At 36.0% G+C, this 72,089-nt stretch overlaps 1 protein-coding gene across 1 annotated transcript; it reads right to left on the reverse strand.

Annotated features, from left to right (window-relative positions):
• Nucleotides 1–24,193: 24,193 nt before the first annotated feature.
• Nucleotides 24,194–58,888, reverse strand: SERTM1 (serine rich and transmembrane domain containing 1). Its single transcript, XM_074189448.1, has 2 exons — nucleotides 58,680–58,888; nucleotides 24,194–27,233 (listed from the first exon to the last, which is right to left on the reverse strand). Exon 2 carries the CDS (start codon nucleotides 27,040–27,042, stop codon nucleotides 26,719–26,721), a length of 324 nt encoding a protein of 107 aa, XP_074045549.1. The 5' UTR covers nucleotides 27,043–27,233; nucleotides 58,680–58,888; the 3' UTR covers nucleotides 24,194–26,718.
• Between the last annotated feature and the right edge of the window lie 13,201 nt (nucleotides 58,889–72,089).

Raw genomic sequence — 72,089 nt, forward strand, 5'->3', positions numbered from 1 at the left:
TAATATTCTTCTTCAAAGACATCATCATCATCATTTTCACTTTGTGATACTTGGAAATTTTTTTTGAGTAGCATCTTTATTTATTTGTTCATTCATATGCACATATATTTTTTAAGTGACAAAATTTCCTTCCACCCTCCCTTCCCACCCCCCTCCTCTCAGAAGGTTACCATTGTACATACATATTTTTTTAAACATGTTTTCAGATTAGTCATTTTTGGCATGAGGAATTAGGGTTAAGGGAAAGAGATACTTAAGAGATAATTTATCTGTGGTGTCACCCTTTATGTCTAAATCCTGTACCCATTTTGACCTTATTTTGGTATACAGTGTGAGATGTGGGTCTATGCCTAGTTTTTTGCCAAACTATTTTCCAGTTTTCCCCCAAATTTTTGTCAAATAGTGAGTTCTTATCCCAGAAACTGAAGTTTTTGGGTTTTTCACAGTAGATTCCTTTAGTCATTTACTGTGGTTTCTTATGAACCTATCCTAATCCACTGATCCATTACTTTATTTCTTAACCTGTATCAGATAGTTTTGATGATGCTGATTTATAGTGTAGTTTTAGATCTGGTAGAGTTAGGCCACCTTCCTTTACATTTTTTTCATCAGTTCCCTTCTTGCTCCAGATGAATTTTGTTACTTTTTTTTCTAGCTCAGTAAAATAGGTATTTGGTTGTTTGATTGGTATGGCACTGAATAAGCAATTTAATTTGAGTAGAATTGTCATTTTTATTATATTAGCTCAACCCTAACCATGAACATTTGACATTTTTCCACTTATTTAGATCTGACTTTATTTGGGTGAGAAATGCTTTATAATTGTTTTCATATAGTTTCTGGGTTTGTCTTAGGAGGAAGATTCCCAGGTATTTAAGTTTCTCTTGCTCATGGGCTTTGTTGTTCATATGTAGAAATTCTGATGATTTATATGGGTTTATTTTAAATCCTGCTACTTTGCTGAATTTGTTAATTGTTTCAAGGAGTTTTTTAGATGATTTCTCAGGTTCTCTAAGTATACCATCATATGATTTGAAAACAGTGAAAGCTTTGCTTCATTGCTAATTCTGATTCCTTCAATTTTTTCTTCTCTTATTGCTACAGCTAGCATTTCTAATACTACATTGAATAGTAATGGTGATAATGAGCATCCTTGTTTTATTTGAAATGCTCCAAATTTATTCCCATTACATATAATATTTGTTGATGGTTTTAGATAGATACTATTTATCATTTTAAGAAAAACTCCATTTATTCCTAAACTTTCTAGTATATTTAATAGGAATAGATGTGGTATTTTACCAAAGACTTTTTCAGCATCTCTTGAGATAATCATATGATCTCTGTTTGTTTTGCTATTGATATGTTCAATTATGTTGAGTGTTTTCCTAATATTGAACCATCCCTGCCTACCTGGTATAGATCCTACCTGCTCACGGTGTATTATCCTAGTAATAACTTGTTACAGTGTCATTGCTAAAATTTTATTTAAGATTTTTGCATTAATATTCATTAGGGAGATTGATCTATAATTTTATTTTATCAGTTTTGGTTCTTCCTGGTTTAGGTATCAGCACCATGGTGGTGTCATAAATGGAATTTGGCAGAACACCTCCTATTTAAAAAAATAATTTATTTGGAAACGGAATTTAATGTTCCTTAAACATTTGGTAGAATTCACTTTTAAGGGGTAGCTAGGTGGTACAGCGAATAGATCATCAGCCCTGGAATCAGGAGGACCTGAGTTCAAATCCAGCCACATGCACTTAATAATTACTTAGCTGTGTGAACTTGGGCAAGTCATTTAACTTAAATTTTTTTTAGTTTTTTTTTGCAAGGCAATGGGGTTAAGTGGCTTGCCCAAGGCCACACAGCTAGGTTAGCTTAAAATTTTTAAAAGAAAGAATTTACTTCTAAATCTGTTTGGACCTGAATTTTCTTAGGGAGTTTGTTGATGGTTTCTTCAACATCTTTTTCTGAAATAGGGTTATTTAAGTAATTTAGTTCTGCTGTGTTAATCTGGGCAGTTTATTTCTTTTTTTTTGTAAATATTGATCCACTTCATTCAGGTTTTCCAACTTATTGGCATAGAGTTTGACAAAGCTGCTCCGAATTATCTCTTTAATTTCCTCCTCATTGGTGGTTAGTTCACCTTTTTCATTTTTGATACTGGCAATTTTGTTATTTTTCTTTTTAAATTAGATTAACCAAAGGTTTGTTTATTTTATTGGCTTTTTCATAAAACCAACATTTAGTTTTATTTATGAGATCAGTGGTTTTCTTTTTTAAAATTTTTTTTAAAATTTAAGGCAATGGTGTTAAGGGACTTGCCCAAGGTCACACAACTAGGCAATTATTATGTGTCTGAGGCAGGAGTTGAACTCAGGTCCTCCTGACTCCAAGGCTGGTACTCTATCCACTAATGCCACCTAACTGCCCCTACCAATGATTTTCTTTCTTTCAATTTTATTAACCTCTCCTTTGTTTTCAGATTTTCTAATTTGGTATTTAATTGAGGATCTTTAATTTGTTCTTTTTCCAGCTTTTTATTTGCATACTCAATTCATTGATCTCTTTCTCTATTTTATTCATACATACACACATATCTATCTATCTATCTATCTATCTATGCATTTAGAAATAAAGTTACCCCTCAAAACTTCCCTGGCTGCATCCCATGAATTTTTTTTGTAAGGCAATGGGGTTAAGTGATTTGCCCAAGATTACACAGCTAGATAGTTGTTAAGTGTATGAGGCTGGATTTGAACTAGGTCCTCCTGAGTCCAGAGCTGGCGTTCTTTCCACTGCACCACTTAGCTGCCCCTGCATCCCATGAATTTTGATATGATGGCTCATTCGTATCATTTTCCTGGATATAATTTTTGATTTTTCTATTATTTGCTGTTTGATTTCCTGTTATTTAAGATGGTTATTTAATATCCAATTAGTTTTTGGTTTATCTTTCCTGACCCTTTATTATATATAATTTTTATTGCATCCTGATCTGAAAAGTGTGTATTTATTATTTCTACCTTTCTGTATTTGATTATAAGGGTTTTGTGCCCTAGGTCATGGTCAGTTTTGATATAGGTGCCAGATGTTGCTAAGAAAAAAGTATATTCTTTTCTATCCCCATTAAGTTTTCTCCAGAGGTCTATCATATCTAAATTTTCTAAGATTTTATTCACCTTCTTAACTTCCTTCTTGTTTATTTTGTGGTTAGATTTATCTAGTTCTGAGAGAGGGAGCTTGAGGTCCCCCATTATTAAAGTTTTGCTGTCTATGTCTTCTTGTAATTCACACAGATTTATAATTTTAGAGGAACAAAAAGGAAGAGTGTGAACACTGAGTAAATTCTATTCAATAGATTTGACTCAGAGAAGGAATAAGATACATTCCCACCTGGGTTTAAAAAAATTTATCCTAATCTACAGGGAAGTGGGGGACAGGAAAAGGGAAAGATAACTGAAGAAAGGACTGATAAAAAAGGAAGTTGAAGATATAAGTGAAAATAAAGTTAAATTTTTAAAAAAGTCAAAGAGGAAAGGGGGTAAAATTTTGGTGAGGAGGACTAAGAAGAAAGGAGAGAGAGAGAGAAAAATATAAATAGAGAAAGATAGCATGGAGGAAAATGCAGAATTAGTAATCTTAACTGCAAATTTGAATGGGATGAACTGTCCCCTAAAATCAAAGTGGATGATAGAATGGATTAAAAAAAAAACAGAATCCTACAACATGTTGTTTACAAGAAATAAATTTGAAGCAGCACACGGGGTAAAGGTAAAAGGTTGGAGCAAAATATAGTATGACTCAGTTGAAATAAAAAAAAATCAAGGGTAGCAAATCCTGATCTCAGATAAAGTAAAAGCAAAAATTGATCTCATTAAAAGGGATAAGAAGGAAGCTACATCTTCTTAAAATGCACCATTGGTAATGAGGCTATATCATTACTAAACATGTATGCAAGTAGTGGTATAGCATCCAAATTCCTAGATACTTGGAAATTGATTCTATCTTTTAAATTGAGTTGCCTGTAGCATTGATTTTGTTTGCATTTCTGAATTCATTTTCTTGACTACTTTTTCTGCTTTCTCAGAATATAGATTGATAAGGTGTTTGACTTGGTGTTTTCATTGCCTGGCGTATTGTAGAAAGCATAGTACTTCTATCCCATTGCATATATATTTATTGTCTAATTTTGTCTATAAATGCTCTTAGGACTATCTTGGATCCCATTCTCATATTTTCTTATACTCAATTTCTCCCCAAATACTTTTCAACAATATTGGAGGCAATAATGGTTCATCATAATCTTTTGTCATCCTTTTCCAAAATATTTTCCCCTTCATAATGGTGAACTTATATTCTAAAGAAGTTTTGCTATTGATTTCCATGCTTCTCTGTTAGTCAATGAGATCAAGGGTTTGTTTGCTGAGATGGTTTCTGGATGGTTATCTATAGTATTCATGACAATTTATTATACACTGGTTAAATATCTCTAAAGAATGATACTAATTAGAGTATTATGGCCCCCTTTTTAAAAATTGAACAGTAAATAAGTCAAGGTGAAGTTGTAATTGCACATAACATCTTTTATTTTGCTTTATTTTTCTCCGAATTTTGGTGTTAATTTTGATTGTTGCTGTAATCATTTGATGATCTGACTGCACAAAGACAACTGATTCTGAAATGACTTACACATCACCAGCTAGATATTTTTTGTTTGTGAAGATATGGCCAATCTATGCCTCTTCTGCCTCCTGCTCCCTAATAGTCTGGTGTTTGCCTTATCCAACTTAGACATCCTAAAATACTACTTTGAGCAAACTTCTGCTGCTGAAAAACTTTTAGTAGGTTCCAATTGCCTATAGAATAAAGTCCAAATTCTTTGTTTGGTATTTAAGATCTTCTCTGATGCATTTCCTTCCTTTCTTCTAGGATGTGGAATTCCCTATTCTGTATAAACTGATTTCTGCCACCTTCCCCCTCCTTTTTTCTGAGTGATACCATCTCTAAACTGTATGAAATTTTTTCTTATGCTATTTTTATTCCTAGTACCTTCTCTACTTTTTTTAAAAAAGTCACATATATCCTAAACTTCCTTAAAGATCCAGTTGAAGTACATTATTTGGTTAAGCATCTTCTCTGACCTCCCCTCTATTTGATGATCTTTATCTTCTCAAAATTTCTATTATACTCATTTTGCTAGTAACATGGTTTACCTTTTATTTTTATCCATTTTTAATGAAAATATTCTCTTTCTTCCCTCAAAGTGAAACTCTTTGCTGGCACCTGGCTCTGTCTTACACATTTTTGCATCTCCAGCACCTAGGATAGTGCCCAATACACAATAGGCAATAGGTTTGCCCAATACATAATAGGTTTTTGAAGATAGTAGTGAAGAGCAATGGGCATTCAAGAAGGACTAACACCACTGGTATGAGGGCTTATAGAACCCTTTTTAGGGTTGCTCATCCACTTTTTGGTCTTCATATGGCACTAGACTTTCATTTATAGCTTCAAGAAACTGAGGTTTCAGCAGTGATCACATCCCAGTAAGACTACCTTGGCAGGTGGAATAAAGCAGATTGAGGGTAACCAATGTGCCACAGACTCATTGGTGAGTCAGGGTACTGTGTACCATATGGGCTATCTACTTCCAAGGGGAAAAAACTTCCCTTGGGGAATTGAGAGGATAAGAAAAATTTGTTCCAATGGCCATCAAGGCAGTTGAAGCAGGTGCCATGGAGCACAGAGAACTGAGTTAGACATTGAAGACCACAATGTGTCCCAGCTTATTGTCAGTTATTCTGATTTTTTGCCTTGTTACTAGACTTTAATGATTTTGGAAGAGAGAGTAAGACTTACAATTTTGTGCAACTGTGCTTCACTTAAATCAAATTTAAGTCAAGAAATCTCCCTATGATATTATTGGTCCTCTTTGAAATGAAGGACAAACAACATTGCTCCTACTCAGGGAGTCTAGACATATGAAGATTCAGTCACTAACCATTGGTATTCACTTCCCAAAGTACTGATTCACAGGTCTGCTCCCAAATATTTTGTCATTACTTTCCCATCTTCCATAATGACCACTATGTGACTTATGACAAAATTTCATGTGAAATGAAAGGCAGAATGTTTACATGAATATACAGATCTCACTCATGAACAAGTGATATTACTTCACATTTCTGAGGGAAGAAAGTACAATATTTGGGAAATAGAAACAATAGAAATTTCTTTCCCCTATTTATAAAAAATCATCAATATGATGGTATTATTTTAATTAAAATTTGAAAACTATAAAATTAAAGTACTTTTATGCATGAAAATATATTCAATTTAATTTCACAAGTATTTATTAAGGACCTACTTTGCTATAGTTATTGTGGCAGGTATTGGAGAGTATAATGATAAAACAAAATAGTCCCTGTTCTCAAGGGGGTTAGAGTCTATGGGAGTCTTCCAGATATTATAAAACAGTTTATCCTTCTGTATGGGAAGACAGTTATCAAGACTTTCCATAAAGGTTAGTTATTTTTCAAGGTGATGTCTGTCATAGGCTCTAAAGTACTTGCTGTGTGTTTAACCTCCATGAAAATTCATGACCATCCATTAACACTAAAACCAAATTGCTTTTGAAGTAATTACTTAACAGCCCTTTTACATCATGTTAGTTCAGACACAAATTAAATCCAATTTTACAATCAAAATTCTGATTCAGTCCTAGATGGAACACAAAAATTCTTGCCTTAGGTACTTGTTAGATTGTGGTAGTGGAGAAATTATTTAACCTTTGCCTGCCTTAATTCCCTTACCTGTAAAATGAGGGTAATAATAGCTTCTATCTTTAAAGATAGCTGTGACAATCAAATTAGATAATATTTGTAAAATATTTTGCAAATCTTAAAGCACTAGATAAATGTTAATTATTGCTCTCATTATCATTAACAATCCCTACTCCTCTCTCAGTGATTGATATTTGTGTTTCTTTGGCCCAGTCTCTTTTCTTTTCTGAGTCTCAGTTTCCTCTTTTGCAAAATCAGAGGGTTGGGTTAAGTAGATTCTGAGGTTCCTTTTAGTTATAGAGCTCTAATCCTATGAAGTCATTCTGGGGACTTCAGCTGCAGGAAGATATTTCATAGCTACCATAAAAATAGAGGATATTGTGAACCAAAAAAAAAACCCCAATCTCCTTGTTCATAGTCACTGGTACAGCCAACCTCACAGTACATTCATTCATTGCTTCAGTGGCTGGGAGAACTCCATCAGCATAGTTTTTCTATACATAGGCAGATAAGAAAGCTGTCTTACCCTGGCAACAGCTTCCTCACAGACAAACCCTAAAATTTTCTATCCGGGCTCATTATTCTGGTTTAGTTAAAAACAGGAACATTTTCTTCTTTTTAGGAGAATGTTGTTCAAATGTAAATTTATTAATTTCAGAATTAAAGGTTTAGGGGTTTTGTTTTAGTCCTCTGATTTAAACATTACTCATGTAATATGTATACAAGCTGATGAAAACCCAGTCCCTCAGAGAATGTGCAATATGCTTTACCTGCTGCTTGGTGTGTATGCTTTCAGAAATACATGATTTAGACATGATTCTCCATATCAGAACATGTTTAGTTACCTGCATCTTACTGTATGGGAGGGAGAAAATCCTTTTAATTGGCTGTTGATCTAAAAGTGAATGTGCATAAAAAAGACTTAAACAGATAAACTATTTCTTTTCATACTGAACAAGTAGTTCAAGAACTACTGTGTGCCTTTGGTTTTTGGGTCAAGATAGCAGCTAAGAAGTATCATAGGATACAGAAACCTTCTGTCAGCTTCTTGAACCTGAAAACCATGAGCCTCTGTTCAACCTGGTGCCTCTATTTTGACTGGGTTTATTCTTTCCTGATCTAAGCTGAGAATCAGGAACAGAATGGTCTGTGATCTTATGAACTTCCATAGGTCAGAAGAATCAAAAATTTTCCTCAGCAACTAAAATGAACTTGTATTAGACAAGTATGGGAAGGAATCAGCTCTAAAGAGCAACTATTTGACCCAACCCTGAAGTGAGTGAATCATCCCAACAATCAACAACACTGTATCTTGTCAAAAAAGTGAAAGAATCATCCATTAACTATGCCACACCTAGAAAGGGGTGTGTTGGGGTCAGCTAGAGGTGTAGTGGATAGACTCTCTACCATGGAATCAGAAAGGCCTGAGTTCAAATCCATCCTCAGACACTTTATACTTACTATCTGGGTGACCTTGCACAAGTAAGTCACTTAACCTCATTGTTCCCCTTCCCCCCCACAACAAAAATGGAATGAACTTGGAGTGGGGGTCAGGAGAGTTATATATTTCAAAATTTTACTATTTTACTTCACTATTTTAAGTTACTGCAGTTTGATTCTGACTATAACATCTCAATTAGTATCCTTTAGAAAAAGATAACTGATATTATTTGAAAACAGATAGCATGTGCCCCCTCAATTTTCTTTTCTCCAGGAGAAATACCCACAGTTTCTTTAATCAATCTTCATATAATATGGACTCAAAGTTATTAAAAATTCTGGTTTACACACACACACACACACACACACACACACACATAATTTTGGTTTGTGTCTTTGTTACATTGTAGGCCCGAAAGTGGAACAGAATTTTTTAGTCAATGGCAGGCCTAAAGACACAGTATATCTCTGCTGCTTCTTCCACTGAACTTTATTAGTCACTTTTGTTCCTCTCTGGAAGCAATTAGAAAATCAGATGCATTAAGTAGAAGTGTATGGCATAGACTCTGCATTCATCCTTCCAATTCATAATCTGACAAGCAGTCCATGTCCCTGATTGTGACTGGCTACATCTCCCTTTGGTATCTACTTCTATTTCTATTTCTATTTCTTTCTATTTCTATTTATTTATTTATCTGTTTATTTACTTATTTATCTATTTATTTATTTAGTCATTCATTTATTTATTTATTCATCTATTTATTTATTTATGTGCTTGTTTGCTCATTTATTTATGCATTCATTCATTCATTTATTTTTTCATTCATTCATCTATCTATCTACCTATTTGTTTATTCATTCATTCATTATTCATTTATTCATCTATCTATCTATCTATTTATTTATTTATTTATTTTTAGGGTTTTTTTTGCAAGGCAATGGGGTTAAGTGACTTGCCCAAGGCCACACAACTAGGTAATCATTAAGTGTTTGAGGTTGGATTTGAACTCAGGTCCTCCTGACTCCAAGGCTTGTGCTTTATCCACTGCACCACCTAGCCGCCCTCCCTTTGGTATCTAAGAAGCTATATGCTTATGATGTTGTATTTGGTATCTATTTCAGGATCCTAAGGGGTCAGGGGGAATGAGAAACTCTAAAGTGATCACTCATATCCAGTGTATTCCTCCCTATGCACAAAAAACATATATATATATATATATATATAAAATCAGTTAGTATCTCTTCAATATCTTCCCCACTTGGGTGGGGGGGAAGAAGACCTAGATTTATTCTGAGGTCAAAGGAGCAGTAGGTGGAGGCTGCAAAGAGGTTTCAGAAAGTCAGAAGAAAGGTAAGGAAAAAAACACAACTTTTTCATAATTAGAGCTGTTCAAAAATACAAAGAAAGTGACTTCTACCCCCTTGGAGGTCTTTAAGCAGGCATGCCATGTAAGAAATTCCTTTCAGGTATGACTTGGATTACATGGCAGCTAAAGTACTTTCCAAAATCTCAGAAACTACTGTCATCAACCGTCCTTGAAAGCCTTCACCACAGAAAGTCCAGAAGGTTCCCTCTTCTGGAAATAGATGGAATACTTCACCATAGGTTGTAGGTGGCATCCAGATTAGAAACATGAATTTCAGCACCAGGATCAGCACCAGAATCAGACATTTCAAGGAGTGCAGCCAGGCAGAAGGGTTTGAAGCCAGTATAGCAGAGTTTGAACTTTATAAAGAGTTTCCATACTTGGCAGCATTCAATTTCATTGTGCAATGCTTTATTTGATATCACAGCTCTGGTTAGAGCAAAGACGTTGGTTTGAGGACTTAGAGAAAATTAGTATTTTGGGAAACTAGTCCAAAGATGAGTTTTGCTATCATTCAGTGAATATAATGTTAGTGTTTTATTTTCAAAGAAGACTAAAACATCAGGAAGGTGATGCCATGACAAGCACTTGAATCTGGATTTGAGTGAGGGGGAGGCCGTGTAAAGTCACCAACCTCACTTTCTTCTTTAAAGCCAACTGGGTCCAGTGGCGAGATATGGATCCAGATGACTGGAGATGGCCCTGGATGCCAGGCAATCGAGTGAAGTGACTTGCCCAAGGTCACACTGCTAGTAAGAGTAAAATGTCTGAGATGGGATTCAAACTCTTCAAAGCAGACACACATTCATATATGCATAGACACACATACACATAATACAGACAGAGATTTTGCCACTCATGGAAATGGGTCACTTATGTGACATGGCGTATCTACTACTGTAGCAAAGATCTCAGTGGCAGAGCACACTTGAGTAAGGTGGGAACAGGGAAATTTTGATTTTAAATAACTGCTTAAGAATGTAATTGTTGCTAGATATGAGAGGGGGCATTCCTAATTAGGCCCAGATGGAGTAGGGAAATCCTTAGGATTGCTTCTCAGTTCCAGACTAGGGTATGTGTCTTCTAATTGGAATCAGAAATTGAATGAGAGGGGGAATTCTAAAGATGGAGTTAGTATGCAACCACTGCCTTGTCCAATCAGCATCCCCAAACATTTTATGTTTGACATAGAATCAGAATATATCAAGATAATAGGAAAATACAGATTCTCACAGCTTATATGTTCATGATCATTAGAGCCTTAGCTGTAAATTCTATTGGGAATTCTATCACTTATAACAACATCAAAAATGATTTCACAAAAGTCACAATTATTATAGTGTGTATGTGAATTTTTATGCCTATACTCATAAATCTGGTAAAGTGGGAAGGGCTCTGTCTTTGGTGTCAGAGAACTTGGTTTTGAATCCCAGCTCTGCCCTTTGCTTCTTTAAGATCCTGGACAAGTTAGTTGACCTCCATGGACCTCATCTGTGAAATAAGAAGGTTGTACATGGTGATATTAGCTCAAGACTCTTCTTCATGAAATTAGTTGTTCTTCTTGCCCAAATTCCCTTTCATGTATTTTATGTATGTATGTATTTTATGAATACTTGACTGTGTACATATTGTTTCTTCCAGTTGAATATAAACTACTTGAAGGAAGGAGTCATTTATCATCCAGGTGGCATAGTGGATACAGCATTGGATGGGGTTCAGAAAGATCTGAGTTCAAATCTGATTTCAGACACTTCTTGACTGTGAGATTCTGGACAAGTTACTTAACCTCCAACTGCCTCAATTTTCGTATCTATAACAATGGAGATAAAAATAATACCTACCTCCTAAGGTTTTGAGAAGATAAAATGAAATATTTGTAAAACACTTTGAAAAACTGAAGATACTTTATAAATACTACCTACTTCAGGTAGCTAAAAATATAAGTTGATTGATCCAGTCATTCACTTGGATATATACTCTGAACTATAGCAGCTAGGGCATCATTACTATATTTTTAAAAATTATCATTTCTTAGTTTCTTTCTTTTTAAACAATTCTAAAAAAGACATTTCAAATAAATTATCTAAAATTGCTACATGGTAGGGGGTGTTCAGAGAAGTTGATGTTTAGCCACCTAGATTTTATTTTTTAAAAGGTGATTGGAAGTTGTCTGATTTTGTGTTCATGGTTAGGTGTCAGTGGCATTCTGCTTCAGTAAACAGATAATAGGGTGTTAATTGTTTTTGATGGCATGGCATCATAAGTTATGGAGTGGATATTCTTTATCATAGCTTCCAAATGTGTATTTAATGAATGCTGATGAGCAGAATGCTGTATAGATCCTCAGTCATACTTCAACATCTCTCAAAATCTTTCTGAATTCACTGCAGGTGCTAATAACAAATCTATCAAACCAGTCATTCCTCATTGACCTCAGAAAAACGGTGTCCTTTAACCAGATGATTTCAGGAAATAAAGTCTTGGCCTAGTTGGCCTACATTCTTCACCTGTAGAATGAATATCATATATGAAAAAATGGGTAAAATCATCTGTACTTTGGTAGTTGACCCTCTTCCACAAACTCTTAAATCTATACTTTACCTTCTGTAAAACTATTGTTAGTCTCTAGATTTGTTTCTGGGAAATGTAAAGAAGAAGGGATTTGGGATCACTACATGCAAAAATTATAATAAATATCAAATATTGAAAATCATTATGTAAATAGATGCAATAAATTCAAGGTACATTTTTTAAATGTTCCTATACTTGCTATGTGTGGCTCTTTGTGCCTGATACTGGGGAGATGCAAAGATTAAATGGGACATGTTTCTTTTTCTTTGCAATCTAAGTGGAGAATACATACACATAAAGAGCAGTCTTAAATTATGGTTTTTTTCTTAGGGCACTGAGATTCATAGGATCCTAACAGTAAAAATGAAGGCAGAAACAAGTAAGCTTAGTACTTAGTAAGAATCATTGGCTAAAAGAAGAAAACATCAGATGGCCTCCTTCCTTCTGGCTACATCCCTGGGAAAGTAACCTCTGTGCTGATTTTTTTTCCCTCTGCAGTATCCTTAATGTGGGCTGATGATCCAGAAGAAGATTGTGCTCTAGGGTCTAAGTTTCCACCCAGATCTTTTCTATTAATTCGTCTTAGAAACACTGATTTGAGATGCTACTTGTTCTGAGTATCAGTGTGGACTCTATAATAGGAGGACCAAAGAGACCCAGAAGGAAAGACTCTTGATAAAATTTGAGTTGTCATGGTTGCTCTGATTTTCTCTGTTCAAAGTCCTTCTTTCTTCTTGTGTTTCTACTTAATATTTCACCCTGTGACAAAGAATGACAGAGTCTGTCTAGTATGTCACTGACTCATCATTACTCTTTCCTGCCCCCCAAATATGGTTAATTCCATTACCACTTTTTCCTACCTCCAGGATAGGGAGTGTTTCTGTTCTTAGAGCTCTGTGACTCTCAATTTACCATTTGCTCTAATAATGGTCCAGCAGGTGATTTATTTGTGATACTCCTATTTGATGGCATAATGTTGTCATATGCCTTAGCATGACATTAACTACCTGGAAGAGGGAACAGTACTAACAATTATGTGCCAAGACTGTCCCAAGAGCTTTATAAATATTATTTAATTTGATTCTCACAACAACCCTGTGAATTGGGTGATATAATTATTTAGATTTTATGGTTGAGGAAACTGAGGAAGACAGCAGTCTAGTGACTTGGTCAGAGTAACCCAGGTAATAAGTTTCTGAGGTCAGATTTGACCTCAAGTCTTCTTGTCTCCAGGCCTGCCTCTCTTCTCAGTGCCACTGGCTGCCTTCTTTAAGGTACTCTGGCCTGCATGCACATTTTAACTGTAAGGGAAACATCGCATTCTTTGTTTGCCTCACTGGTCAAACAGAAAATGAAATGTTTGAAGTGATGATAATTTAAGAAGAGAAATGCTCAGAAAAAACTCTCCAAATGCTTGTCTGTTTCATCCCTTCCCCTCTTAAAACACTCCATACCCCTCTACCTTCCCATCCCCACTTCCTCCAATCCCTATCTTGGGAAGGTTAGCAGCCATAGAAACAAATGAAAGCTGAAGGTCTTACTCACTCAGAAAATAGATTTGTTCACCCTAATAACAATGTTTAAAACATTCCTATTTAGTGGAGGTGCTCACACTGTGAAGAATGATTAGAATTTGCATATTGATGTCCTAGACAATCTTCCTACTGTCACACCTTCCTTTGGTAATAGAACTAGAAACACAATCTCAAAGAAAAGGCATTAATAGATTTCAATACATAATTCCTCCAGGATTTAGCTTCACTGACATTACAAATCTATATGGCATTAAAAAATTTAAGAATAAGAGCAGACCAGATTACTTCACTGTTCCTGGGTAAACAAAAGATAGCAAAGCTGAGGACCTCTTGATTCAAGGAAGTTTGTTACTAGGAGAAATAAGAGGCAAGCAAATATTTTCAGAGGAGAAAAGCCTTTAGGGTGAATGAAAGGAAGGCCTCAGCATGAAGGAGGGAAACTGATAAAATGGGATGAAATAAATAATCCGTGGAAGTGAGAAGGGACCCATTCCACAGGGCAACAGTATCTTCAAAAGGAAAAAAAAAAGAGAATTCAAGCAGAACCAAAGGACTTTGCTCAGAATTCAAAGCAGTGCCGGATAAATTGCCTTTAAGATCACTGAAGCAAATAGTACAAATAAGGTTGAAATACCTAGATGTTGATATGGAAGCAGTTGATTGAGAGCTTCAGGAGCAGAGTCACAAGGGCTGGTTTAAAAATTTCTGAGTGGGTAAAGTCACTGGACCAGATGAATACATTTTCCTTCTCCAACACTCCTTTCTGTTTTTTTTACTTCCATCTGTTGGGCATCTCAGACACCTCCTCCCCCTGTTATGTAATGGCCATGTAACTATGACATTCACTTAACCCATTCATATTCATGCACCTCTAGTTTGAGCTTTTTTCCCTCCCTTTTTCTATCAGATGCTGTTTTCTTGGATATTTGATATTCTTCTCCTCCTTTGTCCTCTTCCTCCCCCCATCCCCATGAACTGTGGATAAATCAGTTTGTTAGGTTGGATGTACTAATATCATGTGGAAATTATGGCTAATGGTTTCAATTCATTACATGCTCAAGGCTTCCAACTCTCTTAAGACCAGAGAGGAACACCTCAAGTATTTCTTAGACTATCCAGATTTAGAACTAGCCAGAGTAATATTTTCCATCCTTTGCTGCCAGGATCCATGATCCATTGCTCCTGAGAATTGGCCAGCATTGTAAAGATCAAAGAGTATGCAGCTGCAGTCAACTCACCTAACTACCTGGAGATACTAATGGACATGAGCCCCAGAGTCTCTCATTTCCTGTCCCTTACTAGGGCTGGACCAGCAAATGGTTGGTCTACCCCAAACCTGGCTATGTGATTGGAGGTCATCACTATGCCACATAGACTGCAGTTGGGAGGCATCAGTTGGGAGGTACTGGGATAGAAGGCTATATATGATATTTGAACAAAAGGATATGAGGGTGAAAATAAATAAAATGTAAAAAAAAATAAAACATACAGAGAACTGAAAAAAAGGAAGCCCTTAAAGAAGACATGGCTTTGTCCCTGTTCACAGATGAGATGAACCCTATTACCATTTCTCTTTTTTCCAATTCTCCACACTCATCCGGACCTGGATCTTTGTAGCAGCACCTACTTTGTAGTATAAATTAACAGACAAATATGAGGGGATCTCAATTGAAAATGGTATTAAAATAGTGGGAATAAGCAATTTTGCACAAGAAGAATGAGGAGATAGAATTCACCATAGTCTTTCAGCAGTTGGAATGAAATTGAACAACTGATGGGGAGTTTTGGAAAGTGTAAAAGTTTCCAGTGAACTCTATTCTCCACTAAGGAGAGACAATTGGAATTGTGACTCTTGTAGAAGATTCAGGATTTGTCAATACATCTTGTAGATCCAGAAAATCAGTTGTGAAGTGAACAACATCAGATCTCAAAATAAATTAGGGTACATAGAGAACATAGGGTACATTAAGAACATAGCCCAGCATAGATTTGTCCTAAATCAGTGATTTTGGAAAGTGAGCAATGTCAACACTTCTGAAAAACAACACTGTGGCATGGAAAAAAAATTCCTTATTTATTCAGAAATGACTGGATATAACATTATTTGCCCCTTTGGCACAGCTTCTTTCTAATTATTTTATTAGGCTAATGTCAGTTTAGTACTGAATTCATTTCATCATATATGGTAAAAGTGAGAAAATGAATTATGACATCATATATTGCAAAAGAGTATTCTTATCTATAAATAAGTCTTCAATCAATGTGGTATTAGTTGCTCATACTCACTTATCACCATAATTTGCATCTGGTTTTCTGTCCATGGAAATAATTACATCAGTATTGAAATTAGTTGGCTGGCTGATGTCAAATAAAGAGGAATACTATCTTAATTTTGGAGTAAAGAGTCTTGCTGAAACTATTTAATGCAAATATAGTAGAATAAATAACAGATTTCAAGTATTTTTTAAAACCATGGAGAATGAAGGAGAGAATTAAACTTGTAAAAGGACTATGAAACAAGAATTTTCAGATGCAACACTATGATTTTAAGTAAGTGCAAGTTTAATCATTGAGTGGTTTTTATTTCTTAATTTAAGAAAGGCTTAAATTAAATGGCCAGTTTTAGGCATTCATGACTGAAATAGTGTAGCATTTCATGTATTTTCTCAATAAAATTAATTTCCAAAAATTAAATTTATTAAAACTTCTGGAAGATCATGAGCCATCAGGAACCCATGACAAATACATCATCGTGCTTTTCCTTTCAAATGTCTTTTCTTTTTTTTCAAATGTCTTTTCTTAAGATATGATCAACCAAAATTTAAGAACCAACTTTAGCCTAGGTATGAGATCACAGCTATTATGGGCGTGAGTAGCAGGATCATCTTTGCATGATTTTCTTTGATTTGCTAGTTTGAATTCTTTGAAGCTACTTACTAGTAATTGTATTGTCATAGCATCAAATTTCTTGTTGTTTAGTTGTTTTCAGTTATATCTGTCTCTTTGTGACCTCTTTTGAGATTATCTTGGCAAAGATGCTGGAGTGGTTTGCCATTTCCTTCTCCAGCTTTTCTATAATGAGGAAACTGAGATGAACAGAGTTAAGTGACTTGTCCAAGACACACACACACACAGACGTGTGTCTGAGGTCAGACTTGAACTCAGGAAGAGGAGACTTCCTGACTCAAGGGCCAGGACTCTATTCACTATACCACCTAGCTGCCCCTTGTTTCAATTACAATAAATTCTTCTGTCTGGCAGCCTAATAATCAAGGTTTTCCATTACTTGCTGTGTGATAATGTCATATATCTCTTAATCTCCCTGAACCTCAGTTTTCTCATCTGAAAAATAAAGGGATTGGTCTAGATGACTTCTAAAACTCACTAGAAAAATCTATATTTTAATATTTCTGTAGTACCTTGCTAAATGATGTTCATGAAGACAACTGAGGAAAATTCTATAATACTGTTTGAGTCATGAGTGGAAAGACATATAAATGATGCTCAGTTTCAATGTTTTGTGACTTTTGAGTTCTTTAAAATTTGGTCATTCATGTATGATATATAGAGTAACCTTTAATTAACAAGAATATTTAATTAACTGGAACAATTCCTTCACTACCAGTCCTAGAGAACAGTGCTTATGCATTAGAATTCAATAAAGATTGCCATCATTTTCCATGATTATTGAGAAAGCAGAGATAGCTATGCTGCAGTACTGTGGATAATGTCAAAGCAAACTAAAGTTGCTTTACTCTCTCTTTTAAAATTATTAAGAGAAATATTTCTTCTGTCTTAAGTCCTTGGTCCCACTCTAATGAGAAATCTTATAAATAATCAACCTTCTGGATAGATAATTTTTTATACAAAACTCCTTTTATTCCTTATCAAAGGTACAATCATTTTCTTTGAGAAATTGGATGAAATTTCAGGAAAGAATTAAGTTCTCCCTAATGAAAAATTGAGAGATACCTAAAAGAACCAGAGGCCTTTGATTGATACACTTAAGAGCAGTATCCCCCTTTCCCTAACTCTTGATTACATTAAGATAGTGATCAGACTAAGAGAAGGAAGACGTCTGATTTCTTCAGTGAATGAAAGTCTCTCTAATGTTCACCTTTGAAGAAGGTGAAAAGAAGAATCCTTAGAGTAGGGGATTCTTTTTTTTGCAAGGTAATGGGGTTAAGTGACTTGCCCAAGGTCACACAGCTAAGTGATTATAAAGGGTCTGAGGCTGGATTTGAACGCAGGTCCTCCTGACTTCAGGGCTGGTGCTCTATGCTAGTTGCTCGGATTGGGAATTCTAAATGTGTGTGTGTGTGTGTTGGAAAGATGAACCTCTTTAACAATATGAGGGAATTCTCAGAATAATGATTGTTGCCTCTATTCATAATTGAAAGGAATGCTAAATTTTAGTTAGAAGTTAATGAAAATAAAAATATAATTTTTTCACATACAAATTCATGAGCACCCTAAAATTTGTCCGTGGACCCCTAAAGGAAAGAAAGTGTCCATGAACCTTAGGTTAAGAACCCCCACTTAGAGGATGTAGTCAAAGATGGATTGAATAATCTAGAAAAAATGATTCTCTATGATTAACTAACATTTAAAGTTACAATTTTTCTAAACTTGCTACTTAAAATCTGAACCCTTGCTTAATGTTTTTTTTAAGGTTTTTGCAAGGCAAATGGGGTTAAGTGGCTTGCCCAAGGCCACACAGCTAGGCAATTATTAATTGTCAGAGACTGGATTTGAACCCAGGTACTCCTGACTCCAGGGCTGGTGCTTTATCCACTGCGACACCTAGCTGTCCCTTGCTTAATATTGATTAATGATAAATCATAAATTATAACTCTGAGGTTGACTTGTGTTAGATTTTCAAATGCATGTGGAAACTCAGTCTTTCTGTCTCTCTGTCTTCTTTCTCACTCCTCTCTCTATTTTGAATTAATTTAATATTAATTATTAAATATTCTTTTCTCTGGCTTGTGTATTAAATACAGAGTGCAGAATTTTTCTTTGACATGTGTTATCTTTGTGGTCTTGTGTAAATCACTTAACCTTTCAGTGACCTGGGAAACTTCCTGAGCATCTTTATTGTTAGAAGGAGTTTTCTCACTGGGAGTCCCCCCTGCTAATTAAATCAAAGATCTGCAAAAATATTTGTATAATTGCTTTGCTAGTGGGTAACAAACAATATTTCTAATAAAAGAATCTATCATTGGATACAATAATATAAACATTTTGGTCATCAGGCATACCTAGACTCTGGAATGTGTTTTCTCGGATTATCTATAGCTCATATAACAACATAGTGCTTTCCCACCAACTCCCACCATGTCTAAGTCAATTTTGCATTACAGAAGAATTAATAGGAGAAACAATAAGATCCATAGGCATTCATGACCTAAATATGAAAGGTCACATAATTAAAAAGGTAGAGAATAAATGAAGGTACCATTCATAATGATGAATTGGGGATAGAAACTTTCCCAAATAAGGTTGTAATAAAAGAGAGTGATCATAAAAATTGAAATGGGAAATTTCATTTGCATAAAATTAAAAAAAAACTTTTGCACAAAATCAATGCAACTAGATCAAGAAATGTTGAAATGAGAAAAAGCATCTTTGCATAAAAAGTATATAATTGATGCAAATACAAAAGACCAAGTCATTCCCCTGGAGATAAATTTTAAAAATAGCAAACTATTAACAATGAAAATTGTTCTTGATTATTGCTAATAGTAGTGTGTTATAGCTTGTAAGGTTGCCTTTAAAGTAGGAAAGATCATAAAAGATGGAACTAGTCAATGTTGTGTGGATAGTAATATTAATAAACTGTTGGAATTTTAAATTAGTACAACCTTTCTGCAAATGATTTGGAATTGTAGAAGCAAAATCATTCAACTGTTCTTAACCCTGAGACTCATCTATCCTTATGCTTACTGGGCTTAGACCTTGAGGAGGTCAAAAACAGAAACAAAGGCCCTGTGTATTCCAAAATATTCATAGTAGATCTTCTGGTAGTGAGAATCTGGAAATAAAGTAGTTTTTTATCAGCTGGGGAGATGAACAAATGGAGTGGCATAACATTGTAATGGATTTAGAGTGCAGAAAATGAAAACCAAAAAATAGGTAGAAAGACTACAATGATGCAAATGAAAAATACGTTAAATGGCAGTCAAGTTAGGATGAACTAGAATGTCCAATTTTGATCCTGGAAAACTGACGATGAGGCACGTTGCCTTCCTTTTGGTAGAGAGGGGTCATATGACTCTATCTAGAGAAGTCTTTAGACTATACCTAATCTAACCCCCCTCAAAGGTATCTCTGACTCCAAATACAGAGCTCTTTTTCTTGGTTCAGACAAAGCTTCTATGTATGTAGACTGGTTTTGTTTTAAAAAATTTTCATTGTTACAGGGAATATAATGGATATTGCTGAAAAGAAAATGATCTGAGTGTACACTAAAGAGAGATAAGTAAGGGAGGTTTGGGAGCACAAGAAAAGTGATGTACAATATACTATAGCAAATACTAGAATTAGATCAACTCAATGTGCCTAGGCTTGGATTCTCTCCAGGATACTGGGGCAAGAGCCAAGAAGCTTCAGAATGTCAAATTTGGAAGATTTACTTTCATAGCTCAGCTTCTGGCATTCCCAGGAACTTGCCAATCTTGCCAGAATATGACTTGAAGAGAAATTAAATGTATATATGACAGAACAAATAGGGAAATTGATGAAATAGGGTGAAATTAATGATTCAAAAAGATGGAACTTATTTAAGTCTGGAAATCTAAATGATGGTGCCTCAAAAATTTCAGATAGTTATGAAGGGTTGAAATAGAATATTGGAAGGAAACTACCAACATGTTTCAAATAATCAAAAGAAAATGGTTTCATAAAAACTATATGCCTTTTTTTTAGGGTTTATTTTTGCAAGGCAAATGGGGTTAAGTGGCTTGCCCAAGGCCACACAGCTAGGTAATTATTAAGTGTCTGAGACTGGATTTGAACCCCAGGTACTCCTGACTCCAAGGCCGGTGCTTTATCCACTATGCCACCTAGCCGCCCTGTCTATATGCCTTTAATAGTTTTTTTGGTTTGTTTTTGTTATTGCAAGGCAATAGGATTAAGTGACTTGCCCAAGGTCACAGAGCTAAGTAAATATTAAGTTTCTGTGGTTATATTTGAGCTTAGCCTCCTGACTCCAGGGTCCATAATCTATCCACTGCACCATATAGTTTTTTTTTTTTAATTTGATAGTTTTTAAGGGGGTAATGTTTTAAAAGGAATAAACATTTGATACTAAAATTTCATAATTGTAGTATCTTATTTTCATTCAAACTTCACTTGAATTTTGTCAAGGGCCAGCTCCTGAGAGTGATTTACACACATTTTTGGTGACCTTTGCCACCAGAGATATGTATGTATTCTTGCTCATTATATGGATTTGTTGGCTCTCCAGTGAACTCTGACCTGAGACATTCTGTGGTGCCAGGAGGTGTTTTTAGGAGGCTTTTCTGATAAGGAAGTTTGAAGATTTCTAAAATTAAATATTGTAAATTTACTCAGGAAATTGTAGCTGGGTCTTTTAACCTGTCATTCCTGAGATAAGTTTTTGTTATAAAAGCCTGAGTCTCCAAGAATAAAACAATCGAGTTTGTATCATGACCTAACATGTACGTCTCTATTCAACCTGACTCATTAAATGTTTAGACACACACCAGAACTATTGTGGGTGATAGAATTTATTGGAGACATATACATTTGGTCAGTCCTCAACTTTTGCCAGAGTAAGGGTTAGGAAACCAGAAATGGGAATGTTGATAAATTGAACCTATGGGTAATAGAAGGTTTATTTTCTGGGACCACCACAAACTGCAATCTTTTGCTAGAGTTTGCTGAAAATTCACTTTTCTAATAGTTCTTTCTAACATGATATTAATTTGGATAATATGCATTTTTCCTAATCCATGAAATAACCCAGGGCAGAGGAAAGGTAATACCATACATGAAGGGGAGGGTCAGGAACAGGGGCAGAGATGTCAGAACTCTTGGTAAAAAGGTTAAAGGGTAACCTGACTACTTTCTGTTCTGTAGATGAACTATTCCTCCATGAAAAGCACATTCCTTGTGGTGAGTCCCTGGCGCTGGTTTAGTTCAGAACTCCCTCTTGGCATAGCTCTCCATGGGCTGAATGCAGTGATAGAGAAGGCCTCTTCTCCCTCCCCAAGTCTGAAGCCTCCTTGACTGGGATGCTCAGGAATGAGCCCAGCCACATGGGCAGCAGGGAAAGCAGAATGCTCACTCAGCAATGAATGCATGAAAGAGAGTAGGATGACATCATCTCATTTACCCACAAATTTAACCTCTTTTCTATTTTTTTTCAATTGCATACTCAAGAAGTTACTTGAATACTTTTTTGGAGCAGATTCGTGAACACATTCACAAGGACTTTCCTCCTTTTTTGCAGATATTAACTTGTGTATCACGCCTCTCATTTTTTTCCTCTTCTGTGCATTTCAGCAAATATGCTCTGTTGCCAGCATGAAAGTGAAAATGAGGTTACTAATAAAATAACACAAATATTTAAAGTTGCGAAACTTAAATGCTTGATTGTTAAGGACTGACTATATGTAGGTGTGTGTGAACATACACATATATCTCTCTATATATGTATATATGTATATATATATATATATATATATATGAAGAATACAATAGCAAGACAAGAAAATGTAAATGTGCATGTGTAAACACCCATATGTATATGTGTAGATGCATATATATGCATATATACATGGAATTATATTGGTATTATACACACAGAAATATACTATTGTAGTTCAATTGTTTCAATGACTCCATTTTGGGATTTTTCTGGCAAAATTACTGGAGTTTTTTTTTGCCATTTCCTTCTCCTGCTCATTTTGTGGATGAGAAAAGATGAGGCATAAAAGGCCAAGTGATTTGCTCAGGGTCACACAACTGTCTGAGGCCAGATTTGAACTCAGGAAGATGAGATTTCCTGATTTTAAGTCGGGCACTTGGACCATTATGCCACCTAACTGCCTACACAGAAAAACATGTGTATATTTCTGTTTCTCTGTTTGATCTAAACTTGTGATTGAGTCGGTGTAGATAAATTCCATAATGGAAGTTTTTTTTTCCTACCAGTAATTTATAGTCTTAACAACTTGCCAGGGGCATTGAGTTAGATGATTTGTTCAAGATCATGACTAGTGTACATCAGAGGTAGGATATAGGGTTAGTTATTATATGATTTGAAAAGGAAATGATTGGCTGAAAATGTAAAGGAATGAGAACACCAATTGGGAAGAGGGTAGGATTTCAGTACAAACTAACTGGGAATAGAGATTATAGGAGGAATGGGAGATGGTGACAAAAGGTTCACTCCAGTAACAGTTCTCCCCAGTAGAAATTGTACAATTCTATTATCTTTCTACTCTGTAAATTTCCTAGTTTACAAGGGGATAGTGCAAACAGGGCAGCCAGGTGCCAAAGTGGATAAAGTGCCTGGCCTGGAGTCAGGAAGACATCTTCCTGACTTAAAAATCTAGTCTTAGACACTTAAGTATCTGTGTGTCCCTGATCAAGTCATTTAATCCTGTTTACCTCAGTTTTCTCATCTATAAAATGAGCAGCAAAAGGAAATGGCAAACTACTCCAGTATTTTTGCCAAGAAAATCCAAAATGGGGTCATAAAAAATCAGACCCAACTAAAATAAGTAAACAACAATAATAGAAACAGAACTTCTAATCCTCCGTATCACAAATTTTGCCCCAGTGTGGGGTATTGGAAAAGGAGTTTGGGAGTCAGGAACCCTTTTGCCAACATCTGTGGAGTCTACAATAAATCTCCAATAAATTTGCACTATATATAAACAGATTGAGAGTCCTTAGAGTAACTCCAATTGAGGGCATAACAAGTAAAAGATTTACTTGTTGTTTTCTTTTAGGTCACTCACATCATATGGACATAATATTAGTAAGGATAGGGGGCAGCTAGGTGGCATGGTGAATAGAGACTTAGGAAGACATGAATTCTATTTAACTTCAGTCATTTACTAGCTATGTGACCCTGGGCAAGTCACTTAAACCTGTTTGGCTCAGTTTTCTCATCTATAAAATGAGTTGGAGAAGAAAATAGCAAATCACTCCAATTTTTTTGGTATAAAACCTTCCCAAATAGAGCCTTGAAGAGTTGGCCATGACAATATATTGATCTGATGTGTGGCTCATAATCATTCCCTACTTTCTCTCTGAGAAAATAATTTTTTCCCAATCCCAGTCAGATATAATTTTGATTCATTATATAGTGCTGAGGACTTGTATAAATATCACCATTATCATCATCATTATGAAGAGATGGACATATGGTTGAACAACAACAGGAAGTAGTCATAATAGTAACAGTAGTCCCAGTAGTAATAAACAGAATGAAGCAGACTTTGGATGGGCTCCAGGTTTTTTTATTCATCAGGTAAACTTCCAACCCTTTTGAACACCTTCAATATTCTGAAAACAAATTCATCTCAAGCTGTTTTGGTGCCTTGGCAAATGTAAGAAGAACAAATTGAATTTATCTTTTACTAATTGTCCACAAATGTGCTGCTATTTATCACATATGAAGTTGAGTGCAATGAACGATTATTACCGGTGACCACTTTTTTTCAGGATGTGTCCAGGCATTCAAAACTTTCTTTGAATGGCAATTTCTTTCTGTTAAATAGGGTTTCTTCTAATAGGGATTTTTGTATCTATCCTCTTTAGAAGGAAAAAGGCAGGGCAGCTAGGTGGTGCAGTGGATAAAGCACCAGCCCTGGAGTTAGGAGGACCCGAATTCAAATTTGACCATAGACACTCAATAATTACCTAGCTGTGTGACCTTGGGTAAGTCACTTAATCCCATTGCCTTTCCAAAAAGAAGAAAAAAAGGCAACATAGACTATTTTAGGTGATACTGAAAAAACTAAAAAATAAATTTTAAAAACTACTTTATCTAATCTTATTCTTCAGTCATTCAAATTGTCCCTTTGAAATATGCATAATCCTATGCTATAGAGATGATGTTGTCATTTTGTAACACATATATTTGTGTGTTTTATCCAATTTAGATCCATTCATAAAAGGAGACAGGTAGCAATATTTGCAGTTCTCTAAATCATATTTTCCATCACTTTTATTCCTTCATCCATTAGTTGCTCTGCTTTATGAAGTGATAGAGATAACTTCTGCACAAAACTTAAGTTAGCAACTATGTACAACTTCTAGGCCATTTATAAACACTTGGTCAGTTAAAGATAGCCTCGACTTAATTTATTTGTAGCTATATATTTAAAATGAATAACTTTGTGGTGCTCTACTTTAACAAGTTATCTAAGTTTTCCATATTTACCCACATGAGTGGTATATCTATGCCCTGAAAAATCTTAATTGAACAAATGGTCACTTTGGGGGGGGCAATCCTTGTGATTGAATAGATTTGGCCATCCAAACTAGTAGTTGAGTTAGATTATGAAAATTCCTTTCAGATTTAAGTCTTATAAATCTTGAAATGGATAGGAATTGCTCATGAAAAGACCAATTCCTATAAAAATATACATTGAACAAGACATGGTCATTTGAATTGCCATTTGTTCACACATGACTTTGGCAATGAGGCACCTGATGGCAGTGAGTACTTTTATGCTATGGGTACATTTACTTATCTAGAAATTCTTGTTCTTAAAGAGTCAGATATCTTTTTGGTGCAGCTTAATTTTCTTCATGTGTAAGACCTGTGGCAGGCCTAGAGACAGGCCTTAGGTTCCAGCTATACTTGGTTTGACCATCACAATCTACACTTATAGAAATGTCAACTTTAGACCTCCTCTTGAAATTCTGAATCACAGTACAGGATAGCATATGACAATAGTAGAAAGGGAAGTAACATTCACTTAGAAATTTGAATGGGAATACATACATAGCTTTTGCATTTCAGTTTCTAACACTTTCAATTTAATGTGAGTCAACATATACCTGATATCTTGTAGCCTTTATAGATTTCTGCATTAAGGTGTAAAGGGTATGAAACTGAATACATGAGCACACTTTGATCAAGTTGGTTGTTGCAAAGTCATGACAGAATGATATGCTTATAGTTTATTTTACATGTGCTTAATTCCCATTGGTGGAAATCAAAGGTATGAAACAAGAGTTCAATGTTTTTGATTTATGCTGGAATATACCTGAAATTGTTAATTATCATCACAAAGAATGATAAAAATATGGAACACTTGATCTGGGACATATAAGTAGGAGTAAAAACCCCAAGAGACTGAATATATTGAGAATTTCATGTGAGGCTCACAGTCATTCCTATCTTTCTCAATGAGAAAATAATTTCCTCCCAATCTTGGTCAGATATAATTTTAATTCATTAAAATCAATTTAAACAAATTTTGGAGTCTTTCATCAAAATATTATAAATTTCACAAGGATCATTCAAATTGAAGTTAATTTAACACTTTTTTTGGGTCATGGAAAATATTCTTTCCAATGCTGAGGGAACACAATGATTCTAAATAGAAAAAAAAGCACAAATTTAAATGGAAGTTTGGTTGGCTCCAGTGATCAAATGGTTTTTCAGAAAATATGAAATCCAGAAGCACACAATCCAATGTCACACAGATGAAGTGAATTTCAGGTAAGCATGTGAGTATCCAATGCCATGGAATTAATGGATCCCTCTACTTAAAGGCAGATCAGGTCTGTCAGACAACTTTGGGGTGTGAAACCCCCATATAATTTCTCAATCCTTAAAGCTGTTTGTGTTAATATTGTGTTCAGAGATGAAAAAGTGCTGCTAATTAAAAGGGAAATTGAGACTAAGGGATGAGGGGGTAGTCTAAGAGCTCAAAGAGTCACGTCTTCCAGGATGACCTGAAAGAGTCACCATAACATGCAACTAACTCCCTCCAGCACCAAAGTGTTCTTTTTCATTTCTCTTCAGGAGGAAAGGTTGGAGAAAGTAGACCTCTGAGAGGAGATGCTACAGACTTCCAAGTTAGTGAATGAACTCCCAGCATCACTCGGGTATTCAGGATAGGACGAACTAGATGAGATGATGTTTTTAAGCCTCTGCAGAGCAATGATTAAGAGCAAGAGCAAAAATGCCAAAAGGCTGAGAAATATTGAAACATAGATATAGACGTTGGACAAATGACCAGAAGATGAATCCACAGAGGTGGACAGGGAGGTGGGAAAGAGCTCTAAGAAAGTTCCATTCTCCACACTGCTCACAATTCCAGATGAAGGATCAGGGTCTGACATCTTTGTGGTGTGAGAGAAAGAATGATTGTACTGATGACCAAAAGTTACAGTCAGACAAGGTTTAATTTGGACAGATTCTGTAGTTTTTCATTTTTCCATGGAAATGCTGGCAGAAATAGCAGATTATTTTATCTGAACTGAGGATCTTGCTTTTCAGACAAGTACAGTTGAGGATCTGGTGTCCACTGGAACTGTAAAAAAAAAAACCAGAAAGAACTGAGTATAGTGCTCAGAAAACATATGAGGCAATTCTGAATTTTTGCTTTCCTTTTTTTTTTTGGTGTGTCTATATGAAACATTATTATTAAACCTAGTAGGAGAAAAACCAAAACTTTTCCCTAGGAGCAAGTATGATTTACCACATTATGAACAACAACATGACAATGAACTTTTATTATCTCTCCACAGTACACTAGGTGCTAGGTTTCTCCAAGTTGCTAAAGATAAAATTAAAATACATTTCTTATGTGTTCCATCTGTTGCAATTTCAACACATGCTGCAGTATGAAGTTCTGTGCATAGGCCCCCAAAGATTCAAATCAAGGTCTACCTCCCCCAGGAAATTCAAATTTCACCAATTCTGAAACCCATCAACCCACCCCCAGACCAACTCGCCCCTATTCGCAAACTCTGGGAAAAATTATATTTGTAGTTTCTATTGGGATCACAGTTGCCTGTCTTATTTCTCCTATTAGACTGTAGTCTCCTTGAGGACAAAGACAATGTTGAAATGTTTCCACACTTTAATACATACCCCCAAACCTGTCAAATAATTTTAGAAAGAAGAAAACTGAGATTTCCTTTGCCTTATGATGATAATGTTTGTGCTATGTTCTTGAAGAAGACCATGATATCAAGGAGATAATGCCATGACAAGTACATGAATTGGATTTGAGTGAGCTGGTGTTGCTCTAAGTTACCAACCTCACTTCCTCCTCCAGAATCATTTGGGCTCAGTGGTCAGAGAGGAATCAGGATGACTGGAGATGGTCCTGGGTGTAAGGTAATTAAGGTTAGGTGACTTGCCCAAGGTCACACAGTAAGTAAATGGTGAGAGTCTGAGGCGGGATTCAAACTCTCATCCTCTTGACTCCAAAGCCAATGCTCTATCCACTGATCATCTAGCTTCCCCTTTGGGCAGCTAGATTGATTCTTCTAAACTGAAGGTAGCCAAATCACCATTTCCTTAAATTGGCTTGTCAGTTGTCAACTTACACTAGGCAAAATGTATACATCTTGGATCTTTTCTTTGAGTCTATTTCCCATATTTCTCTTCTTTCCCATCCATATTTTAAAGGAAGAAAAGGCTTGCTATTGGAGAGTAGGTTTGAGCTAAAGTGTGGTAGAAATCAGTGAGTTTCATCTCTCTACAGGAACAGAGATAGTATGTAGTATTTTTTCTCATCTTGATCTCCTCTGGGGCAAGACAGAGATGTAATAAATTAAGAACTGGAGGAAACCTCAGAGGCCTTTGATTTTGCTTGTGAGGAAAATAAGTCTGGGAGGTACAAAGTGACTTGCTCAGGATCACAAATGTAGTAAATTTCTGAGGTAAGATTTAAAGCCAGATTTTTCTGACTCAAAGTCTAGTGTTGTTTCCAGAATGCAATGGAATAGAACTGGACTCCTGTTCTGAATAGGGTCTCTGGTATTCATTAAAAAATTAGTACAAGATATTTTCTGCTTGGGACAATGGTACATTTAGGCCTAGAGGATGAAGTTTGAAGTGCAAAGATTAGAGAAGATCAGTAGAAGGCTCTTCTTGTCATGTCCATGGTGAATACTAATGGGCTGGAATAAGTTCAAATGAGAGGCCATGCTAACATGAGGAAATTCAAAATTATGCCATGGGAGAAATAGTTTAAAGAAGTGAGAATATGCAGTCTGGAGAAAAGAAGGCAATTTAACAGTCACCCCCAAATATTGATCTATTTGAAATTTGCATAACTACTTAATTGGAGAGTCAAGTATATCTCTGATATTTTGGGAATTATTTAAAAAAGTAAGTTTGAAGTATGTTTTGGGAAGAGAAAAAGAGGGAGAAACAACTTTTAATGAGTTAAGAACAGAGAAAAGTAGAATGGAGGAAAGCAGTATATTTTTATTCATATTTTATTGCCTAGAAGAATATGGTTAATATTAGATGGAAACTTGGATATCATTCTATAGAATACAGGAATAGAAATTAAGTGGAAATGATGCAGAAGTTGGGGCAATGACTATGGTCTCTTAGAAGTGACCATGTGTTAGTACTGATTGAAAGTAATAATATATGCAAGGGATTCAGTAAAGGACTTTATGTAAAACACATTTGGAAAGCAATGCAATGGAAAGGGATGAAAGGGGTGTGATGAATATCTTCAAGTATTTAGCAGACCCTCTTGTGGAAAAGAGATACAACTTATTTGAACAGACCTGGAAAAATTGGTAGTAGTTTCAAAAGGGGTAATTTTGGATTGATATAAGGAAAATCTTCCTAACAATTAAAATCAACTAAAAGTGTAATGGTCTTCAAGTGGGAAGCTGAAGAACCACTGGTTGGGAATGTTGAAAAAGGAGATACCTGATTAGTTATGGATAGAGCTAGAACAGCTCTGAGGTCTCCTTTAAACTGGAGAGTCTGTGATCTAGTTTGGATATGATTTCTGGTACAAATGGAAGAACTGAATTCATAAAAGAATTATATAATTTCAAAATAATTGTCTAAATTTCATGCCCTGAGGACACAATGCTAGTGGCAAAACAGTTCCTATGGCACCACTCATTTTCTCTCTGTCCTGCATTTTACCTTTAAAACTTACATTTCCTCTCTGTTCTCCAAATCTAATTAAATATGTGACTCTTGAAGAATCTGACATTCACTGGTTATGACCAGAGCAGGACTGCATTAATGATCCCCAGGAAGGAGCTGCCTCTGAGGAGGCTGTTCCTATCAGGGCCAGCTAATGAATTTTAGCAAGTTCCTCTGGGTAGACCAGTGACAACATCTAGATAGTACCTAAAATAATTTGTCTCCTACAGCTCATTATGCTTTGCCTGATGACTTTAATTCCATTCTACTGCCACAGGCCCTTAATAGTCCTAAATGAAGGAATAATTATAGTTGGACATAGAGTATAATATTTTTTATTTATATGACAAGGATGCTTTACATAACTGTAGCAGTCCACTCTAGCCTAGGTCAAATAGAACTGGGAAGAAGCCTAGAGATCATTTAAAAAATTTTTTTTATTAAAGATATTATTTGAGTTTTACAATTTCCCCCCAATCTTACTCCCCCCCCCCCACACACATACAAAGCAATCCGGCAGTCTTTACTTTGTTTCCATGTTGTACATTGATCCAAAATGAGTGTGATGAGAGAGAAATCACATCCTTAAGGAAGAGACAAGAGATCTAAGAGGTAACAAGATCAGACGATAAGATATGTTTTTTTTTTTCTAAATTAAAGGGAATAGTCCTTGAACTTTTGTTCAAACTCCAGGGCTCTTTATCTGGATACAGATGGCACTCTCCTTTGCAGACAGCCCAAAATTGTTCCCAATTGTTGCATTGATAGAATGAGTGAGTCCTTCAAGGTTGATCATCACTCCCATGTTGCTGTTAGGGTGTACAGTGTTTTTCTGATTATGCTCATCTCACTCAGCATCAGCTCATGCAAATCACTCCAGGCTTCCCTGAAATCCTGTCCCTCCTGGTTTCTAATAGAACAATAGTGTTCCATGACATACATATACCACAGTTTGCTAAACCATTCAGCAATTGAAGGACATTTACTTGATTTCCAATTCTTTGCCACCACAAACAGGGCTGCTATAAATATTTTTGTACAAGTGATGTTTTTACCCTTTTTCATCATCTCTTCAGGGTATAGACCCAGTAGTGGTATTGCTGGATCAAAGGGTATGCACATTTTAGTTGCCCTTTGGGTGTAGTTCCAAATTTCTCTCCAGAAAAGTTGGATGAGTTTACAACTCCACCAACAGTGTAATAGTGTCCCAGATTTCCCACAACCCTTCCAACAATGATCATTATTCTTACTGTCATATTGGCCAATCTGAGAGGTGTGAGGTGGTACCTCAGAGAAGCTTTAATTTGCATTTCTCTAATAATTAATGATTTAGAGCAATTTTTTCATATGGCTATGGATTACTTTGATCTCCTCATCTGTAAATTGCCTTTGCATATCCTTTGACCATTTGTCAATTGGGGAATGGCTTTTTGTTTTAAAAATATGACTCAATCCTAGAGATCGTTTTGCTCACTCCCCTCAAATTATAGATGTGCAAAATGTGTCCCAGTGAAATGAAATTAATTGCTCAAAGACACAGATAGCAAAATGTAGAGCTGGGATCCAAATCCTGTCTGATAACCCTAAGTCCAGCTCTCTCCATTTATTTCATGCTCTCTTAGGGGTAGCATAGCATGGACAGAACACAGGTTTTAGGATTAGAAGATCTGGTTTTGAATACTGGCTCTATCATTCATTACCTGTGTGACTTTGGTCAAATTATTTAAACTTTAATAGCCTAATTACTTTGTCTGTAAAGCAGGTATGATCCAGGTATGATTCCTTCATAGAGTTGCTGCGCTGAAAGCAAATGATAAATCTTAAAAACTTGCATAAACATAAATTTCTACATTACATTATTTAATTATATTATATTATATATAATTATCTTAATATACACTGGTAAACAATGCTATAGTATAGAGTATAGATATTTGTGTATATATATTTATGTGTATATATTTGTGTGTGTATATATATTCATATGTGTACATATATATTTATGTATATATGTGTGTGTACATATATATTTATGTATATATGTGTGTGTACATATATATTTATGTATATATGTATATGTATATATACATATATATGTATACACACACATACACACACACACACACATATATATATATATATATATATATTATATATATATATGTTTCTGTTGTTCAGTCTTGTCCAACTCTTTGTAAGCCAATTTTGGAGCTTCTTTGACAATGATACTAGAATAGTTTGCAATTTCCTACTCCAGGTCATTTTATAGATGAGGAAATTGAGGCAAACAAGGGGAAGTGACTTGCCCAGGGTCACACAGCTAAGGAGATTTGAACTCAGGGCTTCCTGACTTTATCTACTGAGCCACTTAATTGCCATATATTTATGGGTGTATGTTTGTGTGTGTGTGTGTATATGTATGTGTTCATAATATGTATGTATGTATAAATACAAGATACACAAATTTACAATCCATCCCAAATTTTCACATGGACTATTTGTGCCTGATCTATGTAGCATCTCCCCATTTTGTATTAGTCTGATCAATCACAGCCCAATCCAGTGTAACTTGACTCTGATATAGTAATATCATTTTGGTCTTCGAGAATGAAGGACAGCAACCCACCAACCAACTAACCAACCAACTATGCACAGAGTATATAGTTTAGTCCATATCTGATATATGCTATTCTGTATATGCTATAAAATATACTGTACTATGTAGTATGATATATAATATATTCTTATAATATAGCATCTAATATGTCTATATGATATTATATATATTATACCATATTATCTTATCTTCTGTTTTACTATACTATATTATAATATGTTAATGGAAAACATTTTGTAAACCTGAAAGTACAATATAAATAATAAATTAAATAATAAATAAAACTCATAAACTTTAAAACATAATATAAATATCAGTTCTTTTATCTAATGATAGAATGAGTGAGTCCTTCAAGGTTGATCATCACTCCCATGTTGCTGTTAGGGTGTACAGTGTTTTTCTGATTATGCTCATCTCACTCAGCATCAGCTCAATGCAAATCACTCCAGGCTTCCCTGAAATCCTGTCCCTCCTGGTTTCTAATAGAACAATAGTGTTCCATGACATACATATACCACAGTTTGCTAAACCATTCAGCAATTGAAGGACATTTACTTTGAATTTACATTGAATTACAAAAAATTGTCATGCTGTAAAACAGTCTTATTTCAGAGAAACAAAGAGGCCTTATTATTTCTAGATTCTGAGAAAACTGATCAATATTGAAGTGTTTTCTTCCCAAAAATGAATTCAATTTTGCTTAACCTTAAAGTTTTCTGAGAAAAGTACATTGTCAGTTGATAATATAGTATATAGAATACCCATAATAAAAGATTTCTCTAAAACATCTCTTCCACCAGATAACCTTAATATATAATGATACAGAGTGAAAAAAGAAATATTGTGAACTGATTTTTCCATTCTTTTTCCTTAAATTGCTTTAGAGAGAAAGGTTTGGGATTTAATATAATTTTCAAATCACTACTTAAATTTAAAATGGCAAGAAAATCAACTTCATTTCAATACTTGAGAAGAAAGGGGTACATGTATTGTTAAGCTTACATTTAATTTGGTAGAATTCAAAAACACCTTTTTCCTATTTTCTTGCTGAAGTTAAAATTGGATGTAGCTCCATTTTATTGTTTACATATTTTATTCTATAGTGTATGGATAATAGTAATGTGCCAGAAATGAATAAAAGACTAATTTTCCATATATATGTAAAGAACTGTATGAAGCATTGAGCTCAGAATGGCAGTGCAGAGGTGAAATTCAATCAATCTGCAATTCCTCTGGGATAAAGGATTCTTTAGATCGTCCTCTTTGAATAGTTCCTCCTAATAGTTTGCATTTAAGCTATAGATGAGACTTCATCTAAAATGCATGACCTCACCCTTTCTCTGTCCTGCTTTTCCAAATGGCTCTCCTTCCAGGTTATACATAATGGCCATGGCAGCAGGATTTTGATGCTGTTTCCTAAGTAATCTTCAGAAACTCCTTGTATAGATGAGCAGGAAGGAGAAAACTGCATCCCAATATTATGAATTATAATCTGTGGAAATGATTCATTTCATGGTCATCCAATTTTATTTTTTTCTGAATTCAACAAAATAACTCAGAACATTGGGGTTAAGCAAACAAGGTGTGGGAAAACTTAAGATCCCTTATTAATTAAGTTTAGTTGAGGTGGCATCAGGGACATGCTGCAACAGAAAGGAAGGACATTGCTTCTCCAGGCAAAGGGGTTTTTACTCCTAGTCCCTCCACTAACCAAAGGTCATTCAATGCCCCTCCTACCTTGACCATACATTATGTTCTTTATGGAGTTATTAAGAGGAAAATATTGTATTCCAGAAGAAAATTCGTATCCTCTTATGTTTAGAGATTGAGCCATGGTAAAGGGTAGAGATATTGTCAACTATCCTCAGGGTAAAATGTCACAAAATTGAGAGTCTTCTGACTAGATACTGTTGATAATCAACAACCAACATTGCAGAAATAGTGAAGTAAAAACTACAGTTTATAATGCTCAGGATGTAGGCCTAATAGTCTACATACCCAATAGAACTGAATATTTGTTTTAGACTATATTATCTAGGGTACATACATTTTGGTTATATAAGCAGGATATATATATATATATATATGTATGTATATGTATATGTATGTATATAAAATGGAATTTCAAAGAGCAATTGGGAAAGATAATGATTTCCACGTCAAAGAACAGAAGGAGATCTATATCAGGTAAAGCAGGAAACTAGCCAATAGTTGATGTCTCAGCTTGATTTTGCAAGCTAGTTGTATGCAATGCTAATCTTAAGCAAATGGCAGTAAGAAAGTTATCACATCATAAAGTGAACAGAGAATGGCTGAATGCTATGCCTACTCTTGAAAAGTGATTAGGTCAAGGTAAATATATGTCACATCAATCAAGTACAGGAAAAGGAATCCACTGTGTGGGTAGCAGGGAATTCTGTTACAGTATGAATCAAGTCTACTTTATTCTTTTCTATTTTGGCTTATTCAACATGTCTTCTGGGTTACTCTCCCAACTCCCACTCCCACTCATAGACTGGGGATAACAGAGAACACCTTACTATATCTCCTCCTCTCAGGGCTCTAGGGGTCCGAGTTTCTAAGACTTGCTCATAAACTCTTACTGTTTTGCTTTCCTCTAATAATAAGCTAGTGGGAGAGTAAGAACAAATGTATATTGGGATACTCTGTCCCAAAAATATACATAGACTCTCAAGAAGAGTGAGCTTAAATTAGAATGCAGTGGTAATGAGGTACATGTGTAGGATACATGTGTGGCAAAGGGGTAACTTATAATCCCTATCTCTTTTTAGCTTGTAATTTCTTTCCTGAGCCCATGACTAGAATTTTTCTCTCTTGCAAGAGGTCATGCTCCATAAACTGCCCCTTCCCTTGGACAATCATCTTTTTGTCTCCATGTTTGTATTGTTTACACATTAAAATGTTGTCTGGGCCCTTACATTCCCAAATATTTCATTTCTTCCTGATTATCTATCAATTAGTTTTACCTTGATATCTACATTTTCTCTCTCTTTATACTAACAAGTAAAAATGCTTGAGGCCCAACAATGTTATAGTCTATTCAATTCCATTCCTGAAGTACAGGGGAAGGCAAGGCACCTGGCTAAGCTTGGAGAACAAGGGAAAAAGTTCCCTCAGAAAGCTAATCTTCTATAAGACAGATAAGAGGCTCAGGTAAGACATCAGTATTGTTTCCCAAGTATGTTAGATTTTGAGGATCCATTCCCATGCTCTTGTCCTGTCCTTTTATGTATATATTTCCTACACATCTGCCTGGAGTGGGGTACCATTTACTTCCCTGAAACAGAATGAAGATAAATGATCCATATGGAATGGAAATTGAGTCTTTAACATTTCAGTATGCTTTTCTAACAGACAAAGTTGATTTACGTATTTGTCCATTAAATTTATCACAACTAACCTCTTGGTTTGTGAACCTTACTTCATTCACTGTCTGTTGCTCCTTTCCCTTCAATGGGAACTTGCAAGTTTTTTATTTTTTTCAAAAGGAAACCTGGATGGATAGTTTGAGGAAATCATCTAATGAAAGACCTTTCCAATAGATCTTCATCAAATGTTCCCTATACTCAAGTCTTTTTTTCCACACTCCAAAAAAGTGTTCTCAAAAATATAGCAAAGTTGAACTAGAATTGAAAGAGATTAGATTGCACATATCTCAACCTGACATTAATGAAATGCTTTCCTCAACTGAACAAGTGACACACTGAGGATATTGCAATTCTGTTACTTTAGCTCCTATCTGAGATCTCTCATTCTGAAGAATCCAAAGCAGAAACTACTTGAAACTTTGTTGCTTTTAGTCCAGAGATCATTGTACTAAAGACATGCTTTTTCCTGAGTTTGGATAGGGATGAAAAGAAATCAAATTGGATTTGTCTTCTATGAGGTACATTTATCATTTTTTGATGCTGTCCCAAAGCATTTTTGTGGGCTTCCTTATATTTATTATAGTCTTTGAGGAACATGAATTGAGAAAGACATTATACTGATAACTCACTCCATCCCTCCCTTTCTGAACATTCAACTTTATTTCAACTCAACAGCATTCATTTAGTATCTCCTATATCTGCAGGCTAAATGCTGCATAAAAGATGCTTTAGTTAGAATCATGACCCTAAAGAAGCTTGAAGTTTAATGGAGCAAATAAGACAAATGCACAAATAGCTATAATGCTAGGAATTGTGGCAAGGAGGGAAAACTTGGAGTCAGGAACTGTCTGGGGTAAGAACTCCCCTTCAAATATTTGTTAATTATAACCTTAGGTAAGACCTATAATCTCTCTCACTCTCCATTTTTCCATATTTCTCTAATTTCTTGACATGATTTTATAGAAATCAGAATTTCTGATGTCTGGATGCTATGGGAATCCTTGGTCTTATGAATATAATTTGTATCCATTACTGTAAATCCATATTTGTAAAATAGGCATAATAATAATAATATACTTATTTCTCAGGATAGTTGTAAAGATACAAAGTACCTTGAAATCTTAAAGTACCATATAAGTATTATAAGTATATTATTATTAAATATACCAAGAAATCTAGAGTGATATGAGGGTTCACAAGAAGAAGAGATCACTTCCATGTGAAGTCAGGAAAGGTTTCGTAGAGAACATGACCTTGAATTTGGGTAAGATTTTCACAAATTAAGTATACAGAAAGGAGAACCCATATGCCAGAGACAGCCCAAGCAAAGACACAGAGACATGAGAATATTTTGGGGATATTTGGAATATGTAGTAGTAAATAATTGAGTTTGGCCAGAATACAGATTTCTGAAAAACAAAGGTGTGGGTTTTCTTCCAAGACTTAGCTGAGGAGGCTGAAAGACCTGTCTAGCATAGGGTAGGTGAAGAACAATGGGAGGTAATCTGGATGGATTGTTAGGATTGTTACCTGGAAGGTTGCTGTCCTTCAATGCCAAACAAAGGAGTTTGGCATTGATTCAGTGGCATTCGAAAGCCATCGAAGGACTTCATTAGGAGAATTACATGATCAGAACTGGATTTTTAGCATGATTAATTGGTGGCAATATGTATGATTGACTGCAGGGTTGGGAGAATGAAGAAGAAACAATTAACTAGTCTCAGTAAGAACTACTGAAGAACTGAACTCGGGGGGTGATTGTGGGAAAGGAAAAGAGAGAACAGAAGGGACAGATATTTCCAAAGTAGAAAAGACAGGACTTTGCAACAAATCGTGTGTATCAATCAGAGATAAGAAGGAGTCCACAGTGAATCCAGTAGTCATATATATATATATCTGGACAATAAGGAAGTAAAAGATTGGGAATGGTTTTGAAAAGATTATAACAATCATAGACTCATACAATTTCAGAGACTGGTCAACTTGGCCAAACCACATCTGTAAAGAATCCCTTCTTCAATCCCCCAGTAAATGGAGTAAGCCATTACCTTTTTTTTAGGTTATTGTAAAGCAATGGGGTCGAGTGGTTTGCCCAAGGCCACACAGCTAGGTAATTATTAAGTGTCTGAGGTCGGATTTGAACTTAGGGCCAGTGCTCTATCCACTGTGCCACCTCACTGCCCCCAGCCATTACCTTTCAAGGCACCCTCATTATGCTTGTAGAAAAATGTTAAGATGTTTTCCCTCACATCAGGAAATAAACCTCTTTGTTACTTTACCCAAAGTACTTGGCCCTATCCTTCGAGGCAAGCAAAACAAATTTAACTCTTCTTCCACACAAGAATTCTTACTAATGACACTTATGTCTCCTCTAAGTTTTCTTTCTTCAGGCTAAACACCCTTAATTCCATCAACTATTCTTCATATGACATTTATTCATAGTCAACAGTACCCTGATTGCTCTCCTCTGGACTCATATCAATATCTTTCCCAATATGTGATGTCCAGAAATGAACACAAAATTCATGATATGTACTGTGAGTTGTTGACACCTTCCTCTGGATACTGTGTTTCTCATTCATTCTTTTTTTAAATTATTTTTTTTAGGTTTTCAAGGCAAATAGGGTTAAGTGGCTTGCCCAAGGCCACGTAGTTAGGTAATTAGTAAGTGTTTGAGGTCAGATTTGAACTCAGGTACTCCTCACTCCAGGGCTGGTGCTTTATCCACTATGCCACCTAGCCGCCCCTTTCTCATTCATTCTTAATGGTATCTAGGACCTATCAAAGTCCTTCTGAACCCTTGACTCATGCAATCTACTAACTCCCTTCCTAGGTTTGTGTCATCATCAAATTTGTAAAACTTTCATGCTGTTTATACCTTTTTTCCACATCATGGATAAAAATGTTACATACAACCAATTGCAAATCCCTAGGTTACTCCAATGAATATTTCCAGGTTGCTGTTGATCAATTTAATGATCACTCTGAGTCTGATCATGTGGCCATTTGTGTAGTAGTAGTAGTAGTAGTAGTAGTAGTAGCAGCAGCAGCAGTATTAGTAGTTGTGGTTGTAGTGGTAGTAGCAGCAACAGTGGTAGCAGCAGTAGTGGTAGTAGTAATTGTCTTTCATGATTGAAGATGAACATGTGGTCATACATATGATGACATAAGTTGTACATTCTGTTTATTATAGTGGGGGGGGTGTTGTACAAAGTCATCCTTCTCACTACCTTTTCCAGAATCATTTCATCCCTTGACCTGACTTGTTAGGAAACAGGACTTCTGGTGAAGGTCTAGATGCTATGAGAAGGAGTCCTTGGCCTTATGGATATAATTCCCTTCCATATCAGCAAGTTGGCACAGTGTTCCAGCAACTCTGGGTAAAATACCAGTATGTGAATTATCTGGTGACAAATTGGCTACCACATGTTATATAAAAAGCATATCTTTTGATGGTGTAATTGTCAATATAGCCTTTTCTCTCAGGTCAATTCTGAATCTAATTAACTTTATTATCTTCTAGCCCATGTCTGTCCAACCTCATCAGCAAAAATATCATGACAGATTTAATTAAATGCTTTGCTAAAATCAAGGGAAACCTATGACATTCCTTTGTTCTGTCAGTCTAAAACCACTACTTAAAAAGATTTAGGATTAGCCTGCATGAGGAAATCACCATGCCTCTCTGTTCATTACTTCCTTCTCCAGGAGTTTGTTAACCATTTCATTAATTGCATTGCCAAGAGTTCTGTTTGAAAATTCTCAAAATAATCTATAGTGTACATTTCATTCTCTCCTCTTTTCAAAAAAGTGGGACAGTTATCCTTCTTCAGTCCTATAATAATTCTTCCCTTTCCACAATATTTCAGATTATTGATATTTGCTCTGCAATTACATTTACCAGTTGGATTAATTCTTCAACATATACTTCAACTGAGTCCAGAAGAACTCAATAATGGCAGGACATTGTTATTATCTCATGTATTAACCTCCTATTAGCCATTTTTTGTTCTGTCCTTTCTAGTCCAAAAATCCCAGGTTCAAAAATGCCAAGTCCCTTGGTATGGAAACAAAAAAGAAAATTAAGCAACTCTACTTTCTCTCTGTTATTTTTTCACCTGAACAATTAAAGACCTGCTATTTAAAAAGTTTTAAATGAATTTCAAATAAATTTCATGAATTTCAGAACTCAAGTTCAGATTGTAGATAGGTCATTTTTTTCTCGCTGGTTTTTGAAATAACTTTCATGGACCTGGATCAACTTTCATGCTGCTGGATCAATCAGCAGCAAAGGATAGAGAGATAGATAGACTCCTCCTTTGTAAAATGTGAGGGGTGGGATTGAGGTGGGGAAAAGAATAGTTTAAGGCTATATGACCTTTAAAATTTCTTCCAGTTCTAAATCTAGAATCCTATGGCACATAGAATCTCTTTCTCAAAAATAGTATTGGGTCAGTATTTCCAAGGTGAGGTAATATCATTTTTGGAGAGATCAGGGAGTTTTGTGCTCTAATTCAAGGAAAGATTGCTTGTTCTGGCTAATATCATTACAATGACTTCAATAAGAAATAAAAGGCAGCAACCTGAAGCTTACAGAAAAATACAAACTTGTCAGGAGAGAATGGAATGATGATGATAACCTTTGGAAAAAACCAAGATTGCTCCCTAAACACTTGAAAAGTGTATAAAAATAGTCCTAGAATTATAATGTGAAGATTTGTGGGCAAACACTATATATAATGAGTCTGTGTAAAGAAAGAAGGTAGGAAGTAATATTGGTCTTTCAAGATGTTATAGCATTTTTAATGAGAGCTTTCAGGCTCAATTTCCCCTTAATTCTGAATCATACTCAATAATTTAGGAAGTGTATAAAGAGAAAAAACCTCTAATTTCTTACCAGTGAAATCTGATTACACAAAGGGAAGTGTGATTACTTTGAACAAGACTAGACAAGTCTTTGCTCTGGAAAAATGGACTGTATTTGTCCACTGTAAACAGACATACTTTTTCTCTGTTGCTTACTATTCAGATTGCACAATTATAAGTGAAATCATTTATACTAGATATTTCCAGAAGAGCCATAATTACCTAAGACAAGAACAGGAAAGGTGCCTTTATTTGGGTGTTTGGGTAGGGTGGAAAGGAGATATGGAGACCCTGGGATACCAGGATTAAGGAAGAAGAAATAAGAATATATTAAAGCTCTTTCAGACACTTAGCTAAGCAAAAATCCTTATTTTAAATTCACCTGGTAGGCTTTTATTAAGGGTCTAATATGGTGTGCTTCAAAACTTAGTGCAGTTTAAAAATTTTTTTTAAATTTAAGGCAAGGTCACACAGCCAGGCAATTATACCCTGCTTTGATACCATTGAAATCCTGATTTATGATGAATTAAATACTTGATATTAAAAACACTATTAGTCATCACAAGAGATCTTTGAGGCAGGTAACATATATGCTGTTATCTCGATTATACATATAAGGAACCTGAAGTGACTTGGTCAAACTAACATATAACAGAGCTAAGATTGGAATACATATTTTCTGATCCTAAATGCAATGCTCTCTTGACTATATTATAGCTACCTTTCAAGCTAGGATCGATCTAATTTTAATCTTATTTTAATAGACAATCTTGGGAAGAGTTACCAATATGTTATACCAGATGGCATTTGTCTTCCCATGGTCAGTATCACTCTACCACATTTTTAGCATTCTGAATCATTCTTTAGTTAGTTGAACAAAATTCCAAGTTGTTTACTGTTGTTTGTCATTCATTCTCGAAAAAGACAATGACATCAAGGAGATGATGCCATGACAAGCAATTGGATTTGAGTGAGGTTATGCTATGGTAAGTCATCAGTTTTCCTTTCTCATCTGGAGCTATCTGGGTCCAGTGGCCAGATATGAATCAGGATGACTGAAGATGGCCCTGAATGCAAGGCAATCAGGGTGAAGTTACTTCACCAAGGTCACACAGTTAGTGTCAAGTGTCTGAGGTCACATTTGAACTCAGGTCCTCCTGACTCCAAGCTCAGCACTCTATCCATTGTGCCACCTAGCAGTTCAAGCTAGGAAATGGAAGTGATATTCTGCTTCTCCTACAAGTGTGCATGTATACAAATACACACATACATACACACACACATCCATCCTTCCATCCACATATCCAGACATACATGGTGTCCCAAAGATCTTAATGCTTTTTAAAAATATATACATATGCATATATATATATATACATATACATATACATATATATATATATATATATATAAGCAAAAGACTGTACTGATGATTAGTTCATCAAAAGAAAGACTTGGAAATATTGAATTGTCAAATTCTGTCACTAGATAGTATATGCTGATGCTTGCTCAGTGTTGATGGGGTGCCATGATGCCTCATTGATATGGGAGGAAGGAAAACCAATCAAAGCCAAGAGCAATCAGACCATCTATAATAGTTCTGTTTCCTATCCATCAGTCCATGGGGTAGAATGATTCTGCTAAAGGCAAGTGAGAAGGTTGCCTTGCACAACATAGCCCTCACATCACCAATCACTTGGTGGTGAAAGATGTAGTAGTAGTAGTAGTAGTAGTAGTAGTAGTAGTAGTAGTAGTAGTAGTAGTAGTAAGTGTATATAATCTTACATTTAAAATTATATAATCTTTAAAATCTATAAGTAAATGAGTTTACATGATTTTGGGTCATAATAAATATAAATTTAAATATTTGTTAAATACATAAAATTACATCTTATGCATATATGTGTGTCTTTTGTTTTGTTTTCTCCATTCTCCTAATCTTTTCTTTCCTTTTCTCTCACTGTCTTTCTCCTTTTTCATTTTTTTTCTTTTCAACTTATGTTCTAGAAGGAGTCAATGGTACTCATGGTTTTTTCCTATCACTTTGCTATTCAGGATTCCAAGTTCTAATATAGAACCTAGAGGATTCCTCTGGGGATGGGTTCATACCACTACAGAATTGGTCTCAGAAAATCCACATAATTTAATAAAAAATTATCAAATAACTACTATAAACAAATTACAGTGCTAAGTGCCTGATCCTAATGCATCTCCATTCTACTGGTGGGAAATAACATGTGAATATATAATTAAATAAAATTAAATATATAAATAAAATAAATTAAAAAGTGATTTCCAGGCTGTGAGGAGAGCTCTAACAAGGACAAGGAGAGGGGAATGAGGGATCAAGAAAGCTAAATCTTGAAAGGTACTAGGTAGGTATTCAAGAGATTAGCAGAAAGAGAATTCATTCCAGGATTGAGGGAAATCTGTATAAAAGTATAGAAATGGAAGTTGGGACCCTGTGTATGGGGAAGAGCAAGTAGACCTGTTTTACTGAAATCTGTCTACAAGGAAAGAGAATTGAAATGTGAAGGAGAATTCTGAGAGGATGTCTATTCAACTCTTCCATCAGAAGGACCATAAAAAAAACTCTGGACTAAGTGTGGGCAGTTAAACTTCCTGGGAACAGCAGAAGGAGACATTGAAAAGGTTGATGGTTCACTGGCTGCATTATTTCACGTGACATAGGAACTATAACATTGATCCTGAAGTCAGAAGAACTTAGTTCTAGTCCTGACTGACATTTATTAGTTACGCGAACTAGGCAAGTCACATAAGTCTTTCTGATTCAATTTTTTTCATCTGCAAAATGGGAATTTTTATCTACTCTAGAGGGTAGTTATTAAGGAAAGAGCTCAATAAAATCCTAATTAGGGGAATCAAGGAGGGCTTTCATGGAGAAGGCAGCATCATGGAGAAAAATATTACATTCAATAGACTATAAACTGCTTGAAGGTAGGAATTATTTAATTTTTGTCATTTCTGTCTTTCTATTCCCAGTGAACTTTTCTTAAAAGGTTTTTGCAAGGCAATGGGGTTAAGTGGCTTGGCCAAGGCCACACAGCTAGGTAATTATTAAGTGTCTGAGGCAGGACTTGAACCCAGGTACTCCTGACTCCAGGGCTGGTGCTCTATCCACTGCGCAACCTAGCCACCCCTTCCCAGTGAACTCTTAATAACCCCTTTTCATTGATGTAAAAATTATGATTATGTATACAGTCTTAATTAAGTGCTAATTATCCTGGAGATTCAAAAAAACCTACAAACCCAATACTTCTATCTGAAGTATCTAGTTAAATGAGGTTAAAAATGGAGGTTGAGAGTGTGGAATAATTTAAAATAATTTCCTCAAATCTCTATTGTGCTTTTGTTCACAGTGCCAATTCAGGTATGGTACCCCAATATCTTCCTAGGAAGTTATGTGCTAAATTAGTATTTGATTGAGAGAAATTACCTCCATCAAGGTAATGGAGAGACTTGGCAGGGGAAGAAAAGGAGTATGATTAAAAATAGTATACCACACTTATGCTTTATCTTCATGCCTGAGGATATTTTCAGCTTTTTAATTGCATGAATGTGAATTGTATATAAAAATACATAGATATAAATATCTATCTAAAATATGCTGTATATTCACAAAATGTTTCAGCTTAAGATTTGAATTTAGAATAATGTCTATCACCAAGGAATAATTAATAGCAAATTAATTAAGTAGGTTGTTTATATATTATCAACTATAACCATTTGCTTGCTTAAACTAGGTCTTCTTTCACTATAGGCTAGATTTTCTTAACTAGTGTGAATTTAATAGTTCCCAGGAGGAACTCTGGCTTATCACATATTTTCACTACTAATAGTAGTTGAGAACAAGGTTTAAGAAGAGGTTTACTAAAGCTAATGAATACTTGTCATTCATAACAGAAACACCAAAAGAGCCCTAATTAATTAGGGTGTTAATTGTTCTTCCCTTCATATATTAGCCCAATCTTTATCATTATACATATAAATTGTGTTAAATAAATTATTCCATTCTTTCATTCTTCCACAATGACTGACAAAGCATGGTTATCAACTATCCATTATCCAGGAAAAGTAGGCCCTCCAAAGAGGACTACTTAGACATTAGCAACTCAGGCAGACTGAGTGAGTATATATATATATATAGTTTGGGCTTGCCAGAATTAGTGGTTCATATTTAGCAGAATACTCATGTAAAGAAAATAGGATACAAACTTCAGAGTTTATCCCCTGGGGACACAAAAAATATACACTGGAAATACTCAAATAAGCCAATAAAATCCAATAAAGCAGTAATGATCCAGAGACCCTGTAGCCTGATTCATAAGGAATGGTGGTCAACCAAACTCACGGATTCAGTATCTCAATAAACCCATGGCACCTGCTAGTCCTTATGACTTGGCAAAGATACTTTTAAGACCATTTTTTTTTTTTTTTAGTTTTTGCAAGGCAATGGGGTTAAGTGGAAGATCTTTTTTTTTAATTTTTTTTTTTTTTTTAGGTTTTTGCAAGGCAATGGGGCTTGCCCAAGGCCACACAGCTAGGTAATTATTAAGTGTCTGAGACCGGATTTGAACCCAGGTACTCCTGACTCCAGGGCCGGTGCTTTATCCACTACGCCACCTAGCCGCCCCGGAAGATCATTTTTTAAAGAAAGTTCAATTTGTCCAATTGAGTAAATGGCTACAGCAGAGCAGCTAGATGGCACCATGGACAGAGTTCTGTGTTTGGAGTCAGCAAGACTTCTCTTCCTGAGTTCAAATCCAGCTTCAGCCACTTTGTAGTTCCATGACCTTGAGCACTAACCCTGCTGCCTCTCAGCTATAAAGTAAGCTGGAGGAGGAAATGGCAAGTCACTATATCTTCACCAAGAAAATCCCAAAATGGGATCACAAAGAGTTGGATACAACTGAAAAACAACTTATTTGGGAGATGTGTAGGTAACTTTGGACAGGTGTACAAATAAGGTAGTTAGCCTTACTATTTTCCTCTGCTAAGGATAACTAAATCTTGATCTGAGTTTGGTGTTTGGGTCATTTCGTTGCATTCACTATGCATCAATCAGTGCTCTTCAGAAAATGCCAACTGTATCTTCCTCTTGTAGTTTTCTTTTATATTTCAGGACAGAAAAGTAGAAGCATCTCAGTGGTGTGCTAGTGAATGGTTAATGACAGGCTCCCTGACAAGCTCCCACAGGCTCACATATATAACCTATGTCAAATTCCTTGCCTTCTCAATAGGTGGGGGGGGGGTGAAGGGGGTGGGGGGGAGAGAAAAGGAGGAGGGAGAGAATTTGGAACCCAAAATTTGAAAACGTATGTTAAAATAGTTTTTAGATGTCATTGGGAAAAATATAATCTTAAATTAAAAAATAGAAGTAGTTCCAACTTTTAAATTTCATTTATATTATTCACATTTTCTATCATTTTCTTAAGTCCAGACCAACAGAACAATCAGGTCCTGATTTTTTAAGACGTAAATGCTCACACTGAAAATTTAATAATCCTAGCACATTTTTGAAGGCACCTTCACTTAGGTGAGATGGGGCACTGGTTTTAATATAGACTAACTAAAAAGCAGCTTGCAATGCTGTGTGAGGTAAGGAATAGATTCCAGGCTTAGTGCTGGGAATCAAATTCAAATTTTTCTAAGAAACTTAGTGTTTCTATATGCAAATCACTTAATCTTTCTGGGCCTCAGTTTCTTCCTCTTGGTTGGAGGAGGTTAGATTTGATGAGTTTCTTCTAGCTCCAAATTTCTGCTTTTTCTACCCCCTCCCCTCCTTGCATTTGTATATATTTGGTATTCCACCTCTGACATATATTGTCTTTTTGATCTTGGATAAATCACATAAACTCTCAGTGTTTCCAGGCAATTCTCTAGGGCTGTAAATTGTAGGGTAGGTGACTTTTTATATTGGTAGAAGGAGTTTCCTTTTTTGGAAGGTCCTGATGCCAATGAAATCATGGACCCCTTCCCCTAAGGTGATATATAGATATAGATATAGATATAGATATAGATATAGATATAGATATAGATATAGATAGATATACACACATACACTTGTACCATTTACTGCAATGGATTGTAAGGTTCTTGGAGGCCGAAACTGTTTCATTTTTGTTTTTTGTATTTCTAGTGCCTCCCACAGTTTCTGGGAGCTATAACATTGATCCTGAGGTCAGAAGAACTTAGTTCTAGTCCTGATTGACATTTATTAGTTATGTGAACTAGGAAAGTTGCATAGCTCTTTCTGATTCAATTTTTTCATCTGCAAAATGGGAATTTTTACTTTCTCTAGTAAATGATTTGCCATCCAAAATAGCTAGCTTTTATATAAATAGGTTTGCAAAACATTTTACAAATATCTCATTTTATCCTTTCTTGGGAGGTAGTTGTTATTTTTATCTCCACTTTACAGATGAGGAAACTGAAACAGACCAACGTAAAGAGACTTGATCAGGGTTACCCAGTTAGTAAGGGTCTAACTTAGATGGGAGTAAGGGTTTGAGTTAGATGGGAGCTTCCCTGCCTTCAGGACTAGTGTTTATCCACTGTGCCATCTCGAAGCCTGGAGACAAAAAGTCTGTGTGTGTGTGTGTGTGTGTGTGTGTGTGTGTGTGTGTGTGTGATTTCATAAACCATAGCCTCAAACACTCTGTTGTAGCACACAGACTATAGAGGAAAGAGGGTAGCAGACCTATCAAGATAGTACACAGAAAGCAGCCAGGGATATTCAATGAGATCCCATCGTGTAGCATGCATATAACAAGGTATTCCTAATCATGCAAACCATTCTAGGCAACACTTCACCATGCCCACTTGTAAATCAACCAAAGGAGAGCCACCTGAGGTGCTTCCTCTAAAACTCTTGACATTGGATGGTTAACTAAGAAGCATCTGATATATCAGTTAGTCTTTGGTAGTCTTGTGTAACTTTTTTTCATTCCAAATCAGGGATAGGGAAGGTTTATTTTTATTTAAGAAAGTTTCAGGGGGGGTGGCTAGGTGGCGTAGTGGATAAAGCACCGTCATTGGAGTCAGGAGTACCTGGGTTCAAATCCGATCTCAGACACTTAATAATTACCTAGGTGTGTGGCCTTGGGCAAGCCACTTAACCCCATTTGCCTTGCAAAAACCTAATTAAAAAAAAGAAACTTTCAGAGTATGAAGTAGCAGATATAAGGTCAGCCATAGCCTTAACTCTAGGTAGACCTGGGACTGATTCCTGCCTCTGACATTCTGATAATATGAACCTGGAGAAGTCACTTAACCAGTGCCTCAGGAAACTATAAAGTTACAAGTGGATAACTTGCATATCTGCATTGGTGAGATGAGTTTAACCACCAGGAGTTCCTTAAACCAATGGAATCACAGGTTGAGTGTAGTTTCTGCAAATACATATCTGCTTTCTTGTTTAATCAGTGCTACCTCCATTGGATATTTATTTAGGACCAGAGTTGATACCTTGATATCACTTCAAATCTTAAAAAAAGGGGACACTATCAATAATTCAGTATTTTGTCTCACTTGATGAACGCCTCAAAACGCTAAAAATATGGACCAAGTGCTTTAATAAAACTTCACCTGGGTTGATATTCTAAGAGTGGGGGAGATTTGAGCATATACGTAGCAAAGGCAAAAGCTAGCACTTCCATAATAAATTGTGTGCTGTTCAATGCTCTACTAGTCTAACTCTGAGCACAAAATGAGTTATAATCTATCTAGAAACCATATAGAACACAAACTAGTTCTGGGATGAACTCCTTAGGAAGGGCAAAGAATGAAATGTCTTTGCGTCTTTGCTAGGTTATAATAAATACTATGAGAGGACAGAATTCACTTCGTCAAGAAAACATGTTCCCATTTGGAGTTTCCCACAATCTTGCCAATCTCTAACTTGTACCAAAAACTAGTGCTTTGTCTCTTCCTGCATGCTCTCAAAAGAGCTGGCACAGAGATATCCAATATCTGGAAAATAAAGATCTTGTATACATGTTCCTTGTAACATGGAACAAAATTATATGTCATGCTATCAAGAGTAGGAGGAAATCAAGTTTTCATTGGTCTGTTGTCATTTTAGATAACAGCTCAGGACCAGAATGTGTCAGAGGCAATACAGAAGCAATCAACAATTTGTAGACTTAAATTCACCATAAATGTATTTCAGATTTTAAAAGAACTGGGGAGGGGGATGGGGCAGGAAGTCAAAGGTGATCTGCAAAATACAAACATTTGCTCAGGTAACTTGTACATAAACAAATAATCACAGCCCAAGGAAATAAAGCTGAGATTTTCTTGGGAGTGGGCCAGACCTTTAATTTCATGGGGTTGGGAGCTCCCTCCATTGGTAAAGACTAGGAAAGCATCTGTGGTTTTAATCTTAACTCCCCTCCCCAGTACTAGCTGCCCATGCTTACACAGTTTTTATGTGTCAAAGACAAGACTAGAATTCAGGTCTTCCGGATTCTAAGGCTAGCTTTCCTATATACTATGTCATATCTCTCTCTGCTCTGATTTCCACAGTAAAATCATGGTTACTGTTCTCTTATATCACAGGACAGTCTTTGATTCAAGCTCATCCTTTCTCAGAAAAAGAAATTTCTGTCTTTTCAGATCAGGTATAATTTAATCCTCTGTCCACTTAAATATCTCAAATTTTTTAATTCCTGCTCATCTCCTGCCCCACCTTTGCTATGTTTACCTCAAACTGGGCTCTTCCATGACTCTTTCTAGATTTCTTTTGTTTGGATAGCTCCTTTGGAATAGACACAGGAACTTTATGTCTTTGAGATCAGACATGCTTTAACACTATTAAAAAACACAATTGGCACCAAAAATTTGCTTGTCCTTTGATGTATTATTTATTCTTAAATTCTGGTCCTTCTAAGGTCAAATCCTTTGTAAATTTCATTCCTCTCTACCTGTCCAAAATGACCTTTAATAATGTGAGCTAATTCTTAAATATAAATTCCACTCTTGGTTATGGATGCTAACAGAAATGAAAGAGGCTGAATGATTTGGGAGGTACATCTGGGGCACTCATTCACAGCCATTTATTCATAAACTTATACTCAGGCAATAATGTAAATGTGATAAAAACATTAAACTTGTTGAAAAGTTAAAAATTCATCAACAGCTCTACACAAAACTAAAGGATTATTTTGACTGATCTTTTCACTGAATTTAATGAATTTTCATGCAACTATCTGGTTACTTAGGAATTTTGTAATCAACAGCCCCAGTGGGAAATCACATTGACATACCTAGCCCCTCTGTGCTCTGAGTCTCTCTTGGCTCAGTGACCCAGGTCAGGAAGCAAAGGAATGCCTGACTAGAGGAGTAGGAGGGAACAGGGAACAAGCAGATCTGAAGGAAAGATCCTCACTAGTATCAGGTTCCAGTCCAAAGATAAGTAGTACAATAACTTAACATATAGTGGTCCTTTCTTACATTGATTCAACTCAGAATTGGAACCTGGTTCTCTACAATCCTGTCTTTCACACTACCATCTTATCTCAAGGTTTTAGACAAAGAAGTTTAGATCTGGTTGTTTTTTGAACCTGATTCATCATCGCCCGTCTTTATGCTCAAACCCTCTTTGTGTCTGAAAATCCTCTTTTAACTTTTCTGTGGTTGAGTAAATCTTAATTTCTTTTTAGATTAAACTCAGATATCACCTCCTTCATGAAACCCTTCTTCATCCAACTTCACAGTTATTTCTATCTCTCTTCAAGTTCCTATTAGTCTTATTTTGAGAGCATATTATGCTTCCTAGTAGGATGCAAATTATATGAAGGGGAGCAGTTGCTTTGAGTTTGCCTCTGTATCCTTAGTACTTTGAACATAGTAGGTGGCAAATAAATGTTTATTGAATAGAATTACTTGACCGAATTCCCACATAGTAGCTGAGAAATTTTTCCTTAGGGGATGGAAAACAGAAAACCCCTATGTGGATGTCAAAGAAAGACTAGACAAGCTAGTTTGCCTGGCACAGTGAGTGAGTGAGTTTGGGATTGGATTTGGGACCCCTAGGATCATCAGGGCCAGTGTATTTTCTAGTAGATAATAAATTTTTACTTGTGTGTGTGATTCACCGGAAGCCCCTTTTAACAGCAATTCTAAAGCAAAATTTAAATTGTTTTGGGAAAGGGGCTATTTCCATTTTAATCTTCATATCACTAGTACCTAACAGAGTGCTTGTATGTAAGAGATGCTTAATAAATGATGGCTCAACTGAATTGGAGAAGGCAATTCAACTGACTTAAATTTGTTATATTAGGCTTTTAATTTATAGACTTAAGGGTTCATGATTTGGTCACCTGTATATTTAAATAAATGAAATGATAAACTAGGTAGGGAAGAGGTGTTATTCTACAGGCATTGTTCTAGTCAGCTATAATATAATGGGAGCCAGTGGATATGGGAATCAATCAAACAATAAAGTTCATTAAATGCTTCTATGTGCTAAGGATATAAAATGAGGCAAAAGTCAGTCCCTGTCTGAAGGACCTCACAATCTAATGGGGAGACGTCATATTAACAAATACCTACAAATCACCTATATACAAGATAAATATGCAAAAAAATGAAACTACATAAGCATATATTCATTACAACTGGGAAAAAAAGGAAAAAAGTCCAACCATAGCTTACACAGTACTTGTAGTGGGTCTGTAAGATGTTAATTGTATATCCCCTCTATTATCCTTTATCTCTTTGCCCTTTTAGATAAACTCTTGGAAAAGGTCAAATATAAGAAGTGTTCCTTTCTGCTATTCCAATCTTTTTACACCTTTATGCCCTGACAAGAAATCTTTGATTCAGCCACATTGACTCCTGGCTGTTAGATGAACAAGGCACTCCCTCTTTTGCCTCTGGGCATTTTCTCTGACTATCCTCTATTCCTAGAATGCTCTTCTCATCCTTTTCAGATACCAGTTATGCCTAGCTTCCTTTAAATGTCAGCTAAAAGACCAGTGTCTTCAGGAAACCTACTCCAACCCTTCAATTCCTGTGCCTTCCCTCTCTATCTTGTAAATAGCTTGCATGTTGTCACCTATTAGACTGTAAACTTCTGAAGGCATGATTGACTTCTGCCTTTTTATTCCTCCCTGGTTGGTTGGTTCTTGTCTTTGCTATTGAAGAAAACCAAAATGACATCATTATATTTAAGACAAATCACAGTGTGTCTGACTGTGGCTGGTCAGACCCATATGAACTTGAAATGCTCTACCATAGGTTGGACACAAATAGTCCATGTGAGTGTCTCAGTATTGCTTTTTCTGCCCCCCCCCCATAAGCACTTGCCCTATGTGAGTTCTCCACAAAATAGTTTTTTTGATGAGCGTCGGTCTGGCATTCTAACAATGTGCCCTATCCATTTTAGTTGTATACTCTGTAGTAATGTTGGAATGCTAGGCGGTTTAGTTCAAGAAAGTGCTTAGCATGCCTAATACATAGCAGATGTTCAATAAATGTTTATTGATTGATTGGTATCCATTCATTTGGCACGGGCATCTATTGTGTTTAGAGTATTGTCAAGAATTACTTCATTTCATCTCACTTTTATTTTTTTAAGCATTCTGTTTAAGAAACTCTAATAATTTTGATAAAGATTAATGAATGTCTACAATGACAACTTAATCAGTTAAGACAAAAGATAGTCCTGCCCTTAAGGAGTTTACAGTCCAATGAGTTACAACATGCAAATGAATATTTATTAAGTAAGCTGGTTACAAGATAAATTCACAATGAGTTTTAAGTTATTTATCTGTCATGGAGACTGGGGTAATAAGTTAAAAAATAGAATCATAGAATAAGAGTTAGAAAGGGTCTCAGTCTAATCCTTATCTGAGAAGGCATTCTATACAATATTCATGTCAAACGGTCATCTAGCCTTTTCTTGAAGAATTCCAGGGTTGGATGGCACATAAACTCCTTAAGAAGATTAGGAGGAGGTCCTTGAAGAAGTGTACAAATGAAAAACAGAACTCAGCAGTTCCAAGTATATAAGCCCTTAATAAGTGAATGATGATGATGAGACACTCTTGAAGCAGACATGACAACAGGGAGGTGATGTTATGACAAGCACATGAATTGGATCTGAGTGAGGGGAGGCTGTACTAAGTCACCAGCATCACTTTCTCTTCAAATCCATCTGGGTCCAGTGGCCAGAGATGAATCAGGATGACTGGAGATGACCTTGGATGAAAGGCAATGAGGGTTAAATGACTTGCCCAAGGTCACACAGCTAGTAAGTGTCAAGTATCTGAGGTCAAATTTGAACTCAGATTCTCCTGACTCCAAGGTCAGTGCTATGTCACAGAGCTACCCTTCCCTCATGATAGTATTCTGGGATATCCAGATTTCCCTGGGGTGACAAATACTTGTGCAGGTTTGTCCATTCTGGAAAGTAGGGAAAGGACAATAAGAACTTGGCTATAAATATTCTCGGTGTCATTTTGTCAGTGATGTACAAAAGTGAATGTGAGGTTATAAGAGATGGGCAGATTCATCTTTAAACATGAGCTGAGGGATTTCTTTGGACAACATTGTGGACTGTATAACCATAATCAGAATAGAATCTGGTTTTGGCAAGGCAATCAGCACAGAGCTGGTTGAACCAACTGTGCATGAGACAGATGGAATTAGTCTCAGAGGATGAACATTTTAATTAAAATTTTTTTTAAAAAAGTGAAGGTCCTACATGATCCTCCCCATGGGGGTGGGATGAAGAGGCAATTATAAAGAAAGTCCATTACAACCATGATGCTGAAGGATAAGAGTTATCTGCCATGTTTTGAGATTAGTGGTATATATAGCATTTCTATAACAGGATACCAAAGCATTACTTCAATAACCATTGTTCTTAGAAAAATCCCAAGAGGAAAGAATTCGGATAAACAAAAATATTGGAGAAATCTTTTCTAAGTCTCATGTATCTTTTAACTATCATTGCACATTTCCATTTTAGTAAAATTCTTCATTAGCATGAGTTAATTTTCTTCAAAATTATCAACTCTATTGGCAATTTTTAATCAGAAAGACCAGAATTCAAATTTTTCCTTACATATTTATAAGCTGTATCACCTTGAGCAAGTTATAGAAATCATTTTCAACTTCAATTGCCTCTCTAAAATGGAGATAATAATGGCTCCTACTTCACAGGGTTGTTGTGAAAATAAGAGTATATAGAGATAGATAGATAGATAGATAGATAGATAGATAGATAGATAGATAGAGAGTGAGAGACTAATAGATATGTGTTCATATATATCTATTGTTATACAGATTTTAAAGTGATTAAAATATGAAAATATAAATAATATAATATTAAACACCTCTATATTAAAATATGAATGATGGTGCATTTCCTAGATGTCTTATTATCTTTTTAATATACACATAAAAGGACATACTTTGCAATCATGTCCACATATCTTTTTTCCTCAGAGATGAGGAAAAAATTAAAATGTGCTAATAACAAATATCCAGATATTTGCATTTGTTCCATTGGCATCATGTAGATACAGTCTATGATGGGCTGAAAAGTAGAAAGTTAAACTTATGGCACATAAAATGATTACATTATTATTGAGGTTAGGAAAGCCAATATGGTTTTAACATGCCATTTTGTGGAGCTTCACAGTGATATATTTATTTCTCTACTATTCTTGACTCTTAAAGGTAGCATGAGCCATGGGAATGGACACAGACCCATATGTCAAGGTCAAATGAGTGCTAGCAAGATCATCTTGCACCTGTGGAAGAATTATATTCTTAGTGTTCCAGCCCTAGGCACCTAGTAAACTCTGAAAGAAACTCTAGCCTAGAATGAAGGCCACATCTCCCAACCTATTTTAAATAGTCCTGTTCAGGAGCATCACAATGCTTGAAGCATGGCCAGGAGCAAATAATAATTTCTCTATACTCCAGCATCTTGCCCATAAAACTGACAGCAACTTCATTCAAGGTCACTTGCAAGATTAATATTAGTTAGAGGTAACTTTGATTTAATAGTACCAAGTACTAAATACAGAGTTAATCCAAACCCTTAGGTTGTCCTGGGGTGGGGGGGTGGGATGGGGGGTAGGAGTGGTTCATAATCTATTAAGGAAACAAGTTACCTGTCACTGATAGATGACAGAGAATTAAATATTAAATAGCTACAATTGGGCACCAGAGGCATAATTAAACCCTGCAGTGCCAAGTGACTGAGAACTAAGCCTATTTAACTGGCAATAACCAATAGATGAACAGGTCTTTCTAATCAGTAGTACTCTTGTGACTAATTAATTAGGAGGGCTGCTATTTCAGATTCCCTGGAGAGCTTAATCTATATATTGATTGCTCTCTAAATGAATTATATTTAGCTTCTGAACTGATGCTGTCGTAGAAGTTATTTTCTGTTTCTTGAATACGACACAAATTCTCACAGCTAGGTGCTTTTGCTATCTTCATCAACTTTGTACACGACCCTGAAGCAATCTTAAGGAACCTACAAATTTGCAAAAGTAGATACTTGATTTTGCCGAACCTTTTGAATACTAGGAATGGTGAAGAAAAATAGTTAAAACATAATAAGAGATTTCCATTTCATATAGATAGTAGAGAGTAGTATGATATAATAGAGAATTTGAAGAGTTTAGAACTAAGGAAATTAAAAGCTTAATGAGATTAACAGCTCCCCCCTCTATGAGTTTGAGTATTTTTGCAAAGCAGGCAATGATTTGGTTGTTTTTTGCAGTAATTTCACATTTGCATAGTGAAAAACTATTTTAAAAAATATCTCCTTTTCGACATGTCTAAATATAACATACAATTTAACATATTTCATATTTGTCAGTCCCAGGTGGTAAACATGATCATAGACTACATTTGATATTCCAAAGGATTCTAGCAGAAAATTTTTCGTCACATGTCATGCTGCAAAGTGGAGAAATAAATTTGATCAACTCAAATGTTACAATACACAATTACAGATGAGATAAATTTGGAGTCAAGGATTGTGGAGCTTGTCACTTGATACCTCAAGTAGTTTAATGAATAAAGAGATTAATGATTTCCATCAGTCTCAAAGACTTTATCATCTGTTCAGAAATATTACATGCACTTACCAGTCTTATCAACTAAGACTCTGGCAAGCTTAAATTGTGAATCAGAATGAAAAATCCTTTCTCTGCTCCCTCCCAGATTCCTCCAGTTCATTTATTGACAAATTAAAGCATTTAAAACTCATTGTTGTCATTCCCCTAACCTTCTTTTTAGTGTTTACTACTAGAAAGCATTTTCTCCCTAAAATATGTACCAGAGAAAACTGAGAATGTGGTATTCTCATGATACTCTATTTTATTGCTTTTATTTCTATAAAAATATTCACTCAGGTACTTGAGTGACCCTTTGAATTACCAGGGAACAAAGCCTGTGATTATGTGTAGTAATTACCTTATTTTGTATTTCATAAAGAGCTAAGACACAAGTCTACAGGAATCACCTAAGAGACATTAATAATGCTTTATATTTTATTATCTTAAACTAAACACTTTTACCTAAACCTAGGAGGAAAGGGAGGTATATTAGCTAGGGAGAGGAGACATTTTGAAATATTTTTGAGATGGAGTTGATAAAAATGATAGTAGAAAACTAAAATTTTTACTTTAGAAATCAATTTTTCCCTCATAATATTGACAAACAATTCATTTTTAAAAAGGCATTTAATTCTGACTAATCATCTCCTCAAACATCTTTTTTACTACAAAAGAAAACAAGAAGTAAAGCCATAAGTTGGGAGAAGAAAGAAGGAAAGATAGTAATAATAATTAAATTTCTGTAGAATCTAGCAATAGTTTTGGAGCTATTAAGAGCAAGGCAGAAAGATAATATTCCTATTATGTTTGCTTCTTTGATGATGCCAATCACCAATATTTATTAAGGTCCCCCAATCCATGAAGCATCATGGGCATATAATGTGCATAGGATCAAAGACTACTCAATTGTTAAAGGTCAATATTTCCAGGCTACTTCTATGACTGTACAAGGTTCTAGTCCCTTCCAAGCCCAGACATCAGAAAGTAGCTTCAGAAGTCAGTAGTATTTAGAAGCAGTTTCACTTGCAAATATCTGCACCGAAGACATTTCTATTATTGATTGCCAGTGTGCAGTGAGGAATGGCGTGGACAGGTGGGGGCAGAGATGGCTCTTCCCTTGAGGCTCCAAACAAGGTTTTTATTGAACAATGAACATAAGTATTCCTATATATCACCTGATGCAGCTAAACTATAGCATGTGGAATTTTAAAATGCTAGTTTCTTATTAAAAGAAAAACTTAAAAAAATCATGAAATCACAAGCAACTCCAATGATATTATTTGAAAGAAAATAACTATTCGATCTCTTCCTTCCTTCCTTCCTTCCTTCCTTCCTTCCTTCCTTCCTTCCTTCCTTCCTTCCTTCCTTCCTTCCTTCCTTCCTTCCTTCCTTCCTCCCTTCCTCCCTTCCTCCCTTCCTCCCTTCCTCCCTTCCTCCCTTCTTCCCTCCCTCCTTCACTCTCTCCCTCTTTCTCCCACCCCCTCTCTTTTTCTCTATTGATCTTTTTACAAAAGAGTTGGAGAAAATTCAAGTGAAAAATATCTGAGGAGAATCATCTGGGGAGAATGTAACAAAGTCTCCCAAAGACCTTTATCAGTGGGAGACTCATATTCTTGCACTGATGTAGTCCCAAACCTGTCAAGAGATGACCTCTTAGTAATCCCTACCTGTCTCAGTATCACCTTTTATTTATTTAGCAGCAATAACCACTTCCCTTAGAAAATTAAGCAGAGAAAGAAAATTAAAAGGGAGATTTTGTTATCGTGGTTGCACTGTCCATTCTGCTAGCAGTTAGGCAAGAGCTACAGGGAAAGATACCCAATCCAAATTCCCAGTGGTCTTTTTAAATGACTGGAATCCTTTCTAGCTCGCTAGTTCCCCCCTCCAGAGTGAACATGTTCGGATTGTGAGCAGTTCGGAAAGGATTACAGCTCTCGGGTTTTAGAGCGGGAGCAAGGGGCCAGCGACTCTGGGAATGGCAGTTTTATCGGGTCCTCCAAGCACCTTCATGCCACTATGGCCAGGGCACCCCGGAGTCCAGCATCCCAGAGAACTTCCTGGTAACGGGAGCAGCCCCCCCCCCCCCCAGCCATTTAAAGCCCTGCCTGAGGTCTATTTGTACCAAGTAAAACCAGAGGTGAAGGTGAACTTGGGTGGGCAAGTTTTCCCAAGATAGAGAAGATGGGAAAAAAATGCAGATGAGAGCAGCTCACAGACGAAAAAGCTTTGAAAAGTAGAAAGCACGAACCAAATACGGGGTGTTATACATTCTAGGGTATTGGAGAGGAGAGACAGATCTCTATTGTAGTTCTCTCTGATCTGAATATGTCCTGGCATGACCGATGCTGCCCGAGGGCAGCCCCGACTGTGTTATCTGCGACAGAAGGGGTTCAGGGAAGCCGGGACCCCTTCTCTTTCTCCCCACCAATGGGGCAATGAACTAATAGCGTAGTTCTCAAGGTACGGACCCCACTGGGAAGGGGACTGGGTCTGCTGGCTAGGAAAAGTGGACCAGCACCGAGCCGATGGGCGCGGGCTAGCACACTTTCGGCGGGTCTCCCAGAGTGGGAAGTTTCACCCTAAGCCGTGGCTCCCCTTTAGAAAATCCTGGAAACGAAGGGACCAAAGGAGCTTGGCAGTGCGATGGCACCTGGAAGCAGGCTGCTCCAAAGAGAGGGACAAGCTCTTCTAGGGAAGCTGAATGTCCACGACTTGGCCCGGGGGATGTAAGCGGTGACCTACCGGCCTGGGAGCCAGTTATGGACTCCTCACCGATCCCGTTCCCCCCTCCACTCCCTGAGCCCCCTCCCCGCTTGCTCCCCTAACTCCCTTGGGAGTGCTGGGGGCAGGGACCTCGCACTAACCTTTAATCCAGCTATCCCCCGCGGAAGGTCGGGGCGGGCACCGACCGGCCTGATTTGGGAGAGAGCGCTGACTTGTTCTTTCCTATCCCGTCGCTAAAGGCTGGGGAGCCTTCCTCTGGAAGAGTGGGGAGCGCTGGGCGGAGTGAGGCGCTGAGAGCGTTTGAGCAGCCGGCCAGCTCTGGGGCTTGTCTGGTCCGCCCTCCAGCGAGCACAGGAGCCGTAGCAACAGTAGGCAGAGGGCTGCGCTGCCCAAGACTAAGAGGCAGAGGGAGGAGCCCCCCCCCCCCCCCCCCGCGCCCACTCTCCAACCCCCACAACCAATGGCCCTGGGCTTCGATGCTCCCCCTCCCTGCCAGCGCCTTCTACAGCGCCAGGCTCCCACACTGCTAGGGACTGACATGGGCTCACCTAGCCCTGGCTCTCATCTGGGGGACGGGAGGAAGCTGGGGCGGAGGATGGAGATGAGGAGGAACCTTTCCTTTATCCACTCCCAGGTTGGAAAAGTCCAGAGCGCAGAGAGGCGTCTGCCCAGAAAACCCCATCTGGGAGAAGTAGGCTGTGGAGAAACTTGGGGTGGGTTTGGAGAGAGATTGGGGGGGAAAGACTTGGGGGGGTGTGGGGGTCATGGTACTTCCCTGAAGGCGAAAAGCTGCTAACTGTTTTCTCTTTAGCCTATCCTCAACTCGCCCGAAATATTCTCTTCCTCCGCTGCCACAAGTGCGGGCACTGCGTGGCGATCTGAATGAGAGATATCGCCCTCTTTTTTGCTCATTGTGTGACAGTTTTTGCCCTATGAAACTCGGTCCTAGAAACTCTGCTCTTTGAATTTCCCCTTCCAGGGCTTCACTTGTAATTCATTTTGATACCATGAAACTGGACTATGCTCTGTGAGATGCAAACGTTGCCATGGATCGCTGTGAGGCTGCGTTCTTTGTATGTATCTCTGTCAGCTCGTGTCTATGGGCAGTCAGAAAAGCAGACCACCAGAAGCAAATATGAATTGCTGCTGCCACCAAGTCTTTCTCATCAATGCAGCAGTCTACGTAAATTAAGGAGACTGCCAAGACAAGCTTTGTGGATCACTTGCAGTATAACACTGTCGCTTCTTTGTTTACCTTAGTTTTATGTCTTTAAGGGAGTTTCTGTTTTAACTTCAGGACCCTGCTGTAGATTTGAGAACCAGTTTTCTTACTCCTTTTTCCTGGAGTCTTTCTCTAGTTGACCTGAATTGTCAGAGAGTAGACATAGCAGAACTGCCTAAGGTCATTCCCAGAACAGCTATTTTAGGATTCCTGAGTACATGGAACTGGTTATCCATAGGATAATCCTCATGGCAGACAGTTTTTAAGGGAGGGGAAGGAAAACATGGAGGTCCAAGAGAGCAAGAAATTGCTATTTGCTATGCAAACCTCAGACTTGACATTTGAGATAACTGGATTCATGACCTACACTGGGCCTTGGAATAATCTCTTCTTTCCATAACCATCCCATGTCCAAACCTCTCCTCCCTACATACTTGGTTACAAAGGAGTGATAGCTCCCTTCCAGGTTTCTCTATAAGGACACCAAGGACAGATATGGGAGACTGATCAAAAATGTCCCTTGTACTAGACCCTTCAAGTCTTCTCTCCTTTGTGCTTTGCTTGCTGACAAAAAGAGTTTCTTTGATATTTGATAGTCTCTCTTTTTTTGTTTTGAGTGTTAAATCTTTAGTTTTTTTTGAATTAGTAATTTTTACAATTACATTAACTTCTTTTTCTATTTTTATTTTAAGGCAATGGGGTTAATTGACTTGCCCAAGGTCACACAGCTAGGCAATTATTAAGTGTTTGAGGTCAGTTTTGAATTCAGGTACTCCTGACTCCAGGGCTGGTGCTCTATCCACTGTGCCATGTAGCTGCCAGTTCTCCCTCCAAAGATGGCAAGGAATCTGATACAAGTTATATATGTGCAATCATACAAACATGTTTTCACAACAGTTATGTTATGAAAGGATGAATGGAACAAAAGGGAAAAGTCACAAAAACCAAAGAATGTGAAAATAACATATTTTAATCTGCATGTGTATTCCAGTGTTTTTTCTCTGGATATGGATAAAATTTTCCATCAAGAAAGAGTCTTTTAGAATTATCTTGCATCACTGTATTGCTGAGAAGTAAATCAATCAAAGTTAATCTATACACAATTTTGCTATCACTGTGTACCATGTTCTTCTGGTTCTGCTCATTTCACTAAGCATCAGTTCAGATTTTTCTGAAATTTGCCTGCCTATCATTTCTTATAACACAATCACATTGATATATCATACATATTCATAAATTCATTGTATTTATATACTATATCATTCATATTACCATTACATTCATATACCATAATTTGTTCACCCATTCCCAATTGAGGGACATTCCTTGATTTCCAATTCTTTGAAACTGTATAAAGAGCTGCTATAAATATTTTTTGTACATGTATTTCCTTTTCCTCTTTTTTTTAATGAAATCTTTGGGATATAGACCTAGTTGTAGTACTGCTGAATCAAAAGGCATGCTCAGTTTGGGCATAGGTTTTAAATTGCTCTCCGGAATGATTGGATCAATTCACAACTCCACATTAGTAGAGAATGCACATTAGTGCATTAGTGTTTCAATTTTCCCATATCCTCTCCAACTTTTATCATTGTCCATTTCTGTCATATTAGTCAATCTCATAGATGTAAAGTACCTCAGAGTTCTTAAAATTTTCATTTCTCTAATAAAGAATGATGTTTTTTCATATAACTATAGATAACTTTAATTTCTTTTCTAAAAACTGCTTGTTCATATTATTGGCCATTTATCATGTGTATTCTTATGAATTTTACTTAGTTCTCTATATATTGCAGAAATGAAGCCTTTATTAGAAACACTCGGTGTTAAAAATGTTTCCAATCTTTCTGCTTTCTTACTAATCTTGATATCATTGATTTTGTTTGTACAAAATCTTTTTTAATTTAATGTAATCAAAGTTATTCATTTTGTATTTCATAATGCTCTCTCTCTCTCTTCTTTGGTCATACATTCTTCCTCTCTCTACAAATCTGACAAGTAAATAATTTATTTAATTTCTTAATTTACTTTTGATATCACCCTTTTTATCTAAATCATGTAACTATTTTTACCTTTCATTGGCATAGACTCTGAGAGATTGATCTGTGCCTAATTTCTGCCATACTCTTTTTCAGTTTCCCCAGCAGTTTTTGTCCAAAAACTGCGAGTCTTTGTGTTTATAAAACAGTAGATTACTATAGTCATTTACTACTCTTTTATGTACCAAATCTACTCCACTGATTCACCACTCTATTTCTTAGCTAGTTCCACGGTTTTTATGACTGTTGCTTTTTAAGATTGTTTTAGATTTGGTACAGGTAGGTGACCTACCTTTGCACTTTTTAAATTATTCACTTGATATTCTTGACCTTTTGTTTTTCCAGATGAATTTTGCTATTATTTTTCTAGCTCTATAAAATATTTTGGTAGTTTGGTGTGGCATTGAATAATTAATTTAGGTCTAATTGTTGTCATTGTCATCATTTTAACTAGGCTTACCCCTGAGTAACTGGTATTTTTCCAATTGTTTATATCTGATTTTATTTTTGTGAAAGTGTTTCGATTGTGCCCAAATAATTACTGGGTTTGTCTGGCAAATAGACTCCCAAGTATTTTATATTATCTGCAGTTATTTTTATGGAATTTTTCTTTCTATCTCTTGCTGCTGGGCTTTACTGGTAATATAAAGGAATGCTGATGATTTATGGAGATTTATTTCATATCTTGTGACTCTGCTAATATTATTATTTCAGGAAGTTTTTAAGCTGTTTCTCTAGGATTCTCTAAGTATACCATCATATCATTTGCAAAGAGTGATCATTTTGTTTCCTTATTGTCTATTCCAATTCCTTCAATTTCTTCTCTTACTGCTAAAGCTAACATGTCTAGCACTATATTGAACAATAGTGGCAAAATGGGCATCCTTCTGTCCCCCCAATCTTATTGGGCTTCTAGCAGTTCCCCATTTCAGATAATGCTTGCTGATAGTTTTAGATATATACTGATTGTAATTTTAATGAAAGGTTCTCTCTGGTGTTTTTTTAAAAATAGGAATGGATGCTGTATTTTGTCAAAAGCTTTTTCTGAAAAAAAAAAGCTCTTGAGATGATCATAAGATTTCTGTTATTTTTGTTATTGATTATTCTAATTTTCCCTCTAATATTAAATCAACTTTGCACTCCTGGTATAAATCCTACCTGGTTATAGTGTATTATCCTGGTGAGAAACTGCTTTAATCTTTTTGCTATTATTTTATTTAAAATTTTTTAATTAATCTTCATTACAGAAATCCATTTATAATTTTCTTGCTCTGTTTTGGCTCTTTCTGATTTAGGTATCAGTACTATATTATTATCACGAAATGAATTTGGTAGGTCTTTGTCCGTTTTCCCAAATAATTTATATAATATTGGGAGTAGTTCTTAAATATTTGATAGAATTCACTTGTAAAAGCATTTGGCCCTGGAATTTTTTCATAGGGCTCTTCAGTAGTCTGGACAATTCATACTTTTGTAAATATTCATCTATTTCACTTAGATTTAGTGGCATACATATTTATTGGCAAAATAACCCCAAATTATTACTTTAATTTCCTTTTCATTGGTAAGGAATTCACCCTTTTCACTTTTGAAGCTGTTAATTTGATTTTCTTTCAATTTTAAAACCAAATTAACCAAAGCATTTTCTATTTAATAGTTTTTTTCCATAAAACTAACCCTTAGTTTTATTTAGTAGTTCAATAGTTTTCTTACTTTCAATTTTATTAATCTCTCCTTTGATTTTCAGAATTTCTAATTTGAATTTTAATTGAGGATTTTTAATTTGTTCTTTTTCTAGCTTTTTGGTTGCCTGCTCAATTCCTTGTTCTTTTCTTTCTTTTTTTAAAAAATTCATGTAAGCATTTGGAGATATAAATTTTCCCCTAATGACTGCTTTGACTACAGCCCACAAATCTTTCCTTGTTGTCTCATTATTGTCATTGTTTTCTATGGAATTATTCTTTCTATGATATATTGTTTGATCCACTTATTCTTAAAAATTAAGTTATTTGATTTCCAATTAATTTTTTATCTATTTTTGCATGACTCTATTGCATGAAATTTTCATTGCATCATAATCTGAGATTGTTGCATTTAGTATTTTTGCCTTTCTGCATTTAGATATGAGGTTTTAATGTCCTAATAGCTAGTCAATTTTTAGGTAGGTGTACCAATGAGAAAAAGTTATTTCTATTCCATTTTCTGTTGAGTTTTTTCCAGAGATCTATCATATCCAACATTTCTATTCCCTTCCTTAACTTCCTTCTTGCTTTTTTTTTAGGTAAATGGGGTTAAGTGGCTTGCCCAAGGCCATACCACTAGGTAATTATTAAGTGTCTGAGACCGGATTTGAACCCAGGTACTCCTGACTCCAGGGTGGGTGCTTTATCCACTGCGCCATCTAGCTGCCCCCTTTTTTAGTGGTTATCTGAGGAGGAAGGTTGAGGTCCCCCACTAGTATGGTTTTGCTATCTACTTTTTCCTCTACTTTACTTAATTTTTCCTCTAAGAATTTGGATGCCATACACCTGGTCTATATATATTTAGTATTCATTTTACTTCATTCTTTATGGTACCTTTAAGCAATATGTAGTTTCTTTCCTTTTAATTTCCATCTCTTTTAATTAGATCTATTTTTTGCTTTTGCTTTGTCTAGGTCTGAATTGCTACCTCTGCTTTTTAATTTTAGCTGAAGTATGACATACTCTGCTCCAACCTTTTACCTTTTTTTCTCTGTGTGTTTTTCTGCTTCACATATGTTTCTTGTAAACAACATATTGTAGGATCTTGATTTTTGACCCACTCTGATATCCACTTCTGTTTTATGGGAGAGGTCACCCCATTTGGATTCACAGTTATGATTACTAACTGTGTATTTCCCTCCTTTCTATTTTTTTTCTCTCTCTACTTTCTCTTCACCAGTGCTTTGCTTCTGACCTTAGGCTGCTCTCCCTTCTATTACCTCTCTTCACTGTTTTCTTTTCCCAATCCCCTCCTACTTCCTTATAGGGTAGGATAGATTCCTTTACCCAACTCAGTGTGCATGTTATTCGCTTCCACTAAGGGTAAAGTTCTTTCCCTTCTTTCCCTCTAATGTAATTGTTCTTTCATGTCTCTTCATGTGATGTAATTTGCCCTGCTCTGCCTCCCCTTTTTCTCTCCTCTCAGTACAATCCTTTCTCCCTTAATAATTTTTTTATCGTCACATCAAAGTCAACCCAAAACAGACACTCTGTCTAAGTATATATGTCTTCTAATTGCCCAAATAAATTAAGATAAAGTTCTTTAGAGTTACAAATACCATCTTCCCATGTAGAGAAGTAGTTTTAACCTTATTGAATACCATGCTTTTTCCCAGTTTGTCTTTTTTGTGATCCTCTTGTATCTTGGATTTGAAGATCAAATCTCTTCAGTTTTGGCCTTTTCATCAGGAAAATTTGAAGCTTCCCATTTCATTGAATAGCTATATTTTACCCTGGAAGATTATGCTTATTTTTACTGAGTACTTGATTCCTGGTTGTAATCCAAGTTCTTTTACCTTTTGAAATATCATAGTCCAAAACACTCCAAACCTTTGAAGCAGAAGCTGGTAAACTGTTTAATCCTGACTTGAGTCCTTGATATTTGAATTATTTCTTTCTCGTTGCTTGCAGTACTTTTTCTTTGATCTGATAGATTTGGAATTTTGCTATAATATGCCTTGGCATTTTTGTTTTGGAATCTCTTTCAGGCGGTTAATGTTGGATTCTTCCACTGATTATTTAGCCCACTGATTCTAGGGTATTGGGGAAGTTTTCATTGATAATTTCTTGAAAGATCCTGTACAGTCTCTTTTTTTGATCATGGATTTCAGACAGTGAACTAATTAATAAATTATTTCTCTTGCATGTATTTTCAGACTGGCTGTTTTTTTTTAATGATATATTTTACATTTTCTTCCATTTTTTCATTTTTTTCATTTAATTTGACTATCTCATGTCATTAATTTATTTTTAAGGAATTATTTTCTTCAATTAGTTTTTGTGCCTCCTTTTCCATTTGACCAATTCTATTTTTAGGGAGTTGATCTCTTCAGTCAGTTTTTATACTTTCCATTCCAAGCTGTTGATTCTTTTTTCATAATTCTCTTGTGTAACATTTTTCTTTTCCAAATTTTTCTTTTATCTATCTTACTTGATTTTTAAAAATCCTCTTTGAGCTCTTTCCAAAAGACTTTTGAACTTTATACTCATTCATATTTCCCTTTGGGATTTTACATTTAGATATTTTGACATTGTTATCTTCTTTTGAGTATGTTTTAGGATTATCCCTGGCACCAAAGTAACTTTTTATAGGCAGAGCTCTTTTTTTATTTTTGGTCATTTTTAAAAGTTGAGCTCTGCTCCTGAAGTAAAGGGGCATTGTCCCAAACTTCTGGGACCAGCCCCTTGGACATTGTCTTTCTCTGCCAAGGCCTTTGGAGCTTGTGACTTAGTGATGTACTAGGGTTCCCTGCCTAGTCGCGCCTGCTGTGCTTTGGGTTCTAGGTTGGCAGTCTGTCTGCTAGACAGGGACTAGAGACCTCACACTTGACTTTCTGTACACTGGTCTATTGACCCAGGAATGTGAGACTTTGGATGCTGATCTGTTCTGTGACTAAGAGTCTTCTCCTTACTTGGTTAGGTTCTGCTCCCCTTTTACAAAGGTGAGACATCTTTTCTGAAGTGATTCTAAGTTATTTTGTCTGGAAAATTGTTTCACTCTTTTTTTTTTTTTGTAGATTGTGTTGCTCTGGAATTCTTTTAGAAGCTTAAGTTAACATTGTTTCCAGGTAAACTAGGAGAGTGCTCAGGAAACTTCCTAAAATTTCTTTCTCCCATCTTGGCTACTGACCTCTTTGTTTATTTGTTTGTTTTTTTTTGTGGGACAATGGGTTAAGTGACTTTCCAAGGTCACACAGCTAGTAAATATTGTCTGTGGCCAGATTTGTACTCTGGGGCCATTGCTCTATCCATTGTGCCACCTAGCTGTGCCCCCCCCCCCACCCCCGGCCAATCTCTTTTAAAAGATGTAGGTCAATCTTGCTGAAGTGGACTCTTATTTATTCTCATGCCTTTCTTCTTTTAACCTGTCTGGGCTTTAATCCATTTACTACTTACTTTTTGAGAGCTTGGACGAGTCAATTAGCTTTCCTTGGACCTAGTTTCCTCTTTTAAAGGAAAGATAATCTCTAAGGTTCTTTTCAGCTCTCTTTCATTTTGTGACTGTTTCCTCCATCATCATCATCATCATCATCATCATCATCATCATCATCATCATCTTTTGGAGTCTATTGTGCAGGTCTCTGAATGGCAAAACTCTAATTTTGGCACATATTCTTTGTCTGGATCAGAGTTATATTATTTTCTGAAGAATAGACTGAATAAGTTTTCTATAGCTTAATAGCTATAGCCTTCTTCAACTTCCTAGAAAACCTGACTCTGGGCTAAGGAGCATATTTATGGGACAATTATATTTCACCTTTCTTCCAGTGGTTTCATTCATTATTATGATTCTCCTTTTGGTATTGCTTCAAAGATTTCTTCATTGCATATTGAAATTTCAAAGTATATGACTAATTAATTCTTGGATGACAAAAACAGAATATTTTAATCTCAGTTATCTGGACATTTCAAAATGAAATTAACCAGATGATTTTAGATCTTAATTTTGCTTCTATGGAAATTTGTTAAATGGTAGAATTTTTTCAAACAGCTTTGGAAATTTCAGACATTTTTTAAAAGGCTTGAAGGTTTTCAGGCAGGGGTCCAGGAAAATGTATTCTTTGCTAAGTATGTTTTCGAAACTCTTTTCCTTTTATCTCTCCATACATATGATCAATGCACAGAAATATATTTGTCCACTTTCCAGTTCTTTCTTAGCCATAGAATTGAAATTCAATACAATTTATACAAAAACAAGCAATAGTTATTTCCCTCAAGAAACTCGCAATCATAAAGCACCGGCCCTGGAATCAGGAGTACCTGGGTTCAAATCCGGCCTCAGACACTTAATAATTACCTAGCTGTGTGGCCTTGGGCAAGTCACTTAACCCCATTGCCTTGCAAAAACTAAACAAAAAAAGAAACTTGCAATCTAGTAGAAGGGATAAGACAATTATATAAATAATTAATTGTGTATCTTGAACAATTCCCCACAACTTAGTCCAACAAACATTTCTTATGCTCAAAAGAATCTAAAGTTATACAAAGCAATAGAAATATGCAGAATAGGTCTGGAAAGGCTGCAATATATTGGTAGTAATGGTTTGTACACAGACATACAGATAGGAAGTGGTATAAAAAATATGTTCAAGAATAAATTGACCACTTTATGACTTCTACACTTTTCTCTTAGTTCTGCATCCTGAGGTCAAATGATAACTCTTTAAATGCTTAAAGAAAAAGACTATATTCTTCCATATCTTCTTCATCTAGTCTTAAATGTGATAATTTTCTTCAGTCAATTTTTATATGAAGTGGACTAATGGTCCTTTACCACCTTGGCTGTCCTTCTTTGCTTTACTTTACAATGTATTTCCTGTATGTGGGTTCAGGTTTAGAAAAATACATATATAAGTAAGCAAAAGAGTGGGGGGGGGGGGCTGGGCAGTCCCAGAATGTAGACAGCATCTGTGTGAGTGAGAAGATTTATGGCATATGGTTGTATCATTTTCTATGTTCTGGTATTCTTCATTCCAATTCTCCCTAGGCAGAAATACCAATATTTGGAAATCCTAATAGTGGAGAATTGAAATTAGTTGTGTGCCCACTGGAAACAGTGGTTAAAAAATTAGGACAAATTTCAAGACATGAGGCCACACCTGAGTCTATACTCACTGGGGGACCAGATGCTTAGGAAGAAAAAAGGTAACATGATGCATTAGACTAGGGATGGCAGGCCACAGACAAGAGGGGCCCTGGAAAGGTAGGTAACAACAATGATTTCTAATCCAAAAATGGGGGGAGGGGGACCAAAAGCAAGTTCCACCAGACATACTTGTACATATTCCACTGTCTATCATGTATCTCTCTAATGGAGAATGATGGTGAAAGAGATAGTGTTTGAGGACTTTGAGATCAAAGTGACAAGCAACAGTTATTCCCATGGGTTGCTTTCATGAATCTTCTCTTTCTTTTCCTGTAAAATGCAGTGCTCTCTCCTGTCCTTTCATAAAGAAAGAAATTGCCTCTCACCTAGCAAGGGGCTACACAAAGAGATTCAATTAATGGGATAGGAGATGGGAAGGTACAGAAATTCATATCTTTCTTGTGTTTTGCACAAGGAAGAGATATGTAATCCACCATAGCAACGAGTTTTTAGTATTTGCCCACAGAAATCATTAGACAGCTTCTACGTATTTCCTCAAGAGCTGGAAGAGAGAGAAGGAGTCATCTCTGTCTGATTGCCTGAGGGTTCCCTTCACAAAAACAGTTGATCACCTCTAGGTGCAAGCCTAAGGAAAATATTAGTGCCACAGACATGTCACTTAGTGGAAAACACTGCCTAAAAGCCTCAGCTGGTCCCTGGTGCACTTGTCTCATCAGCTCTGTTTGTGTTGGCCAAATGACTTTCTGTGGGTTATAAATCAATGATGAGCGATGTGAGGAGCAGATGGGTTGTTTAATGCATCCTCCACATCTCTGTCTTGTGACTGGCTGAAGTCCATGTGCAATTTTGAAAAGGATGTTTGAAAAGGATATTCATCATTTTAAATTGCTCTGTGGGAGCTGCACAGTTCATAATGTGCCACTTAGGCACTTCTCAAATATAGGCTTTCCTTGATGTGGTTTATACTATTTCAAAACAGTGAAAGGTCAACTTAGGGTGTTAGGATATAAAAATACTTTCGAAAAGATTAGCATGAAATAGGGGGAAAAGCCCAAGGAGGCTAAATTCCTTTTTTTCTGAATCCTTGATTAAAATGGTCAATGCTGAAAACTCCTGAGATCTAGTTGAGATCTAGTTGAGTTCTTTCAAATGAAGTTCTCTCCAAATGCTAAAGAACAAAATTCATTAGGCACTAGTTTTCAGTTTTGATGAAATCTATGAAATCATGTAGCAAATGAAGCACAGACAAGAGACATCCATCCATCACCAACATTGAGAATGATAATTTACAAGAAAATAATTGTGCCATTTTAGGAAAGATCTTTACTGAAGCTATTTTCTTGCAGAGACAAATCTGCTAATTTTCCTCACCTTTCTGGAGTTCCATTTACTTGGAGGGATCAGTGGAGAAAGTGCTACAATTGGCTGACACTGCATAACAATTTAGAGAGATGATGGACAAGCGTTTGCCTAAACTACTTCTAGGTGGTTGGGGGGTGGGGTGGAGAATCCCGTAAGCCCAAAGGCTTATATCCTGTATCATCCTTACCTGTATCTTAAACAACAGTGACAAAAGATAAAGAAGGAAAAAACAAAAAAAAAGTTATCTAGGCTTTGAACTCAGGTATTGGTACTAAAGTAATTAAAAATGAAAAAAAGACAAGTATAAAGTTTCTACAGATAATAAATGTAGGAAAAGTGGTTGAAACAAAAGATTCCCCATAATATAATGAATTATTGATTTTTCAGATTTTAAAATGTTTTCTTTCTAAAAGATCTGAGAAGGCATTCTAAACTGGCTTGATATTTTTTTCGAGAATCTCTGGGGCACAACTAAGTTTCCTCAGACAATTAGAAACTGATTTCTAAGCATTATCACTATATTCATCTAAGGACTTTTCTCATTTAATTTAAAGCCTGTAATTAGTTGCTAGATTGAATCTAAATCAAATAATTGAGATTGACTGAGACTTTTCACCTTCTTATGGTATCAGGACTTTTATCACTTACTGTTGATGGGGTCAGATAATTTTAATGATTTACTCAAAACCCACTCTTACAAATTGATTAAGATATGCTTATGATAGTGAATGCAGGCAGGGGGGATATAAGAGGACAATTTCCTGAAGTGATACTTGAGATATGTGACTGACTAGAAAGATTCAAGAGACCTAGTATATGGGTAATTTAATCACTTTATTAATAAGACCAGTAGGTTATTAATAAAAGGATGTTCATTTGGCTGTCTCTCTTAGACCACAGATAATCATGGCAGTGGTGGGCTCACAGTATGTATACCCTTCTGGGCTCATAATTCATATATACCTTTAAAAGAGTAGGCTGTCAAAGAGAGGCTGCAAGTGACATCATGTCACCCTTGGACAGAGAAAATATCTCAAACCTCCTGCACTGAACCTTGAATAGCACACAAAATTCTTCCCCACTTTAGGTTATTCCTTGTAAGATTGAGTGGAGTCTGACCAAAACTGAGAATTAGTTCAATTTCATTAGCAGTAATGTTCTCCAGGAGACAGAACTATTTTTTAAATCAGGAATTTGGAAGAAGGGGAAATCTGCCCAAGATATTAGTTATTAATAATCAACTGATATCACAAAAGCACAGTAGCCTATATCAGGTTTGTCATCCTGATTTTTTTAAGTTTAAAAGAAAAGCAGGATGCCACTTGAATAATTAGCCAACCACTAAATTATAGATTCAATATACATCTAAGAATATGATACAGAACATGATCTAAAATTACTAAAAGAGGAAATCTGTCATCTTGGCTCTCATTCTCTCCATTCTCACTTTTTTTAAGGTTTTGCCTTCCTAGTCATAGTCTTTTATAGTTATTATTCTTACACAAATGATCCAAACTATGGTCATGCACATTTCATTATTACATAGAAGTAAATGACCCTGTTAAGATGGTCCTTCATTGTCGAAGAAGACCCATAATATCAGGGAGGTGATCCATGACAAGTAAGTGAATTGGATTTGAGTGAGGGGTTCTGTGCTCAGTCTCTCCTCCATGACCATCTAGGTCTAGTGGCCAGATATGAAATAAGATGACTGGAAATGGTTCAGGATGTGAGGCGATCATGGTTAAGTGACTTGTTCAAGGTCTCATAGCTATTAAGTTCAAATATCTGAGAATAAATTTGAACTCAGGATCTCCTGACTAGCTACCCCTAGGTGCCATGGAGGGTCCAATGACCTTTTGTTGATCTTCCCATTTGTTTTTCAGCCATATTAGACTTTCCATGATCTCATCTTGTGGTTTTCTTGGCAGATTTATAGAGTGATTTACCCTTACCTTCTCAAGGCCATTTTACTGATGGGGAAACTGAGGCAAACAGGGTTAAAGTGACTTGTCCAGTGTCGCACAGCTAGTACTTGTCTGATGCAGGATTTGAACTCATGAAGATGAGTTTTTATG

The sequence above is a fragment of the Macrotis lagotis genome, chromosome 1 (genome assembly GCF_037893015.1).
Source record: "Macrotis lagotis isolate mMagLag1 chromosome 1, bilby.v1.9.chrom.fasta, whole genome shotgun sequence".
In the NCBI taxonomy this organism is placed as follows: Eukaryota; Metazoa; Chordata; class Mammalia; order Peramelemorphia; family Peramelidae; genus Macrotis; species Macrotis lagotis.

Bases quoted from the DNA above. Each gene is read 5' to 3' on its own strand.
- SERTM1 (XM_074189448.1), bottom strand. From the start codon at position 27,042: ATGTCAGACCCTGATCCTTCATCTGGAATTGTGAGCAGTGTGGAGAAT.